General features: G+C 42.6%; 1 protein-coding gene across 3 annotated transcripts; it reads left to right on the top strand.

Moving 5' to 3' along the window:
- The first annotated feature begins 5,027 nt into the window (after positions 1-5,027).
- fbln2 (fibulin 2) lies at positions 5,028-39,607 on the top strand. Of its 3 annotated transcripts, none has more exons than XM_047025942.1 (18): positions 5,028-5,103; positions 7,826-9,416; positions 20,973-21,096; positions 21,247-21,376; positions 22,363-22,558; positions 23,982-24,191; positions 25,401-25,511; positions 26,875-26,976; positions 28,343-28,483; positions 31,449-31,583; positions 33,000-33,137; positions 33,725-33,868; positions 34,163-34,291; positions 34,901-35,026; positions 35,677-35,793; positions 36,425-36,553; positions 37,258-37,381; positions 38,259-39,607. In XM_047025942.1, the coding sequence occupies exons 2-18, from the start codon at positions 7,922-7,924 to the stop codon at positions 38,614-38,616; spliced, it is 3,909 nt and encodes a 1,302-aa protein (XP_046881898.1). In that variant the 5' UTR covers positions 5,028-5,103; positions 7,826-7,921; the 3' UTR covers positions 38,617-39,607. The 3 variants fall into 3 exon arrangements, with proteins under 3 accessions (XP_046881898.1, XP_046881897.1, XP_046881899.1); XM_047025941.1 differs by lacking the exon at positions 5,028-5,103 and adding an exon at positions 5,939-6,023; XM_047025943.1 differs by lacking the exons at positions 5,028-5,103; positions 28,343-28,483 and adding an exon at positions 5,939-6,023.
- The last annotated feature ends 21,341 nt before the right edge of the window (positions 39,608-60,948 follow it).

Here is a 60,948-nt window from a genome sequence, read left to right as displayed (position 1 = left end):
ACAGAAACCTTAAACTGAGGCTAGATTAATTGGAGCTACAGTATGTCAAAGTATATAAATGGCCTCATGCAGAGCATAATTTCAAGCATTAAAATTGAGCTTATGTCTGCTATAATATTGAGTTGATCTGAAGAGAGATCAAATTTTAAGGTTGTATGGCAAAAGGGGAGATCATTTTGCTGGATTTAAGAGTGTGACTAGACGGGTGAGACCAGCTGGTATGCTCCAATCTGCAGATATTCCTTCACCCACACCCAAAATGTATTTTTATTCCCAATGTAAATTAGACACATTTTGCAGATGATTATGCTGCTGATTGAAATAATAGTGAAGTGTTCCTCTGAGTCTGCCAAAGGTATTTAAATATAAAGTGGACTCGATGGCTATGCGTCACAAACTGTAGTTGTGGTACAGAATGAAGGTATAAGGACCATTTAGACCCTCCATCAAGCACAATCATGATCCCCCTCTTATGTAATGGCTTTTTTCACCATCAGAAAGTGGAACCAGTCAGAATGATTGTAGTAGTTGGGTTTGTAATGCCATGAACAAAAGGCAACATACAGTATGAGAAAAACAGACATTGTTGTATGTTTGTGCACATGAAATGAAAAGGCCTTGCCTGACTTCCCCTGGATGCATTTAATGCAATTTTCATCAAAAACAAGAGTTTCCCAACCCAGGCAATCAAGCTGTTTTCTAGGCACAGCACTTAACGTGTGGCAAGTGTGGGGACATCAGCATTACTGTGCAGATGGTTGCTGGTGTTATCATGTGGGAAACAGTGGCATTCTGATGAGCTGACGAGACAGACAGAGGCACCTGTCGTCCCAGAGAGAGGGACGTCACTACTCTAGAGAGAGAGAAGGAGAGAGAGAGAGGCCTGAGGGACTGATCTGAAGTTTGAATCACCCTAAACCTGATAAAAAAGTCTCTGACTGGCCTAAAACACACCTTCATCAGCATTGGCCAGCCCCTGGAGGCCTGACCCTGGCCACTTTCATTAAGACACACAGCACAAGCACGGCCTGCTGCATAATCTAGAGCTCAAACACAACACAAATGTCAAGGGAGTTGATCTCCTTTAAACCAGCCAGGTTGTTGTTTTGACATTTAGGCCAAACTTTAATGCTCTCTGATTTAAGCAGCTAATTATTTGAACAAAGTAACATTTTAGTACGTAACAAGTAAGTAGTAAGTAACAAGACTAATGTTTTCCCATTATTTAGTCAAGCAAAGATAGCAGTCTTTATGGAGCTTTGACTGCGGACTGATTAATACACGAGTGTTGTATAAACCAGTTCTGACATTGTGTGTGGGTGTATGTCTGTATGATTGTGGATGATTAACGGGTCTGAAAATCATCTTCTCATTGGACTTCAGATCAACAAACTAAAAGACAAACCCAGAGACGGCTAGGTGCATGAAGTCTCTTTCTAGGCTCATCTATTGACGATAGAACCATTATGGCAATGATAATTAAGTTATTGGTTATTAAATGGTTGTACAGATACGGCACAATCACTTTAACTGTATCGAGGATCTAGGAAGAGAGGATGTCTGCAGTTGTCTCTCAAACAGCATTGTAGTTATCCTGCCTGAGGCTGGGTCCTGTGGATCTGCTGGCCATATGGCCTGGGATCCTTTGTCCCATTTCTCACAGCATCGCTGTCTTTTCTTACTGGGCCTCTGACAATCTGGATTCAACAAGGACACTGGGAGTAAACTGACTGACACTGTGACATTGTTTGATTATCTAGTGATGAGTCATCCACTGGAAAACAATATGGACCTGGGGGAGCTGATGATGGTGTAGTTGGATATATTCTTTCCATTCTTACTTCTCCTACTGTACCTCAAGTCCACGGTGTTATGCTGAAAAGATCTTCAGAACCTGGTCATTCAAATTGCTGTGTAACTGGATATGGTTGTGTTGCGTGGAGTACAGTATTGGCCCTCTGATTACCCCAAATACAGTCTACACAAGCACACAGGAGTCGGGTGGCTGAGTGGTTAGGAAATTGGGCTAGTAATCTAAAGGTTGCTGGTTCGATTCCCAGCCTAGCCAAATGATTTTGTGTCCTTGGGCAAGTCACATCACCCTACTTGCCTTGGGGGGAATGTCCCTGTACTTACTTCAAGTCGCTCTGGATAAGAGCGTCTGAAAAATGACTAAATGTAAATGTACAATGCCTTATGTATACTGCAGCCAGATTTACCTACCATTGCAGGTCTCACAATAGGAGTGCATTTAGAATAAATCGCTGTTTATTTCCCAGCAATACAGTTTCGAGTCATCTGTTGTGATGACATTGAGTCGTGGTTTGCTTCTGGCTTGCTATCTGCAGTCCAGAATGACAAAGACACAGGAAGCCAATTTGTAGAGTTGCATAATTTGGATTCCTCTTCTGTGTCGTGCCACCCTCCTGGAAAACAAAGACCCCAGCTGAGTGCCTGCAGGTAGCAGATGAATATTTCATGAAATCAGGAACTGATTAACTGAGCGGTGCAAATAGATGTATTCAAGAAACTATCCCTCTGAAAAGAAACATTCAGCTCTTTCAGATCTGCCAGGATGGAGATCTGAAGGGGAGGAAAGATAGTGTTCGCCTTGATGTTGCTGTCGTGACAGATATGTCATTAGAAGACAAAGTGAATTTGCCTGCTGTTTCCCAAGTCTTGAAAAATGAAGGTTTATGGTGTCACTAAATTCATCATCTTTGTTTTGTGACACACACCACGATGCCAAACAGGCTGGCCACTTTATCGGTGAGCCCCAAGCTGACACACTAGCAAGCTCAAAAAGCCACATGAAAATAATGCATTGTCCCCTCATGACGTGCTGTGTCTGACTTAAGTGCTTCAGGCTTGAGTCGGCAAAGCATTTTGGGATTCTTAGTGCCTCGTTTTACACAATCGGGTGTCTTGCACACCTTGTTTCTGGACTCAGGACTTTGTAACCAAAGTCTAGGATTATGTGTAACAAGGTTTACAATAAGATGAAGCACTTAATTTAGTCTCATTAACACCATAGACATTATTGTTGAAAACATACACATCTGAGAATGTATTTTTTAGCTTATCTCACGTGTGTCTGACCAGCTTGGTAAATTATGAAGACACCTAAATGCTTGTTCATGTCTACATGTTCAGTTGTACAGCTAAAACGTAACATTTCTACACATAAATGTATTATACAAAATTGTCCTGCTGCTTCAGAAAGCCACATGCCTACCTAACACTGTGTGAGGAGAAACATCCCTGCTGTGCTACGCTAATGGAGAATCCATACCTCGGCTATACACAGACTACCCTTCTCTTCAGTTCACTTTGTTCAGAAATTCACTGTATTGCATCTCCTAGGGATAACTCACTAGCAACATTGGGTTGCCCAGGTCTGCCAAAGCCTTTGTTAGGATCACTTCACACATCCATGGAAAATATTTGGGAGCAAATATTTTTGCAACTTCCCTTTTCAAATCAAATCAAAATGTATTTGTACAGCCCTTTTTACCAGCAATTGATATATGATACGCCTTTTAAAACATGAGAAGGCATGTTTCCGACCTAATGGCATCATAATGCAACAAATAGTATATATTTTAACTATTTTGACTCACTGTAGTTTTCAAACTAAGGGCTTAGTTTACCTAGTCGGGGTAGAAGAGTTTTCTCCAAAGCTAGAAAAGGGCCCTGCAGCTGTAAAGCTTGGAAAGCATGATATCCCCCTTGATTAAGATGCACAGTGTAGGAGCAAGATATGCTAGTCCACAATTCATATACAGTACATGTCAACTTGAAAGATGTGTTACATGACTCTTACTGTCGCCTTTGAGATGTTTGTGTTACATACTGCAGTGTGGTTGACTGGAAAAGTCAAGACAGAATCTGCGCAGGAATTAAGTCCAGGCTTCTTATGATTGTTTTTTTCAATTACAGATTAAAGAGAGTTTATGTGTTGTGCTCAAACCTCTGATGGAATCAAAAGGCTGTTTCAGTAATACGTTGCTGGCAGCCCTCATGTCCCAGTGTCAGAGAAGGAGATAAGCTCTATCTATGAACATCTAGATATTTATTTAATTTAAAGTTCTCACAAAGAAACCATTGAATTTTATAGTAAAACTGTACTTGTGTGGGAGGTCTCTGAAATTAATAGAAAGGCCTCGCTTATAAAGGACTATGGCACTGGTCACCGGTGTGCTCCATCAGCAATCACGGCTCCTCCCATCCTGCAACTGAATTGAAGTAGGACACCAGTGAGGCTGGTAGCTCTTTGATGATCCCACAGATAAAACATTCTCCCTGGGGCTCTCTCAAAGACTTGTCTGTGTTTGATAACTTCCCCCGGAGATCACACTGAGATATCACAAATCTCACCCTCGCGACGGGAGCTATACCACTTTTAGGGTAACATGGTGGGTGAACGGGACCATGCTATGCACATGCAAAGTGCTGGTTGACTCTTCACACCTTGACAATTATTAATGTTGGCATTCAATATAAAATGCCTGTCATACTCAGTAGGCATATCCTAGCACGCTATCTCGTGCTATCTATTAGTTACAGTTGCTGTAGTACTTTGGATTGACAGGTCCACTGCATGTGTGTATGTTTTTCTCTGGACCACAATATCCTTTACCCCCCTCCTTTTTCCTGCCTCAGGCCCATATGGAAGGCTGCTTTAACCCCTTGCTGTGGTATATCTATGACAGAGATCAGACTACCTCCCATATATCTCCCACCACCACCTCAACCACCAACACATCCAGTGTCCTGACAGCTGGTCATGACGGGTTCATTTGGGCTGGGGGATGGAGTGTTATGAACTTCAGGCTTTCTTAAGCACTGCTCAATGCCAAATTTATGGCACTTCAAATGAGAGGGAGTGCTGTTTTCGGCACCAGGAAACTGAGACACGAGACTGAAGAAGTGAGAGTAATTTGGTCAGTTGCCATTTGCTGCCTCAGTTCATGGAGAAATGTTCCACAGAAGTGAAATTATGTGTCTACTCTATACTGCTGTTCAACATACTGTGTGTTGGAACAATGATTTGAATCTTTCAATTGATGTTGAATATCAAATAGACTACAGAATTTTCTTTATGTAAGTATTGGTTGTAAAAATTATTCTATAAAATTCAGCTTGTGATCTGTGTATTCTGTCATAGAAAATCATACTACATGGACAAGCATTTCAAGTCTGTCAGCGATGGAGTTAAACTATGGTATCAATGGGGCGGCCTGGACAGACCTAGGTTTAAATGTCTTTCATCTTTAAGGGGATTGAGTGGAACATGCCTCACTCGCATTGGTCTTGAGCTCTGGATCATGGAAATACAAACAGATAAAAGGATCAAAAGACTATTAGAAACAGTTATGTGAGTGTATGACTTGTTTCAAGTACAGTTGACAGAAGCTGGGGTCTTGGACATGCTGTATAACATGCAGGATACACAGTTTGAGTAATTACTTAGGCACAAAGCTTTTGTTTGGCCAAGGTTGTGACCTTGCTTTTAATAGGTACATGCAAGGTCCTAAAAGAAAGTGTATTGGACATCAGTGAAGTTTGCCACAGCCAGCACTCAGAGGGACTTGCATCTTAAGGGAGAGCCTAAATAATTTGGTTTAGTCTTAAGGAATCTACTTTACATACAGTATATACTGGTATACTTATACAGTGACAGTCATTTTAATCATCTATGGGTGTAAAACAAATATCCAGGCATATATTTCAGTTATTTGACAGGGTACATGATCTAAATAAACATGTAATGTGAAGGCCTGTGCTACTGCATACTTTTCTTTAAAGAGGTGTAAAGCTACCTTGAAGAAATGTATGGCTACGGGTTATCCGATGGAGCATTTGGATCTCAGAAAGTTTTGTACCTCCCACTTGACTAAGTATGCAAGCTGCTAAGGTTTCAGCTGCAATACATTGGTCAACGAGTTCAGACTGACAACTGTACAGCGACTCGCGAGGGATTTTTTCGGACACGCTTCAACCCATGGCAAATCAAAGTTAAGGTAACGCATTCATTAATGGTATCGTCAATTATTGCAATGTTTAAGTTTCACACTCGAAGCAGTGGCTCTGTAAAACTACATAGATTCCGACAACTTGTACACACAGGAATGCCTTAGGAACCAGTTTAATCGATAGCCCATAGGCTGTTATAAACTTCCCTATAATAAATCAAAACAAAATTCGTTAGAATATACGTGTATCTGCTTGATTGATGAAAATGATCATTCGTGCACAAAAGCAACACGTGAGAGCGGTGGTGCACTTTATTTAATGTCGAATGAAATTATTTTTCAGAGATGAGTGGCAAAGAAATCAATATTGAAAAAAGAAATCCATATATCAGTTATTGCTAACTATTTATTTTCCCCTCAGTGATACTTGTTGAGGGAAGCAAAATGCCATTAGCTACCCATTTGTTTTCTTGTGATGCATTTTACGTTCCCAAATGCATCCTTAATCTCTGGGCCAATAAAACGGCAATGTGTTTGTGAATCTGACTGTTGCCAGACTAAGAAATGTTGGAAGAATGTGTCCCCTCCTCTTGGCAGACTAAGTGACATCAGGGAGTCATCAGAGATCAGCTGAGAGCATGCAGAGGAATCCCTTACTGCTTTTGCCAGAGGGAAAGCCTGCAAGTTTAATGACTTGCTCAGTGCGCCATTACAGTGATCAGTTTTAGTAAGAAGGAATACAAAATGTAGAAGTGATGGCTAGTCTTTGGAGTGAGTAAATCATTCGAATTTTGAGTTGGTTTCTTGTACATGCAATGTAGCAATGAAAAAAAAGTCTTAGTGAATGTCATAGTCATCTCTCAACATTGTGTTTCAGAATAGATTAATCTTAATGAACTATATGAAATATTATGGGTATCATATGATGTAGGCCAATCTGGCCAGAGCTTCAGATAGTAGTGTACTAGGCCCCTAACAGGAAGCTCTTTGTGTTGATGTTGGACACCGTATGCATGGTGTGAGGTGCAATGCCATATTTGATGCAAAACACATTTTAATGTTGTACTTCCAATCCTGACAACTATCTGGGATATGAATTTCAACAGTGGGTGGTTTCAAAATGTGATATTAAAATATATCACACTGTTAACTCATAGTGGAATATACCAAGCACCATATCCCTGGGCAAAAGACATGACTAGCCTTCATAATGATAAATTAGAAACAGTTGCTGCATTAAAATACCTCAAAGTCTGTTGAGAGATTAATTTGGTTTCATTGAGGAATTTAGAGAAATTAAGACTATTAAAGTCCTTTCACAATAAAGGAGACCATTTTGGTTATATTTTAGAACCTAAATAAAATAAACAGAGATGTATTATTCCTGATTCTACGGGTGGCACAATCAAGTCTGACTTAACAGAAGAAGTTGGCTATCAGTATACATCTCAACAGTTAAAACTCAAATCTATGTTATGGTTTGTTTAAGATGATACAAGTAGTTATTTTCCAATCTTCCAGGTTCTTAAAGAGCATCAACTACTGATGAACCTCAACCACCATCAAAAAGCAGTTATGAATGAGTGCTTTCCTCATCTTAATCTTAGATTTTCATTCAATTCATTTATTAGGACTGTGTATATTAGAGACCATTGTAAATCATGGGTGACAGTATGCAATCAAAATGTCAGGACTCTGGACAACCTTGCGGTGGTAAAAAGGGGATTAATTTGAAAGGCTGAGCTCAATTGTGAAGCTGGATGTTGGCTGAGACAGTGGCTCAAACAGAGTTTTTCCTAAATTTGAAGCTTTACTATCACTCTCTCTTTCTCACTGTCTTAAAAACATAGGTCCTGAGAGAAGGTGATTCATGAAGGAAGACAGCAGCAGTATCCTTAAGGACTACAAGCATACCGGGAGCTGAAATCTGAAAGTTTTATGTTTGTATGATAAAGTTGGTTCACCTCACTATTACTGAAATGACCCTGTTGAAATGTGTGCTGATCACACTCTGTCTAAGTGGCTGTTTGTGCCAGAGAGACTGCACTGGAGTGGATTGCCCTGTTCTCAACAACTGTATGGAGGAGGTCTTGGAGAGCGGTGCCTGTTGTGCCACTTGTGCCCAGACGGGGTGCACATGTGAGGGTTACCAATACTACGACTGTGTCAACGCTGGCTTCAAGAACGGAAAGGTACCTGAGAGAGACTCCTACTTTGTAGATTATGGAAGCACTGAATGCTCCTGTCCTGAAGGAGGAGGGAGAATCAGCTGTCACTTCATCAGCTGCCCTGAGATCCCCGCCAACTGTATCGAGGTGTCCGAGCCTGCAGATGGTTGTACGGAGTGTTTGCGTATAGGATGTGTCCACAGTGGACAGAAGTATGAGGCTGGTCACTCCTTCCACATGGACTCCTGTCAGGTCTGCCACTGTCCCACCGATGGAGGGAAGCTGATGTGCTACCCAGTACCAGACTGTGACCCAGGCACCCATGTCCAGAAACCCATGTTAGCCCCGACCACTGACGAGAACACCCACAAGAAGCTTCACAATGACCCCTACACCTTTAGTCAGCAAGGTCCTGTGGACCGCTTTTCCAAACCTTACAAGCTTTCACACAGCGATAAGCTGCCTCTCTTCAAACTGGCCCCAGGACACATGGTGGAGGGAGAGGAGGAGGATTATGACTACGACCCCACGTACACTCCAGATCCCTATACTAAGGACTTGGCTGTTCCCACGCGGTCTTCCACCTCAAACAGAGTTATCTCTGTGTCACACCCAGACTGGACACATAAGACCTCCTCACATCAGGGCTATGACAGGGCAGGCAAACTGGAGCTGAGGGAGAGCTATGGAGTTCATGAGGGTACTACAGTTCGAGACAGAGCACAGGTGACTGGCAGAGACAGAGAGAGAGCGACAAGCAGCCCAGTGACGGTGACATTGGAACAGACCACCTCCCGTCCCAGAGAGTTCACCACCAGTATCTGGCCAAGTAGCACTGAAAGCCGGATAAACCCTCAGAAACTAGGGGGGGATGAGGAGGAAGAGGAGAGGGTAGTTACATTGAAGAACATCAGTGGGCCTGTGGGGAAGGATGTGCCTTATGATATTGGTGTTGGGAAACAGGAGAGACATACACCCAGCAGCCACGCTGAGTGGAATGGCAGGGAGCCAGCTAGTTACCATGAAAGAACCACAGTGGAGCCCAGCACTAAATCCCCTAGGAAGCTTGAGCAACACACTCTCCCTACGGTGCAATTCAGCCCCACCAGCCAGCCTTTCCTGAGGCTGAAACCAGATGGAGGTCACCGTCCCACAAAGCAGCCCCAGACTCTGTTTAACCCGAATAGTGAGGACACGGAAGATTTGGAGGGGGAGAAGAAGGAGGAGGAAGTGAAGGACAATAGTCCTGTTTTACTTCCAAAGCCTGGAAGCGGTAAGTAGAAAAGTTATGTATTGTAAAACTTTTTTTTGACTGACAGTTCAAAACCCATTTTTCCATAATAGTTGTTCTTTCAATGGCCATAATCCTACTGCTGATTGTTTTTCATATCTGGAGGAATTCTCATGGAGTTGAAAATGACAACAATAACGTAATACTTGCCCCACGATTCCTCATGTTTACAAGAGCTTTGTGTAAAGTTATGCCCAGTTGGCCCATATTTATTCCCACAACTTACATAGCAGTGTAACTGCCAAACAATCTTTTCCCCCCCCTTGTGCTTATAAATACAAGGCAAAATCAGGATGCGTATCATGACTAGCGTAGCATATCAATGAGGCTCTTTCTCTGTTCCCTGTACATATGAACATAAGTATGCACATGCAACACATGGGGTCTGTCTGGGGCATAGAGCCAAACACTCCTGCTGTGGACATCCCCTCACTTCAGCCTCGTATAAGTCAACACCACCACTCACCCAACAGGCAGCGGCTCGCTGGGCTTTAGTGGCCTGCGCTGCTGCCAATCTGCAGCAGGACATAACCGCAGAGGTGGCTGGAGAGTCTGTGTTGTCTAATAAATCCTTAGAGACCTTGGAGGTTTTTATAATGTTGAGGCATAGAAATAGATTTTTACTTTTGTAGCAAAAGTTTGATACTTTTAATACATTTTCATGGGGGGAACTTTTTTGACACATTATTGGTTGCCACAACTTTAAACATCCTGCATGCGTGTTCTGTATGTGAACATTTTGTCATTTTACATTCATTAAGCATTCCTATATGATGTGGAATGTACTTTAATCAATTCTGTATCTAATATGTACAGCAATAATCATGGTGTAGCTATCTTTGATACAATGTAATTAAACAATGAAGTATAAAGCAATGGAATGCCAACTTATGTTGCTCATTCAACCTTAATGATAAGACTTCCATCTCTTTGGGTTGTTACAGTCAGATAATTATACCCTGACCACATAAAGGGAACATTTTCAGCACCATTTCCCAAAATTACATGTTTCCAGTTTGTGTTGCTGCAGAGGATAAGCCATGGAATAACTTATCTTGCAGTATGCCAGGAGGCTCCAATTCAAGATAAACTGCTTTCTGTAGATAGAACCACTTAGGGCCCTTGACAGGTTGCCTCTCCCCGACTTCTTCTGAAGATACGAGGGCAGGGTAGGCCTCTTTTCTCCTCTGATAACATATGCAGCAGAGCTGTAGTTTATCCCTGCTGACAGTGGATCACCCTGGCATAGCATCACAAAACAATCTGCAAGTTAGAGTTTTCTCCAACATGAAAAATATTGTAGCATTTCCACTAGTCCTTGCACCTTACCGTGGATGTATGATGACTGATGGGAACATCTGGAGGAACAGACGTTTATGTCTGGTGTACTGTAGTGATTTGTTGCTGCACTCCGCTTTGATGTTTTGATGGACACATGATTTCTGTGTATTCAATTTAGCAGCCATTTTGTCCCAATTTTATTTTGTGATCCGGTTTGTTTGTTTTTTCAGCCCCAGTCAGGACACAACTATCACCAGCTTTGGAATAGTATAGTGTTGGATTGTCTGGGGTAAATATATTTTCCCCAGTACTCTGTATTAGCCTGGCTCAGAGGTCAGAGTGGGAAACAGAGTCTGGGTTCCACACATCCCCTGGGATCTATTGTAATCAAAACACTGGTCACACAGTCTGCTCTCTGACAGATACACTGGTCAAGCGCTTCAGACACACACACAGACAGACATATACAGCCTCTGTTTGGTAGGATCAACAGACACAAAGACTGTCAGTTGACTTTCAATAAATCTTACAGACCATATGGGGCACTAAGTACTCATTGGGTGTACAGTATTGCTGTGATGCATATAATCTGTTGGCACCACAATTTTACACTCACTTTTATACTGAGACGGGCACTCATGGCTTCAGCAAAGAGAAAACTGTAATCTGCCACACCTTTATTAGCCTGGCTGCCAGCCCAACTTCTCCCCGCCCCAAAAAAAATTTGGTCGGGAAGTTGGGTCTGGAGGGTCTCGTATTGGGGACCAACTACAGAAAACCAGAATCTGGGCGAACCAATGAAATTGCCAGGGCGGGCTTTATACGATGATGGACAGATGATCAACAGTAACGTAATCACCCACGACACAAAAGAGCGCTTAAGTTGAATTCGTTTTGAACAAACATGGCTACCGCTGGAGATCTGGTATGTTATGATTCTGCTATCGAGTCTGTTTTAGAAGACATCGACAGCGCATTAATTTTGAAAGAGGAACAGCCGTCTTTCCTACGGGATTCGGTAAAAGTCTAATTTATCAGCTGGCCCCGATGGTCGCGAAGAAGATGGGACACAATGAGAACCCAGTGGCCATTGTGGTTTCTCCTTTTCTTTTGTGGAGTTGTAATCCTAAACGGAGAACTTGTTCGTGTATGCATTGCCCTTTATTGTTTCGCTCAAAAAGATTGACCGTGTGAACAAGTACTCCCCCTACCCTTAAATTAATTTTAGAACACCGGCAAAAATAGTTTGTATTCATTCTTCAAGCATACTTCAAGTCTGCTTGCAGTTTAGTCAGTAAAGATTTAGCTCCCTCTCATTTTAGTTCTGTTGACAACAACTATGCGGCGCTTAACATACGTCACATACTCTGTTGCTCTGATTGGTTGTAGATCTATCCAATTGAGCGAAGAGGCATTTGTTTTCCAGGCTCGTTTGAAACACGCCTCGTAGTCAAAGCCTAACGGAGAGTTCTCAGACTCATATTCTGATTAGAATTATGAGTATGATAACGTCAGGCTACACCTTTATAGCCTCTGTATTAGAAATCAGTTGCACACAAGAAATAAATTTATCATAGTGTGTGTGTGTGTCTTGGTGATTTTTGTGGTGTGTAAACTCTTTTATAGAACTGCTGGATCAAAAATGATCCAAAGACAATCTTTGTACCCTGGTGGTGTACATGGAACATGTACATGGAAATGGACATGGATAAGGCCATCGAAAAAACCCTAAAATGTTTCAATTTCTCTAACGTTGGGGTCACAAAAAACTGAAATTTCAAGTAAAACAAATATAATTCATGTATGTAGTTTTGGACCGGATGTTACTTGCCTCCAGGATCACAATGACTCTTACTGAGAGACTTGTTGCTCTTGTTGGTTAGTTGAAACTGACTTAAAATGATTGTACTCGCTGTGAAATGTATTATTGTTGCTTTTTACACAGGTACACCCTTGCACTTTTGAGGTTCATGTTGTTTAGTTGTAACTTGTTTAACTACATGCTCTTATGGTTCTTCCTTTTGGGACTTATTTGGTTTTCACAACGTATGCTCCTTGTTTTGGCTACCTGCCATGTTTGGGGCTATCCCGTTGTTAAGATCAGTGACCTATGCACTTTTGTAAAGCTCTCTTTTGGAAGTCGCTTTGGATAAAAGCTAAATGCATAAATGTAAATGTAGTTTTCTCTGTTTGTTAAATTCCGTGGCTGGTCTTTAAGAAAGTTAAAGTTAAATTAAGTTGCTGAATTACAATCTGGAGGATGTCCACATTAATAGTACACAAAAGCAGAAACACACATTACTAATTAAATGTGATGATGCCATTCCCTATCATTTGTCCAATATTAACAGCATTAGTTTGATTTCATTTGGATATAGACATGCAATGATATCATATGAAAAATATTTTGTATTCATTTTTTTAATTACATTTCCAGAGTTGACTGTGAACAGATTTATTGAATTTGTGGATGGATGTCTTTGTCTCCGCTGTTGCAGTTTTCCCTTGGTGCATCACTATCTTTCAGTGAGTGAGGGAGTTCAAGCCATAAGTAAAGATGGTAAATTGATTCAGTGTGTTCAAACTATCTCTCTGCATTCTTTAGCCATATTCATCATGGAAGTCTGTGTGAAATAGTGTGTGTAACATCACACACCCATCTTTCACACCCTTCATCTCTACAAATAATCTAAGTCGCCCAGTTTGTCACCATTCAGCTTCCACTATATTTTCAGTGAATAAGCTTAACAAACAGAGACACCAAAGTTTTAACCCAACCAGACGAGTGTCAGGTAAAGAGTGCCCTGATTTTGAACCAACTCATTCATATCCACCATGTCTGTCACTGCCTCTGTCCCTGTGGCCCCTCAGCCCTGACACCTGCCGGAGTCAGGAGGCCTCTGTCTCAGTTCAGCTGCCAGTCCCCAGTAGGCCATGCTCTGGGCTGCTCCAGTAGTGGAGAGGGTCTGGTGCAGGGCCCATGTTAGTTACCCTTCCAGCTGGAGATCTTGCCACCGAGTCACAATGCTCAAGATGCCACCCTCATGTGTGTTGCTCTGCTATCACATTAGCAGCAGTCAAAAAAACATCAGCTCCACTTTTTTTCCAAAATGGCCGTATCTCATTTGAATGCACCATACTGGCAGGGGCTCGATTGTGGCCCAACATTAGTAAGTCATTGAGAGTGTTCCAGATGTATGGGCCGCCTGCTCTCTGCTGTTCTGAGCCGGCTCATGCAGATGCAGGCTGCTGCTCTCCCAGTGCTGTGTTGTTGTTGTTGGCAGACCTTGGAGCGTGTGTATGTGCCGGTATGACCCCTGTCCTCATGCAGCAGACTGGGTGGGAAAGGCAGTTTGGCTTCAGACAGTTATCCCCTGACACAGTCTGTTCTCAGTTTGCTACATTACCTTACATCCCTGAGTGGGGAAGTACAACTGTACAGTATTACTGAAGTAGGTTGGGAAATTGTCCTTTTTTGTTGTTGATCCTGCATCATCTAGAGCTGCAATATGACACTAAATACAAACATTGTCACCTTGTATGTATTGCAGTATATTACCTCATCCGTGTGAATGTGTGTCATTTATTGTCATTTAATGTGTGTCATGATGATTTATAAATTGCTTATGGAAATGTAAAAGTTCACACCAGTTAACACGTTGTGATAACAGTCATTTGTCTCTCACAGATGGTAGTGTAATCACTTCACAATATTTCAACAGTTTTGTGAGCTTTTAGAGGCAGTTCAAACCCCTATCTCTGAGCTCTCAACCTGTCTGTTATTCTTGGCAGTCATAGCATTATGTCTGGTGCTCAAGATCTATATATATGGCTTACTCCTTTGGAATATCCCATGAGCTGTGGCAGAGACTTCAGTCTGCACTTATGACCTGTGCTGGATTAACCTTGACTAGGTCAAGCTCTTTAGGTCAAAGGGTCAAACAACAATCCCCTAAATGAGGCCAACCCAGCTCAGCAGTGTTCACAAATCATCAAGCTCTATAACCAGCATTACTGCAGGTATTGACTTGACCGAAGGTGACTACTGTTGTCCTGCTCAGTTAGAGGGCCACAGTGCAGTTAAGATGCTTGACTTCCTGTTATTTACGATGGAGAAGTAGGTCCCATACGAAGCACCCCTGGGTCTGCTCTGTCTGTCTAGGGGACCACTGCCTGGTGATATACTGTACTGGGGGATTTCCAAGAGCCCCAGGCTTTTACTTGAAGTCGTTGTCTGAGTGTGAAAACACTATTCTATTTGATGGATGAGAGGGCCCTGTTATTGAGCCTGAGCCGACGGGGACTATGTTCTGCACCCTAAGCCCTAAGCAATTTTCTGCTCCCCATGGCTCCACTGTCCCAGGGTAAACTGAACTCCTATGAGGGTCTCCTCACACTCACATCCCAGCGCCAGACCTGACCTGTAGCCCTCATCATAGAAACAATTCCACTGGGTAGCGGCTGAACAAACGTCCACGGCGGTCAAAAAGAACTAGAGGCATTGCACGCATAAAAACCTTGTGTGTTGCTAAATCACAGGCTGCATAAACATCTGAACTATGGCCAAGAGAAATATTACATCTGCTAAAATACCGGACTTGGACCTTATCCCATTTGTGTCATACAATATTAGTGTTTTAGGGAAGAAGAAAGGCATCAATACCTTATTTATTTCTATTGCCTGAGGGCTCTTCTCTCTCAGACATGATGTGGTTCTGTAGAGTGAGGCTTGAATTCAAAGAAATGCAACAGTGATTTTCTTATTATTCCTCACAAGAATACAAAATGCCATCTGAGAGTGCCTGCTTCTATAAAAAATATAAAATGATCTTATGTACAGTAAATTAGGCCCTCACTTGTGAGTTGTGGGTCAAATTGATAGGATGTCACTGGATTATGCCTTTTACTTATCTGAAGTAAAGCTACTTGGAACTGATTTGATAAAGTAGACAGGAAGACAGTCTTGTGAAGGAAAAGTATTGATGATTTAGTGTAGCTTTCCATCACCTCACCCAGCCTAACCTTCCTCCCTTTGTTATAGTTGGTTTTATGTTGTACATTGACCACTGCTTTCCAGTAAACCTCTTGTGTCCTTCCTGTGCATAACTAGCAGAGACCTTTGGAAACATAGTCTACTATGAATATCATGTAAGCCTTTGGTAGGTAGTGGTGTTTGTTTAGGACATGAGTGTGAATCCAGTTGGACAGGCGTTCTCGAATCTCTCACCAACTTTACACAGAGAGAATGCAGTGCTCTTCCGGTATACCTTGGGTAATTGCAGTAACAGAACACTATCAGTTTAGTAAACAATCAAGATAATCATCTTTCACTTCTAACAATAACATTTCTGTCGGCTAAGGAATGTGAAACAAAGAACACTTTGGTTGTAGGGTGTGTAGCGTTGAATTGTACCGAGTTCCAGAAAAGTTTGCAAAAGAGATATCCTGATGAGCTTCTGTAGTAGGATCGTTTTATAGTGTGTATGTTTGGATACAGTGTCTAATCCATACAAGTATAAAGCTGCTTAAAGTTATTGTTCATGTCAATATTATTCCATTGAAGTAGTCGCCTGACTACTTTTCGTTTGACACAGAACTATCCTATCATCAGTTATCATTTACAAAAACTCATTTACGTAAACAGAATAACCACCATCTTTACGTTTAGCCTTTCATAGAGTTAGCAATATAGCTTTTATTTGCTTTTACATTCTGACTCAAACTCTGAATGGCCTGGTCATGCATGTCTGAATGAAGCAGGTTCAGTAAGTAGTCCAGGCTTCTTATTGCCAGAAGGCTAACTCTCATTCAAACACACCAACTTCAAAGCCCTGTCTGGTCCATAGCTCAGAACTGAATGACTTGTGTTGGTAGGGTCCCAAACAGACCAGTGAATGATTTTGTCTGACGTTCTGGTATTAAGCATAATAGAGTATAGCAGATGGAAAGTCTTTCAAGGATATGAAATAAGTGACTCAGATGTAATCCAGAACCGTTTTATTGAACTCAGCCATGTCACCGGTCTTCACCAGTCTTTAAGGATCCCTTTGCAAAAGCATCATATACTACTGTACAAGCTACAATTATAAATTCAGTTAATCCATCTGATGCAATTTGACCTTTGTTTATGGCTGGAATATCTCATGAGCATATAGAAACAGAGTTTTGCATTCAACAGTGATACGGTATTGCAGTTACAGAGCATGGTGTTTTTTTATACTAACGTAGAGTAGATGTGGTAGATCCAAAAGGATAAAACCCTTGGAATTTGGTGTAAGCCAGTTCCAGCTGGGTCTTGCTGCCCAGGGAGCCTGTGGAGGCTGGGATGTGTTGACGTGTCTCTGGGAGTGATAGATTGCCAGACATGAAGGAGTTGATGGGAGTTGAGAGACCGGATAGGCATGCAGGGCATCGGTGGAGATTAGCATTGCTACACAAAGCCTCATTATGGTGGGGAGCAACACAAACAAACCTGATGGCTCCATTGTTCCAAATCCTTTACAAGAGATGCTGAATTGTATTTTCCCCTGGAGAAACAGAAAGCATAATAGGACAAGTAGAAAAAGCACTCCTTACTGTGTATTATGTTGTCTTTGTCGTTGAGTCTTGAAGGCTCAAAGACGTTTGAAAGAAGCTAATGAAAGTGGTTTTGAATATACATTGTACTTACTAAACTCTACGATAGGAGTATAACTTGGCACTCTAGTATAATGTCTTCTTCTGAGGTTTATTAGATTTTCGAGTCTTTGAGTTTGAAAAGTCAATGACTTTTCTGCTTGACCAAAAACAGAGAAGTAAACTATTTCCACTTCACCATAATCATATTGATGATGAAATATCTCTTTGGATTGCTGATTCACTTTGTCATGCTGGTCCCATTGCAAATGTGTCACCAGAAATGCAATTTATATTGAACTATGCATGAAAATATCCCTTTGAACAGTTGCTCTATGAATTTGAAAGTAATTTTGAGCCTTCCTTTAACCACAAACCATCGGCCAAAACTAAAACTTGTTATTGACAGTATACCATTTCCATTCACACATTGACTTTGAAATACTTCTACTTTTCAGGCACAAAGACAGACCTGTTTCAGTCAGTTGGAGATGGTGGTGAGCACATGCTTTAGTCCAGTCATTCCCATCTGTTTTACAGATGAGCTCCTTGTGATTTAAACCACGAGAGACAAGTCATAGAAATGACACTGCTTGGCCAGCCATGTGGCCATTTAACACTGTACCAGTCTGTGTGTGTGAGGAGGTCATTGTTAAGGAGAGGCATAACAGGCTGGTCTCAAATCCATCTGCCATGTAGCTTCAATTGACTCCATATGAGAGTAAATGATGATTTATATTTTATATTAATGAGAACATAGCTGCTGATTTGATCTTAGTTTCAGGGCTGAGAGGGCAGACAACTTGTGCTTAACTCAAATGTTGACCTACAGTGAATGTGTTTTTTATTTGAATGTTTATGAAGGCCTCGTTCATTTCTCTAAATGTCAAAACTAGTGTTGGTTTGGTGACACTCTCCAACGAGGGAACATACTGTGTTCCCCTGCTAGATATGTGTATGGCTTCTTCATCGTGGACCAACATTGATAGATAGCATTCTAAATGTTTTGAGGCAAGAATATCATACATGCATGCCAGAGTGGTGGGAGCCAAGACACTTCCACATCCTGACGTTGCATTTTTATGATTGTATTAAACTGACACACATTAAACACCATGAGAACGTAGTCAATTCATACATGACCTTGCACAAATAAACACATCAAAACAAACATTCCTGTCAGGAAAAAGAACATCAGTCAAGTTTATGTCTGTTAAAAGATGGGAACTTCTGAGGTAGAGAGGTGACGTACGCCCAGCGCTGGTATGGCCACTTGTTTCACGTTCACTTTCCACTCCCCTCTTACATCAACTAGGACTTCCTTTCCTGTGTGTATGTGAGCATGCTCTAGACCAGGCCTGTAAGAGCTAGAAGTGATCTAGCTGTAGGGAACAAAACGCCAAGGACGTTCAAGACATACTGATTTGGTTTGGTGAAACTACATGGTTAGTAATCCTGCTGGTCATTTCAGAAGCAGAAAATATATCAAAGGTTAGCTCTTTGTTTACTTTAGTTTCTCATAAATTAAGTTATTGACAAAAGTCTGGTGTCTCAGCTATAAATAGATGTCCATTGTTTCTCTGGTAATTAGTGGACTGTTCCTGAATGTTAAGCTGCAACTGACCCTCCGGTTGAACCTCATGTTTGGTCTCTGGCAAGCCCTCCTGGAACATACTTCACATAGCACTGGGAAGCGCTACTGGGTTCAGCTCTCGTCTGGTTTAACTGACAAAGAAAAACCTTTGAACCTAGGTGAGAGTTGAACTGTATGTTTCCATCTATTTGGACTGAGGCTGTAAAGCCCTCTTTAAAAGCATTAAATGGAAGGCCATTAAGGAGGCCTTGTACATTCTAACCTCACACTGTACCTGCTCTTGAAATCTCTGTATCTCCATAAACATCCTTTATTGAATGATGGATAGGCAGTGTGTCTTTCCCTTCACTGTTTGATAGATAGAGAATGTACTTTGGTAGATGTATACACTTCAGCTGTATACAAGTATACAATACACGTTTTCTTGCTAAGGAGAATTGTGAACTTTAACGAATATATATTCGTTTTTTTTTTTTTTAACTAAGTAATATATATTATTTTAAGATACAGTATGTGGCTTGTGCTTTTTTAAATGATAAGAAATGGGTGCTTGTTACAGAGCCTTTCATATTTACTGAAGACAGAACCTATAAATTATGCAAAGTAAGCTGCTGACTTTCTTTGCTCTGGATGATTATTTACTCGGCTTTAAAGGAAGCGTGCCGTACAATGAACTGAAAAGAGCTGGAAGAATAAAGGGATGTTCAAAGACAAGCTCAAAATGAAATCCATTAAGCATTAAGGTGTCAGCGTTGCTGACGTTTTGCCTTTTTCATGTTGAAATGAGGGTAAAATGGGGCCTGTACAATGTGGCCTGTTTGCATAATTTTGCCATTATTGTTTGAAAATGTTTCCTCCTGACTCCTATTCTTAAGATAGTTGAGTGACAAAACTGTGTGTGCACGTGTGATGTGACACAGAAAGACAGATAGTGAGGATCTCCACAGTGCAGCGCTGCACCAGCCTGTGTGTCTGTACCCCTGATGACCAACAGGGCAGCATGCCGGGTGGCGCCTGAGCAGCAGGGGACAGATGAGTCCTGCAGGATGAAGGCTCGGGGATGGCAGCCACGTCACTGTCCCTCTGTGCTGAGGCTGACGTCAGCAGTGCCTGCTTCAAATAAGCCCTGATTGAAACTAACACGGGTGATTCACTGCAACACGGTTCAGAAATGGGAGGTATTCATTTAATTACAAACGTAATGATTTCCTTCTTTTTTTTCGGCTCACTCTTTTATCGTTTGCCTAAATTGATTACATTGAATTTGCTACCCTTTTTCTTGACAAGGGAGTAGATCCAGCAGCAAATTGGAAACGATTGACATAATTACTGGAATGTTATTTGGACATTTGTTCATTGACAGTATAGATTTGTATTTCTAGAAAGGTTACAAATAGTATCAAATTTATAAATTGTATTCCATGAAGAGCGAGCAAAGGTCGAAAGCATACTTGGCCCAGTGTCAGCTTTATTTCCCATTAAAATTTTACATTCATCAAGACGTGAACCTGACTTCCACAAAATACATTTATTTCTTCTCCTTAATCCCTGCATGTGTCTCTAGTTGTCAGACATCCTGTCAGTAAGGATGTGGCAGCATGCATATAACCTTTATGATTCAGACCACCCATCGCCAGACCGATACTCTCTCAATCTATGTGGTGACAGTCTGGTCATGGGACTGATCCCTCTCATGTGAGAAATATGAAATCCCCTCCCTGGACGTCAGTCATTGTAAACTAGGAATGTGTGAGGTAAAAAGATACAGGGGATGGAACAGACTGTAAAATATTTTCCTGTCATCAAGGCTGTGAATTCTCGCTCAGCTGTCAAACTCATGAAGAGAGGCCTGTGGCGGCTAGACGGAGTACAGTAGGTGTCTGTCTGAGGGTGCACTGTACCTGCGGACTGTGTCTCTCTTCTCCCCTCAGTGTAGCAATATTGCACTGGGGTGTAATATGATACAAGCTGTTGGATTTACTACTTATGTGTTTTGATTTCATAAATCCGGCAGGCTGTATGTGAAAGTATGTGTCTGTGGTGTACAGGTCCAGGTGTTTCTGCTAAAGACCTGGTGGGGAGCTGCTGTGAGGTTGGCCAGAGGTGGGCAGTGGAGCACAACCACTGCAATCACATGCCTCTGCTGAAACATGACAAATACTCAGTATGTAGGTAAGTCTGATGTTTTCACAGTTTCTGGAGTCATTCAATGTGCTTCATCCAAACTTTGACACATACACATTTTGTTCTACAATCATCCAAACTGACATGTCTGCTCTGTTGTTGTTGTTGTGTGTTGATGTGTGTGTGTGTGTGTGTCAGTGTTGCTCAGCAGCAGTGCTGCTCAGGTTTTCTGAGGGAGAACAGGTGTCTGGCTGGAATGACTGCAGCGAGGGGGGGAGACGTGTGTGAGGTGGGAACTGGGAACCAGTGCACAGAAGACTCCCACCAGGCAAGTCACGTGTTCCTGCCCCCCAGCTATGCCTTAAGCCACAGGCCCACAAAGAAACTGTGAAGTTCTACATTCTGACTGAACTGTAATAGTTATGTCTAGAGAAATATGGTACTTAAAAACGCAGACAACTGGATATGTTGCGCTATGTGGATATTCTCATGATTGCCTTCAATCAAGTCTCTCGGCAAGCATACCATCTGTGAAAAGATAGCCTAAATCAATATTTTATCTAAGACCTCTGTGTTAAATGGAACGGAAACCTTATAGACAATTCCAACCATGCAGTCCCACCCTTGATTTAGTCCAATCAAACACTGGACATTCTTTGGCTCCTTCTGGATAATGTACTGAATGGGATGAAAAACAAGTTAGGTGGTTAGTATAAGAATCTGAACTGTTTAATCATGCCTTGGAAGACGTTGGTGTTTGGCCTCGGTAAGATTTCAATTTCAGATAGTGATGCCAGTATCAAAGTTTTGTGGAAAGGTCAGAGAGTTTATTTGAGTTTGTTGGAGATAATTTACTTTACTTGCCGAATGGCCTTATACTCGATTGGACCTCCGTTCATCGCTGAAACCTGAGAATACTTCCATACGGGGAGAGGAAAATGAACTTTTTTTTTTGATGTCAGTTAAAATAAAAACTGTGTTTCTCACAGAGAAGACATGTTGATTTGGCTCCATGTGTTTCGGGCAGCAGAGCAGAACCATTGGGTGGGGTCACTGTTCCAGCAGGGTCTGTCAGAGGGACAGTCTTGGCCTTCTCTTCTGCCTGGGTCTCAGCTTCAGAGCCTGGCAGCTAATATCTCTCAGTAACAGAGCCATACTTACCTATTTAGTCTCGTATTTCCTGCCTGCCTCTCATGTTTACTAAACACGGCTCAACGTGGAGAGCCGCACAGAGTGGGAACGAGTGGGAAGGTGAAGTGCACACTTGTGGAAAGAAAGACCTAATAGGTTCTGCTGTTGTGTCTGAATGAGCAGGTGTGCTGCAGCTGCTGCGCGCTGGGATTGCGCATGCGCTCTGAGGGACACGGCTGTGATGCTCACAACTACCTGGGCTACCCCTGCGGACACGTCTTCCTCACCTGCTGCGAGGATGATGACGAGGAGCAGGGCCTCCACCAGCCCTTGCTAAAGCAGAAGGAGATGCCTCAACCTTCAGCCCTGCCAAAGAAAGGTAAAGTAGAAACATGACTTCACAGACACTTTCTATGTACTGTAACATGTTGTTGTAGTTTATTGTGCGTGTTAAAACTGTGGTGTGCGTGTATACTGAGTTTACAATCACCATCAAAGGGCTTTACACATCTTTAAAAAGGACCGTGTTTCTGAGTTGAGGCATGACTCACGTCTGTAGATGAAGTATTGCTATTGTTTCTTGTTCGAGTTTATGTCACAGGTGGATTATGGGCCAAGTCTGATAGAAACTCAGAGAGACAGATGCCCTATCCGGCTCCGTCAGGTGTTGTGTTACCATTGAGAGTAATGGAGGAAGATGTCGGCAAGCTGGGATGAATCAGGACCAGATGGTTGTGCAGGCTGTTGCCTCTCTATCGATGCCAGCAAAGTTTTCTTTTGTCTCTGATGCATCAAGTATCTAAAAGCAGTGACATCTTACATTGATAGATTCAGTTTTACTGCCAGGGTGAGATGAATATTTATCGTAACACTATGCACCAATCTTTTTTCCTGTAGTTATTTTACTCAAGGGGCATAAAGGATTTGAATTCCCTTCCTAGATGAAAGGAAGGGTACAGTTCACTAAGGGACAGGTTGATAGAAACAGACAGACATGTCTGTCTGGTGGTGAGACTAATGGTGAGGTCAAGTAGGATAAGTCTGCCCATAACCTAACCGTTATTTTAATTCACCATTTGTATGAGGTGAATATCAGGAATTTTGGAATCAATTTAATGGACCCTGTTCTTACCATACAGCTCATCTAAGTTTCTTCTACTATAATGGGGAAACTAAATGATGTCATGCTGAACTTCAATTAAGCTACAATGAGCTATAGAAGCACCACAGGCTGTAAATGTCTTCGGTTCCGACTCTTCCTCTCTCTTCCCCTTTCTCTTGATGCTGATGTGTACCTATACTGTAGTAGAACACTGTGTCCAATAACCTGTGACCTTTAAGAAAAATTGATACGAAAAAATGTTTCCATTAGGTGCATGTTTAGAGCCGTACAACTGCCCAGTATAATTATTTCAAGCGGAAACGATTTAATCTCCTTAAAAGCTCAGTATCCAGACCTAGGTAATGATTGTGAGAATTTTTTACCCAAAGCTGATGGTGGCCCTGTTGCTGCTGTTTATGTGTACTGTGTGTGTTGCTAATTGGGCAAAGCCCCTTCAGAAGAGACCTGGTTCTCTCTGACTGGGGCTCGGCTAATTAGGATCCTACAGGATCTTTATTAATCTCAGCTGTGAGAGATGACATGATGAACAGGTCTGATTGACAGTGTGGTAGACAGAGGTGGACCAGGAACAGCTGCCAGAGGTAGCATAACAGATGTTGTGTCTTGTGTTCGAGTCATCTTAATGAGGTAACTGTACAAGCCTGCTTTTATGAGCATCCTGTCCGTTTCTCTGTGCCAGTCTCTGACAGCAAGTTCCCCAAGGAGGCCTTCTCGATCGGGGGAGGAGACGAGGCTGAGAACTCGGTGGAGGAGCAGCCTGATGTGGATGAGTGTCAGCTGTACCAGGGCCAGCTGTGCCACCACACATGTGTCAACACCTGGGGCTCCTACCGCTGTGACTGTCACCTGGGCTACACACTGCTGCAGGACAGACACAGCTGTGCTCCAGGTACCGCAAGCTCACCTGGACCTATCCATGTGACTGACTCGTACTGTCTACTTACCTAATAGTTATCTGTTCATATTTTACTCATTTTTGCATTTGGAGACTTTAAATACTATATGTATTAAAGAGTTAACCAAGATGTCTTAACCACTTATACATTTTAATCTCTTGCTCTGTCTCAATTGCAGCAGTTGGGTGAAATGTTCTCACTCTTAAATTGTCTGGATTGATTTAGACCTCGAAAAGACCTACAAGACCCATACAATAGCTTCCTGTGGGTGTTTTTTTGTTTTAAATTTTGACATTCTCATCCCATTATGTAAACTGCACACATAGACATGGTACGAGGGATGCTGCTGCCAGATATATAAAATGCTGTTTATTTTTTGACAACTCCCTGCACACTCATCCATTGGCTGGGTATGTGTGTCCCTGTCTTTTCTGTTCCCTTGGTTACGTGGCACAGCCCTTTGACAGAGCTGCACTGAGAGGCAGTGGCACAACCCTTGTATGATGAAACTTTCATTTCATTTTCCATATTTCAAAAGGTTTTATGGACCCTATCATCTGCCCTTTATAGTCAATTCAAATCAGTTAAGCTGTGGTGACTGTAATGACGATGATGAATACTATAATAGAGAACATGAAACTATCCCTGGCATTTTGGAGGCACGTTTAACAGCCTTAAAACAGCAGTGAGAGAGGATGCAACCAAAATAAGATATTTACTGAGGCCTGTGAATACCATATTGTCTCACAAAGAGATCCTTTGGACATTACTCAAAATCCATGAAATTCATTTTACAGGGTTTAAAATGTCAGCAGTGAGATGAGGCTTGACATCTCTGTCATGGCCTTGTTTTGACATGGTTAACTCTAGATTATACCCTTAACAAAACAACATAGATCGCTATATATATGAATGGAGGGATCAACCTCCCTTCTACATTTACATTAAGTCATTTGGCAGACGCTCTTATCCAGAGCATCTTACAGTAAATACAGGGACATTCCCCCGAGGCAAGTAGGGTGCCTTTCCCAAGTGCCTTTCCCAAGGACACTATGTAATTTGGCACGGCCGGAAATCGAACTAGCAACCTTCTGGTTAATAGCCCGATTCCCCAACCGCTCAGCCATCTGACACCCTTCTAAATGTATTTGTGTGCGTGCGTGCGTGTGTGTGCGCATGAATGTATATTTGTGTCTTCCTAGCTAGTATAGAGGAAGACAACCGAGTAAGAGACGATGACAGACCAATCACCGAACAGTCTACAACCACGGCCCCTACCTCTATCTCTACAATTCCACCTAATCCCTGTGCAGGTAGGATGCTGCTCCTGTTACTCTGCCCGTCATTGACAGCATTCTGACTACTAAGTTGTCTGTGGTGGCCCTGCAGGCTTGTTATTGAAACCATTTAACTGCCCCACCAGCCACAGAATTACTTAAGTTTGAGCTGTGGATAAACTGTAGACAGATGCTATGAAACCAATGTCCTACTACAGTTCTCAAAAGGGAGTTGTCAAATATTTCCAAAAATAATTGCTTTTAGCACCATCTGATATTAAACAACAAGCTTTAGCTGTACAGTACTTGAGCTAAGTTCCAGAGTATTCAAAAACGATTGATGCGTCTGCTACTGGCTTCCTTGTAGCACCTCCAGCATGATCTCCTCAGAGCCATCCATCTGGCTAGGGTCATGTGTGGAGTAGCTTGTGTGGTTGAAAGAGTGATAAGAGTGATTCAAGGCTAGGGGAGTCTTATATATGGTACTGGAGCATGTGGTTCATGAGGAGTCCTCTGCTGGGTTGCTGTCCCTGGTGGCTCACTTTTATGTCCCACATTAGGGAGTCAGTAGGCCGGATACATCTGGAGAACACATCAGCTCTTCTTTTATAAAAAAAAATCCTGCTGGTATAATCTAGCAGACTGGGCTGGGCTGAATTTAACATGGTTTGTCTAGGTTAAGACTGGGGTCGGCTTGACCAATGAGCCTGTCTGTATTTCGCCTGGCTCCTCAAGTGTAAGGATTACATAGGGACAGTCCCTCTGCTGGGAGTTTGAGGGACAGCCATGAACATTTGATCTTACCCTGCATACTGATACTTCAGATTAAACTGAGATGACCTGCCACTGGGGAATGTGGTTCTTTAAGAGTGAAATGTTTTTCATGGAAGTGGAAAACTGACGCAAAGTATTAGTAAGGAACATGCCCCGCTGGTCCCATATCTCACCTCTGAGCTCAACCTGTCTATTAAGGTCCACATTCATAGAAGTGCTGGCGACTGTTAGTTGTAAGATTGGGCTGATTGATTTATTGATCAGATCCTAGGCAGCTCCCCATCAGGGTTTCAGGAAAAGAATGAGTGGAAATAAACAGTTCTTCTGTCATTTCTCTTTTTGTCAGGAGTATCAACCATTTAAAGAGGGGGAACATTGATCGGCTCACGTAGAGTGCAGTGACTCATAAGGGCTGTGATGCTGGGGGGTAGAATGAGGCCTGGACAGCTCAGATGAGGTTTGATTCTGAGGATGGGATGCCTGGGTAGCACCACACCAGGGGAACGTGGCAGAGGAAACTGGAACAAAGCCTTTTTTTGTGTACTTCTTCTACTCTAGGGCCCAGGTCAGTATTCAGAGGAATTTTGAAGGTTTTCATGCTAACTTTCTCTCTCTCCTGCTATAGGAAATGGCCCCTGTATGCAGCAGTGCACTGTGGTGGCAGGCAAGGCCCACTGCTCCTGTTTCCCAGGGTTCTCTCTGATGAGGGACAGTCACACATGTGAAGGTGAGGGATCCCTCTGTCAGACAGGGTTGCCAGTGTCACAAGGCTGTCAGTAATTGGTTCGATTCACAAATCACTTGTGTATCCCTCCAGCTATTGCTCTCCAGTAGGGCTAACAAATGTCCTCTATACCTCACCTCTCTGTCACAAACAAACCCATGTACACACATGCACACCCATTCAAACCAACCTCACAAATAACAACAAAACAAATCTCCTGTTTGTCTGGGGTTGTCGACTTTTTCTTTTAATTGGATGCGGTCACTCATGAAGGAGAAAAATACAGGTCTTGCGACACTTAACAATGCATTGCCTGATTGGCCTCCAATTTCCTACTAGTAGATTCTATGGCCTAAAGCACGACTGATCCATAGCCAATTATTTTATATCAACCATAGCTGCAATAATAAACACTAGCTTTACATCTATGGGCTCTGGCCTCCCCTCAGTCTCCAGTTACACTCTCCCCTCCACTTCCAACCCTTCCAGATCCTTCCCTCTCGCCACACCAACACGTTTTACAATGCCAAGATTCTCTTGCCAGTATGGCCGGTAATACATGTGGCTACAATAATAGTTTGTAAACTGATGTTTGGATTTGCGAGTTTAACTGTTGACAGGGATATGCCCTCTTTCTTCTACAGTATTGAGGTGGGATTCAATATACAGTTTTACACAGCCCCTTTGTTCTCATCACCTCTGCATGCATGGACACAGATGTGCTAGAGTGTTTCTTTATTTATAGTTGATAAATGATGTACAACATGATGTACGCCCAAGGTCCAGTGACTAACTCAAATTCCATCCCCTCAAACACTTGTGTGGTGATGGTGTATTCAAGGAATGTGTAGTCAAGGATATATTCTAGTTTGGTGGAAGTGACTTGGGGTATGGGATGTCTGTGATGTTAGTAGAAGCTGTATGTTAGTAAGGGGAGACTAGGGGAGACTGTGGCAGTATGATGAGATCTTTAGTGCTATCATAATACCTCTCAACTAATCTCCTGACTTAGCATTTTCCCCACAGTACTGTCAGTTAATTTAGGAGATTGGATGAAGACTTTTTCCCATAAAGTGTTGCCATATGTTAATGTGTGGGTGGGCAGAATTTGATTTAGTCTGGACTGAAACAAAGGAAACAGCCAGAGTTGGGTTTCACTCCAGCATTATGGAGGAAGTGAGTGGATAAATGTCAATGTTTGACTACCCTGAAACACCCAGATAACGGGGTCAACTAAATAATACAATATTCCGGAAGATTTGCCGAGCTGTGCATATGAAAACCAAGCATGCATTTTAGGCCTGAGTGGTCTGTTTGTTTTTACGATCTGACTGTTATGTCTCCCCATGGCTCCCTCTTCAACGTTCAGATGTGAATGAGTGCAGGACTGGCACACACAATTGCTCCAGTGCGGATTATTGTGTGAACAAGGAAGGATCCTTCCAATGTGTTTCGCTCAATGAGATGTGCGAAGAAGGGTTCATACACACCATGAATATGGAGTGTCTGGGTAAGACAGTTATGCTGTGCCGCGGCATCATTTTTACCCATCACCTTATCATTATTTTGTACCATCAGCTGTGAACAGGTATTCTGTGGTTTGCCAGCCCTCTCTCTCTCACACACCCACGCACAGTCACACGCACACACAAACATTCTCACAATTTGCGAGAGAGAAGCCACACACACTGAGAACATTCGGAGCCAGGAGTCCTACTGATTTGTCGCTCTCATGCATGCGGTCGCCATGTGTCCCTATTGTCTCGATCATCCAGGGGACAAAACAAACTGTAGAGGGTCGTAGAGGAATTGTTCTGCATTACGCAAAACATGGTGGAAAGATCAGCCTTCTGCAGTTAATTGAAAGGACACAGATGCCACACATTATTTAATGAAAGATATCTTGGATGGGTCCCTGCAACGAATAGCTTTCAAGTCTGTCAGCACTCCATGAGTTGCCATATCCCCAGTAGGGTCGTCTTCTTACCAATACTTGATTAAGCTTCTTAGCCTGTCATATATTTCGAATCCACAAATATGTGTAAATCTGATTTACTCTATTTGACCATATTGCACCGTCAAAGTTGAATGGTTTTTCTTGCCGTTTACAGTTGAAGACAAGGTGTTGTGATGCAAAGGCTGGCAAACCAAAGATAACCCTCTCACTTTTATACACTTGAGATCATTTGAGCCCTGAGTCTCAGCTGTCAGCATCCAGCCCGTAATAGAGATGATTGAGAAATAATGCTCACAGTCTATAATCCTCACCGCCTGCACTTGAGTCACGCTGTCCAGCCTCTGCCTAACCACCTGCTTGTAACGCAGACAAACAAGCTGGCCAACCAGGGCTGAATCCATCCACTCTCAATCTGGCCTCCATTACATGTCCAATGACACAATGTGTAGAAAATGTTCTTTGCTGGTCTTTGTTCAGAAACAGTGTCTAAATATTTCCAACATGCCTTCCTCCTCTGTGTTCTGCTGTGCTACCTCAGGGACAGCTGTCTGTACATAGCCAGTTCCTCCTCTACTCCCCCATGACAGGCTGCCAACATCACTTCCTCCCGGCTTGTTAGCTCAAATTGGGTTTGTATTTCTAAAACGGAGGATCCATTTCCATCCCGTGTTGAAGCACTTTGCTCCCAGCAACAATGTAATCTGCGGGCCCTGGGGAGTGGGCCTGTGTGGTGGGTGCAGGGGGGAGGGGAGTGGACCGGGGGAGGTGGGGTGGGGGGGTGTATGGGGTGGGTGCAGAGGGGTTGGGGGGGGATTCTTTTCCCCTCTGATGACTCACTGGAAATAATGAAATAATGCAGGTCCCTGAAGCCTGGTCGTCGAACAAGACTGAGCCTCCCCTGCCAACACGCTCAGATGAAACACATCTCCAGTCTCTGTCCTTCAGGAGCCGGCTACAGTCTGCAGGGCTCCAAGGACACAAGGGCTGAATGTTATCTGTTGATAGAAATACACTTGCCACAGTGAAGAAAACACATGTGTCCATGTTTAGGAACAACAGTAGCCTTTGTAAATGTTGCCTGAAAGGAATAGTTTTTCTAAATGTCACAGCCCATGTGTCTGTTGGGAGCCATGTTTTGTAAGAGATGGTTCCACTGTCAGGGAATTATGCAGTGTTACCTAGCCTGAGTTCGCCATATTGTTTTCTAGAGGGTGTATATTTTGATACAGTATGTGAATCTTGAAATAGGCTGAACGTGGAGCCTTGTAAGGGGAATCATTTCAAAGACAAAACTCTGAATGGGTAGGAAAGCCCCGTTGCACCTTCACCATCTCTGATCAGTCTCTGCTTTGCTGGGGAAGATGTTACAGGGCTCACAGTTCAGTTGAATTCCCTGTGGTACCAGCTCTAAATAATCACAGGGGGAAAACCAAGGAGAAGGGCTGCCTGAAGATAGTACTACTGTAGAATAAACTAGAAAAGTTTATCTGGTTTCTTTTTTTTCTTTTTTTCTTTTCCACTAGACCCCTTGTGCAGATTTGAGGACCTTTCTGTGGGGTTCCCAGTGGAATGCACCACATTTAGGGGTGATCTTCAAATCTGGATGTTTGCCATGCTCATACACTTACTGGCACAGTCAAATCCACAGTGATGAGGATGACACGATAAGGGAAAGACTGCAAGGGTAGAACAATGATGCTCAGCTGGGATGAAATCCACCACATCTGCAGGGCCCCCCCTAATATCCTAAATCCACATGGTCTGTGTGATTTGTTGCGTTGTTTGACTGATAAGGATTTTACGGGGTTTTACAACAATATTTTCATACAAACAGACCCAGTAAACATATCCAGCAAGCAAAAGATCATTTTTCTTGGCACAGGTCTGACATTTTGGATTATGCTCATGGACCACAAAGCACTCATTGTCCTAAGCTAAAATAATGGCCCACTGATGCCTCACCCCCCCCCCCCCCTTCCACCAACTCCCCAAGCCCCCACCCCTCCTCTTTTCATGTGTTTGTCAGAATAATTTGTTTCAACCTTGTCTGACGTTATTGCACCAAATAAATCTTTAGACATAATGAGTATCTTGGCCTGGGACTGGAAGACAGCTCGTAAAGTAAACAGGCGCATGATTTTCAACCACCCAAACCCAAACATGGCACCTACAGAGGTAGGAATGCCTTCCCTATGAGGTTCATGGGGTGTTTATTTGCTTCTGCCCATCTGCTGCTGACCCAGGTTGCTTTGTCATGGTGACAGCGGGAGAGCGGGGGCTGCCCAAATGGGCCTAATGCATGGGCTGTTCACAACCTAACCCTGGCAGCCACCCTTGCTGCCATCACTCCTTCATCACACTCTTTTCTCCAGCTCACCATCTTTCTCCCTCCCTTTCTCTTTCACTCCATCTTGCTCTCTTTCTTTCTCTCTCTCTCCCTCTCTATTTAGCTCTCTCTCTTTCTTTCTTGTTCCAAAAACATAAACACACAAACTCCCACTCTTGTGTCCTTCTGCAGATGTGAACGAATGTGTGACCAACACCCATAGCTGCCAGCCTAGCGAACGCTGTGTGAACACAGTAGGTTCGTTTGTGTGTGAGAGGCACATCTCCTGTCCAGCAGGCTACCAGCTTCGCAACCTCGTCTGTGAGGGTGAGTTAACCACAGATGACATCATCACCACAGCATAATTATAGGAACAATGTACCCAAGGGAGTCCCTTTAATATTTGATGCCATTACCCATTAACCATTACAATATTCCTGTCTGTCTGTGATAAGGTCGGACATTTGCTGTCACAATTTGCAATACCTCAGGGTTGGGTGATAAAACCTCAGAGTGTGTGATGTTCAATAGCCTGTTTCCCAGCAATTCGATTAGAGGTGCTGGAGCCAAAATAAATCCCTCTTTTGTAAGTCTCCAGCTGCAGAGTGTACTGTAGCACTCTGTAATCAACTCTGAAACAAAGATGTCAGACCCTTAGAAAGAGTATGTCATCTGGTCCCAGCTCCACTACATCTAACTGTGTCCTTGACAACCTTAAACGCCCGGTCCTCAAATGGCTATTCTATAACATACCCCCCCAAAATGGTCAATGATATCATTAACGCCGAACACAGACAGGTATTACTGACTCTAGACACTTGTTTGTTTGAGACTTCAGGGCAAAACGTTAGTGTGTCCATGCTGCGTCTCAGATCGCTGGCGAGGTAGCTGAGGAGGGGAGCGTTTCAGTATTGAGTGGGTCAGGCCCAAGTTAAGCTCCTCCCTAGCTCCAGGCAGGTCATAAAACAGTCAACAGGGAGACAGAATGGTTGGCATCACACTGACTCACCGGAGATGTTTGTTGTAGGCTACATTAGTGGCTGGTCAGGTTCTCCAAGTGATACAGTAATCACCCTGAAATGCCACGTTGCGCATGCGGTAAAATACTTGGACTCATGTCAGCACTTGGCACCAGGGACGACTAATCAATGGAGCTGGATAATGAAGGTAATATTTAGAGGACTGGCTACGGAGGGAACAAACTAATTATCTGCATGAAAGCAAGCAGAAATCAATGCTCTGATGCTGGACATGTGCTCGTATGATTTTGATTGGGCAAGAAAACTACAAATTAGGAGCTTAAGACTTATTCCCAAGAACTAGTCCCAGCGGGCTTAACAAAACTACCCTTTCTGAGCTGATGCACAGCTCCATTACACTTCTCCTTGTCATGATAGCTTGTAATGTTTAGCAATAACTACAATGTTAGTAAGTTGAGAAGACTCATTAATAAGCTGAGTCACAGAAAAGTGTATTTTTACCACGACACCTTTTGAAGTGTCAAAATTTGACAGATCAGGGCGGAAACGTCTCTGACACAACTCAGCGGCTTGTCCTGCTATTGATCCACAGTGCCACCCACTGTCTAATATACTGAACTGCTGCTTAACAGACAGACGCGAGGGGCTAGTGCCATCCCTGTCTGTGGTCCACTGAAGATGACTTCAATGTGCATGAAGGCAGTTTAGTGCACCCTTCTGCTCAACAGCAGAGTCAGCCTGATGCATGTCTTTCCTCTTTCAGATATTGATGAGTGTATGGTTCGTACTCACAACTGCGGGGTTGGCTTTCACTGTGAGAACACAGAAGGCTCGTTCCTCTGTAACCCCAGACAGAAGTGTCTCACTGGCTTCACACAGGACTCCCACAGCAACTGCATTGGTAAGAACCAGTCAGTGTTCCTCCCCAGGGAAAAGTACATTGTGCAGGAACACAGGTAGACCCCTGACATGTTTCACAGGTCTTGTCCTGGGCAGCATCTACACATATTCAAGGTCGTAAATACAGTTGTATGAAATACTGGTCAGTATTAAGTAAAATCGCAAAGATTATGACCGGTTTGAAACCGTGGCATCAGGGCTGGAGCGACTGCATGTGACAATAACATATTGAATAGATCAGCCCCAATGTTAATATTTGATTACGTGATTGAAATCCAAGGCATGAGGGGTACATTTGCCTAAACCCCCATTTAATAAACTTGTCATCGAGCCTTATCCGTGACTGTCCAACAATCACCCCTCCTTCCTTCCTTCCTTCCTTCCTTCCTTCCTTCCTTCCTTCCTTCCTTCCTTCCTTCCTTCCTTCCTTCCTTCCTTCCTTCCTTCCTTCCTTCCTCCATCCTTCCTTCCTTCCTTCCTTCCTTCCTTCCTTCCTTCCTTCCTTCCTTCCCCCTCCCTCTCTCTCTCTCTCTCTCTGTCTGTCTATCTGCTGTCTCTCTCTCCCCCTCCCCCCTCTGTCCCATGCAGATGTTAATGAGTGCAGCAGTCTTAGTGAGCCCTGCAGCTCAGGTTTTAATTGCATCAACACTGTGGGCTCCTACACCTGCCAGAGGAAGATCATCGTGTGCAACCAGGGCTACCACTCTAGCAGTGACGGGGTCAAGTGTGTTGGTGAGAGCGGAGCACACACAATACTGCACACACTCAACCACTCTGCCCATCTAAGGCAACTCATTTTAACCCACTATGCTGTTAAAAGTGTGTGTGTGTGTGTTGGGTGGTTCGTTGGTCGGTTGGTGAGAGAGAGTGAGAGTGAGAGTGTGAGAGAGAGAAAGAGAGAGAGAGGATGGCTAAGAAAAGGATGAAGAGAGACCAGGAGGCTGATAGAGAGAGAGGTTGTGGAAAGGTAAAGAGACTGTCTGTTCACAAGCCTTTGCTGAGGAGCTGTATCTCCCATCCATCTAGATGTGGATGAGTGCCAGACGGGCATCCACCGCTGTGGCGAGGGCCAGATCTGTCACAACCTGCCCGGCAGCTACCGCTGTGACTGTCAGACGGGCTACCAGTATGACGCCATCCGCCAGGTGTGCACAGGTAGGTACCTCCGCGCCAGGCTAGGAGAAACTGTGGAGCTAGATCACGTGTAAAGTCGTGCTTTGAGATGACTGAGGGTCGTACATTACTGAAGATGTCATCACCACAGAGCCGGCAGCCGGCACCTGGGGCACCACTAGTGGTTACAGTGATTTAGCCTTACAACACAAAGGGTCAATGACAAACAAGAAAGGTGCGCAGTGCAGTTTTGCGGAGTCTGTTGGGTCTGTGCTTGCAAATGAAGGTAGCACAACATCCACTTTTCTATCTGTCTTTCTCTGTACCTTAATCATGCCACCCTTCCCAACTCCCTGTCACTCTTGTAACTCCCTCTCACTCTCCCAACTCCCTGTCACTCTCCTAACTCCCTCTCACTCTTCTAACTCCCTCTCACTCTCCTAACTCCCTCTCACTCTTGTAACTCCCCCTCACTCTCCTAACTCCCTCTCCTAACTCCCTCTCACTCTCCTAACTACCTCTGTCTACCTATGTTACTTAGAGATAATGATCCTGAATGCTCCTGAGGGGAGGATGTGGCTGTTGAGCGGAGTTGAAGCACTGACATGTTTCCTCTGCTACTCCTAATGTCTGCTGTTTTTCCACTGACAGATGTGAACGAGTGCTGGCGCTACCCAGGCCGACTTTGTGCTCAGACTTGTGAAAACACCCCAGGCTCCTACCAGTGTTCCTGCACGACAGGCTTTTCCCTTGCCTTTGATGGAAAGAACTGTGAAGGTGCTCTTACCCCCTCGGAAAATGATACTCTTAAACCACTGTATACAGTTATTCAGAGACACTGTGTGTTGCTGTTCCATTGAGGAACTGTGAATAAATGCTCCTGGCAAATTGCTGCATTAAAAGCTTACCATTCTGAGTTTCAGTAGCTTATGAGATGACGCTGATAGCACACAATTTAGGAGGTGCATTCAAAGTATCTGCTATCTGCAAGGACTGTTTTCTGATGGAATTTAATTTACTCTCAATCTCTGGAGTCGGGGGATGCCTGGTGCATATGTAACTAGCCCCGACATTCATGCAGTCTATCATCAGTGAGTAGAGGACATAGTGAGTGTCAGGCAACAAACCTGGGAGGGAGTATCGCTCACACTGTGCTGGGCTTGTCAATGGCTTTATTCAACGAACTTAATCAAGCCACTAACATTGTCAATCCCACACACTTAGGTGAGGCTATCCATTAAGGGGAGTTAAATTCAAGGACTTGGCTTAGAGACTTGGCCTGGGGTGCTTTTCTGCATTTGTTCGCTGGCATGTCAATGACACAAGTGCCATAATGGGCATCATTTCTGTACTGTAAGTGCACATTTCAGGGTAAAATATCTGAGAAAAGCTAGGTTAATCTTGTGTGTCGGTTTGCCCTTTCACAGACTTCAATGAGTGTGACAACAACCCCTGCAGTCAGGAGTGTGCTAACATCTATGGATCCTACCAGTGCTACTGCCGCCAGGGCTTTTACCTGAAAGAGGATGGACACTCCTGTGAAGGTAAGAGTAGCATCTCATTTCCCTTAACAGAAAGGGTTCTCCATAATGTTAAGGATTTAATTAAATTATATATTGTAAAACACATTTATTTCTTCAAGGGTGCAACCCACAGTATCCCATACTGATATTTTCACCTGTCAGTGTGTATGTCTACATTACAAATGATGATCAGGCAGGGCTACAAATCAAAGGCATGTGAAGGCAAAGATTCAGTGTCCACTGACCCAAGTAATGATACAATGTTTCTCTAAGTGCAGACAGCAAATCGATAGATTCACGATTCTTGTCATGAGGGATTGATTTTTTGCTGTCCTTGGTGACAGGGCCTAAAGGTAGCTTCTGACAGCAACTCCCAGACATGCACACATACACACACACACACCTCCCTGCATGTACAGTACTCACTGTATGTCTCACATAATGTACACATACATGCACATAAAGTAACCAATACACACACACACACATACTGTACACACATGTCGATCAGACATCAGGAGTAATCTCCCTTTTCATAGTTGTGTGATGCCTGTGGCCTTTCATCATAGAAGGTTCTGTCTACAATGTGATGGCTGAAATGTCATGTGTCTGATTGTCTGTGTGTCTTTCTGTTGGTCTGTCTGGCTCATAGATATTGACGAATGCTCCCAGAGTATTGGAAACCTCTGTGCCTTCGAGTGTGTCAACGTCCCTGGCAGCTACCAGTGTGCCTGTCCTCGTCATGGATACACCATGTCCAACAATGGACGCACATGCCGAGGTGGGAGCCAACACCCCTCTCTGGATACTGTAGGAGCAGTCAACCATCAGACAACATGCAACTATGCAATATGGTCTTTACTCTCCAGGGAATTATTATAAATATGAATGTGATGTAGACTCCTAGAATCACAACCTCTGTCATTTCCGTATAGGCCTACTGTAGTAAATCTTTTTTTAATCTATTTTCAATTTGAGACAGAACGCAACATGCAATGTTAAAGGCCCCTCTCACTTATCTTCAAGCTGGAACAGATAACCTATATACTACATTCTCCAGATTGCACTGGGGGAAATTGCTGCCAAAAGATAGTAGGACTAAGTTCTTAAAGGTTAACATTTGCAGGATGAATAAGATGGAGAACTGGACCTAGTGAGCTATAATGAGTGCTTTGTCCGTAAAATGAGATGCATAATTAATTGTGGCTTTGGGACTAGTATTGACTTGTGGCAGTAGCAGACAGAGTGCTCTGTCACTCCCTGACAGACATGTCCCTGAAAGTTGTTATTAAAGACTGAGCCATTTATCCTGCCGCCCGCCACACTGTGATATTCCTTCGTGTTCATCTTGGCTCTGCCTGTCCATGATAAAACATAAAAGCTCAAATGTAGAGAATAGTGTGGTTGTCTGATGCAATGTACAGTCATTTCTGTCCTGAATGATACATGGAAATAGAACAGTGTGCATCCTATCCTCTGTTGTAGATATTGACGAATGCACCACTGGTGGCCACAACTGTACTCAAGGTCAAACCTGCTACAATCTGCAAGGAGGCTTCAGGTGCCTCTCATTCGACTGTCCTCAGAACTACAAGAAAGTTTCAGACACGTAAGAAATGCTTCATTGCTTCTTCCCCATACCTGGTGTTTCTCCCCTGTATACAGAGAATGATCTGTTTCCACAGAGCATTCCTGATCAAAGCTCTGCCGATTGGAAATGGGGCTCTGCACTCAATTCAGTGAAATGTGTTCCAGAGAGCAGAAACCTCACTTCTTGCAAGTGCTGAATAGTATACCAGTTAACGAGAGACCTTGTGGGCAGCTGGATCTACCTTGGGGCTCTGCCATGGGGCTGTACCTTGGGGCTCGACCAGATGCCTTTCAGCATGTGTGTTCTGGTAACAAGAAATCCTATACCAACATGACCTTGAGGTTGCAACACCGTGCCTAGAACTCTCTCGTTAATGGAAATACATTGCAGATATTGAGATTGGTCTGTAACAAAGCACGATTCCTATTCACCAGTGAGATGAAGTCAGATTGGTTTAATCAGTTTGGAGCTCTCAGGGCCATGTCTGGGGTGTTGTGATTTTCCTTTTTCTCCGCTCTGGTGGGCATAGACACCACACATTCACAGCCCCCTGTCAAGCGCTTGGTCCCAGCCTTACAGGGTGGACCTGAACTGAATTCCATCATACTATTACGAGCCTGGCAGCTTGGCACAGAACTTAAACAAGATCAAATGTTTTATGTACTGGTTCACATTACGCCCTCAGATGTGAACGGTAACCTGAGAGACACAGGCTTTGTTTTCATTTCAAATGTGTGTGATTCTGACCAAAGCGTTGTATCTTTTAGCATTTTGAGTCTATTGTGTGTTTTCAATGTGAAAGATATGTGGAGGTTGTTTGGGTCCAGTTCATTTCCATCCCTTTGTGCTACTAAGTAGTCTAACTGTGGCATCCGGGTGTGACTGTGTCGTGCAGGCGCTGTGAGAGAACCAGCTGTCCCGGCTCCCTGGACTGCCAGAGCTCTCCTCTGAGGATCACCTACTACCAGCTCAGCTTCCAAACCAACATAATCATCCCTGCCCAGATCTTCCGCATCGGCCCCTCCCCCACCTACTCTGGAGACCAAATCGTCATCAGCATTACACGGGGCAACGAGGAAGGCTACTTCAGCACACGGAAGCTCAACAGCTTTACAGGTGCCGTCTACCTTCAGAGACAGGTGCGTGAGCCCAAGGACTTCCTTGTTGATGTGGAGATGAAGCTGCTGAGACAAGGGACCTTCACCTCCTTTCTGGCCAGGATCTACGTCTTCATAACATCTAACAAGCTCTAGGCACCTACGGGTTAGAGACAAGGAGGGAGAAGGAGAGACGTTCATATGGTGCTACATTTCTCAATGTATTAGATATTCAGCAGTCATCACTGCCTAATCTTCTTCACTTCATGCCTTCCTATACCAATGTTTCCAAATACCCTTTATGTAACTTTTTTCTATGTAGTCAAGCTGCTGATGTTTTGGCAGACTGTATGGCAATGTTATTGAGGATATTTGTATTTGTCTACAAAAGGTTGTGTGATTTAATCTGCTTTCCATGAACAAGGCTTCTACTATGTATCCAGCAAAGCTGCGTTTCATCCTGAAGTAGACCAAGGGACACAGGTTACTGCACAAGTCTGGCTTGGTGCTTAGATGTACTCTCTTATATGCCTTCTGCTCTTTGACCTTCCACATTTCATGTGTGGTTAATGGGTTAACTCGGATCTAAATAGAGGAATCTGTTGCAGTCTAAAGACAAGGGTGGGCACTTGTGTCCATAGCCACCATCTGACCTGTAAAATGGAACAAAATATTTAGCTGGATTTCAGTAATATCTTCACACATTTCCACAACATAATGCTGTATATTATTGTTAAAAGGCCTATTTTCTAAGTGTGTTGAATTTCAGTGCAAAATATACCAGAAAATATCTTACTCTCACAGGAGTTAAATTCCAGCACTGACAACGGTCAATGTTCTGTTTTGTATGTATCGTTTTGAATGTTTTATTTCTATGTTACATAATATTGTTTTGTATTATGATCTCAGGGTAAAATCATAATTTCACTCATCATGATGAACTGTGTAGGAGTAGTTTATTCTCCTTATGACATGTCCATGTTGTTTTATTTCACTCAATCCCGGAATAGCCATCAACATTTCAATCAACTGGTAAAATCCATTACAATGAACACATGATTTTTGTTCTGTGTCAATCAATCAGAAAAAGTTTCACAACAATATTATTATCATCACTTAAATAAAAACTGAATTATTTGTATCTGCATTTATGCGAAATTACTTGGAATGTGTATATGCAGCATATATTCCCCATTATTATCAATCGTTTTAATACTGGTTCAAGAAACCCATTTTAGTTTCAGTGTTCTTTTTTTCTTTTACTAAACAGTCATGTACACTGTAGCATCATGGTTTGCTATCAGATGCACTGAAACAGTGTAGGCTGTAGATCTGCTTAAATAGAAGACCAACACCTCCCTCTATTGGTGAAGAAGAGAGGTTTACAGAAAATTGCTGTTTTTTGTGGCGGATATATTTTGTTGACTCACTATATGTATTACCAACATACAGGCTCTCAACAAGAACCTGTTTACAGTACAGTACTAATGTATAGTTTTTGTTTGGAAGTGATATAGCACAGATTAGAATGGACTGTCTCCCAGCTTTTTTTCATCACCCCTCTTGCAGGCCTCATATCATGTCCAGAGTGTGTTACACCCACAGCTTAGATACACTCCCCAACGGAAAGGGTGGGCATTGTTTGGCTCCAACTGTATGAACCCATGCGGGACATCCCAACAGATAACCTTTGGTAGATCACAGTGGCTAAATTTACCGCAATTACACACCATTACTATTTTGAGAAGCTGAATTGCTGTTTGATTATTCTCTCTGATCGTAAGTGAATCAAGACATATACATACCCATTATCACTGTGTAGACATTTTAAACTTTAAAAGAGGAAACTATGTTGATAATGGGAGCTACAGTATCCAACTATCAGGGAGAGAGTGGGATGTGTGTTTTTATCTGCATCCAACCAATATGATTAAATATAAAGTAAGTTGACTTTTAAGTTAAAGTTAGGAAAATAAAGCAATATTCCACATTCAAATCTCCAATACACTGACCAAGGACCCAAACTGAGACCCCCAGGGTGTCCCCTCCTGTGTGTGTGTAGGTGGTTCCATGATCAGAGTGCTCAGCCACGCCCAGCTTACAGTAGACAGTAGTGTGGGAGCGGACCTCTTTCCTTTCTGCTGACAGAGCTGGACCCCAAACACTTCCGTCCATTGAGGTGGCGTCCCACACACATGGAAGAGTGTGCCGCCCGTGACATCATTATCTCTTCCCTCCCTTGAAAGCTTTATCAGCTCCCCTGAATATATGAGATTCTGTTCTAAAGGATGAACCCTACACACTGGCCAATGGAGGGGCCACACTAACACTGACCCTATGACAGAGAGGGTCTCAGGAAGCTATGAACCTGGAGATAAAGGGAAGGAGGGAATGAGGTTAGACGTTTGTCTGGGATGTCAGGGGGCATAGATTTATGGCTGTCTTTGTTTGGTAAGCCTTTTGTTTCTTAGCAGAGATCTGCTTCACTGGCATTGTGTCCAAAGACTGGTTTGACTACAGGTAGTAGCTGACTTATGACTTTTTCCATAAAGTTTCATGAAATATTATATCTTTGTAGTCTGAGTTACAAATCTGCATTTTCATTGTGTTGTCCATTGATGTGTTGGGCCTGTTCCATCCTATTCTAGCGAAGGGTTATTAAAGTAAAGCTAAGAGGTTTAGTAATTAAAAGGCTATTTGAAGTCTCAGACATTGGCATCATGGGAGCGGATTAGCAGCCCAGGACTATACACCTTGATGCTGCACACTCTGGCTGGCTTTCATCCTACATGGAGATAAAAGGAGAATCATTACCTGTGAATAGGGAACTGGGTCAAGTTAGGAAGTCTTTCATCATGGAACATGGTCTCCCCAAAATGTCTTAGGTTGATCAACCTGATTTCACTTCAAAAAGCCTGAAGCTGAATAACAACTAGACTGAACTCCCTACACAGTATCAGGAGTGTAGTGAAGAGATGTACACATTTCACTTATGCTGGATGGTGTCTCCTTAGTTATTTCAATGCTGATTAGACAATGACTAAATGATTTAATGGCATGCATACATTTCGCTTGAATTCTGGAAGTCTATTTGGCATGCTGGAGCAACAAGCTCCCCTGCTTCAATGTGTCACACCAGCCAGCTTCTAAAGTGTACAGTAGGTCATGTGTCCATGTATGTGTACATACAGTGACTCTCTTCTGGAGACTGATTGATACATACAGTATACAATCAAACAAATACATTTACTCTAAAGCAGGGGTGTTCAATCCTGGTCCTCGAGAGCCCCTGAGCATGTTTTAGATGTTTCCCTGCTGCAGCACACCTGATTCAAATGAATGGGTTGTTATCAAGCTCTGTGGAAGCCGGGTAATGACCATTCATTTGAATCAGGTGTGCTGGAGCAAGGAAACATCCAAAACATGCAGGACAGGGGCTCTCGAGGACCAGGATTGAACACCCCTGCTCTAAAGTGTCTTTGTGAGAAAAGGCTTGTGTGTGTGCACTCGGCTGATAAAAGGAATATCTTCTGGTGTGTGTAGGTGTGTATTATCTTTAGATTTTGCTTAAAAGCTCAGGTGGTCACCAACTGATGCTGCTGGAGCTTGAACAGTTCTGTGAGTTTTCATCTGTTGCAGGTAAGGGCTTGCTCCCTCGTCGGGACAGGACACAGTGGGCAGACGCACCAGGAACCAGGCAGGAGCTGAACCCCATCACAGTTCAGTCGTTTCAGTGTCCCCCCAGCCCTGCATGTTCTCATGGTGCCCCATCTCTTTTATGAGGAGAGAGTTCCAGGTAAACTGTAGAAGGCAGTAGATTGTTGCAATTAATGGAGACACTACAGTATGTATGTGAAAGAATGTTCACTTACACAATACACTTGCGCAGCCATCAAATACCTGCTCACATTTTCCATTCCAGCAGGCTGGATGGCTAACAATAACACTTCTCCATGAACCAAAAACTCTTAGTAGATTTAATTTTATTGATTGTGTGTTGTTGTGTTGCAAGCCACGTTTGACCATGAGCTCCTAAAACTTAAATGTCTGAGGAGCAAACACACACCATTTCATTCATCCCCAAACAAAATGTAACTAAACGTTTAGATGAAATACTGTTCAAAAAAGAATTGCTCAATAACTGAATTGAGGAAAACGACTAATTTTTGCACTAAAGTGATGTACAATGTGTTATTATTAGTGTTGTATTTCCGATTTGGTATGCAATGGTAAAAAGTTGTCCACATTTTGAAACATTGAAAGCATAGGCCATGAGACCTACTATGATTCTGATACCACAAATGCTGACATACACATTAGCCTGGCAGAATGTGGAAAGGTAAGTGAGAACAGCAGCCGACCCAGGTCTAGTGTTTCTAATGGAGAATGAGGCCCACAGAAGATGAGTGGCATCCTTCATGATCACTTGCTATGGTAAAACCCATAAGGCGCCCTCCTGGGTCGTGCAGCAGTTTGTGACAGTTTGAATGTTGTGCCCATGGACTCCTGATGTCTCTAGATATACAGTGCCCTCCAAAAGTATTGGAACAGTGAGGCCAATTCCTTTATTTTTGCTGTAGACTGAAAACATTTGGGCTTGACATCAAACGATGAATGTGAAACCAGAGATCAACGTTTCAGCTTTTATTTCCAGGTATTTACATCAGGATCTGATGCACAAATTAGAAAATATCACCTTTTTGTTCGAACCCACCCATTTGTCACGTGAGCAAAAGTATTGGAACATATGACTGACAGGTGTGTTTTGTTGCCCAGGTGTGTCCTATTACATACATTATTCAATCAATAAATACCACTGAATGTCTACACTCAGGTTCAGATTGGGTAAGATAGGTTTTGTCTATGCAGACTGTATTCAGAGGTGAAAACAACATGAAAACCGGAGCGCTGTCTTTGGGTGAAAAACAAGCAATTGTGAGTCTTAGAGAAGATGGAAAATCAATCAGAGCCATTGCAGAAACATTGGCCATAGCCAGTACAACCATTTGGAATGTCCTGAAGAAGAAGAAAACTACTGGTGTACTAAGTAACAGACGTCGAACAGGTAGACCAAGGAAAACATCAGCAGTTGATGACAGAAACATTGTGAGAGCTGTAAAGAAAGACCCTAAAACAACTGTTAGTGAGATCAGCAACAACCTCCAGATGGCAGGAGTGAAGGTATCACTATCTACTGTTCGCAGAAGACTTCATGAACAAAAGTACAAGGGCTACACCAGAAGATGCAAACCACTCATTAGCAAGAAGAATAGGAAGGCCAGGCTGGAATTTGCCAAAAAGTACAGAGATGAACCTCAAAAATTCTGGGACAAAGTTTTATGGACTGATGAGACAAAGATTAACTTTTACCAAAGTGATGGAAAGGCTAAAGTTTGGAGAAAGAAAGGAACTGCTCATGATCCCAAACACACAAGCTCATCTGTGAAACACGGTGGAGGTAATGTCATGGCTTGGGCTTGCATGGCTTCTTCTAGGACGGGCTCATTAATCTTCATTGAGGATGTAACACATGATGGCAGCAGCAAAATGAACTCGGAAGTCTACAGAAACATTTTGTCTGCCAATTTAAGGAAAGATGCAACCAAACTGATTGGCAGAGCCTTCATCATGCAGCAAGATAACGACCCAAAACACACTGCCAAAACAACAAAGGAGTTCATCAGGGGCAAGAAATGGAAGGTATTAGACTGGCCAAGTCAATCTCCAGACTTAAACCCTATAGAGCATGCATTTTACCTGCTTAAGAGGAGACTGAAGGGAGGAACCCCACAAAACAAACAACAACTGAAAGAGGCTGCAGTGAAAGCCTGGGAAAGCATCAAAAAGGAAGAATGCAAAAGTTTGGTGACGTCAATGGGTCACAGACTTGCTGCAGTTATTGAAAGCAAAGGATTTGCAACTAAATATTAAGTCTTATTCACTTAAATATGTTTTAAGTATATCTGTTCCAATACTTTTGCTCACATGACAAATGGGTGGATTCAAACAAAATGTGATATTTTCTTAGTTGTGCATCAGATCCTGATGTAAATACCTGGAAATAAAAGCTGAAACGTTGATCTCTGGTCTCACGTTCATTATTTGATGTCAAGCCCAAATGTTTTCAGTCTACAGCAAAAATAAAGGAATTCGCCTCACTGTTCCAATACTTTTGGAGGGCACTGTAAGCCGAGGTTTCACCTTTATCGAGTTTTGTCACTTGCAAGATGCTACCCAATGGATGGAGACCAATCAGGTTGTTTCACAATTGCCAAGTCTCGTTTTATACCTTGGGGATCTGAAAAAAAGATAACCAAAATGCAACCAAAGTGATTGAATGAAAAGTTTAAAAAGTATACAGAGTGATGTTGAAAAATGATGTTGAGGCTCTGCTTTTTAAAAATATTTGGGGATCAGTATGTCTAATCATTGTTTAATAGCATTTCTGCTACCCTCTCAAAATGTCTTTCATGGCAGTGTTTTCATTGTATTCATCCTGTGGTCTGTGCTGAGGTGTTATGTGTTATTGTCCACAACAAGACTTTTGTATGAGATATGTATAGGGACTAAAGAATCAAAACTATTTTGCCTAAGAAAATATTTTGCCTTCAACTTCTTACCCATGCAATACACTCGCAATTAGATATACTTTTTTTTTTTGCATTGTCTGACTTGACTGATGTGTCAAGAAATGTTCAATAAAATGGTAAGCAATGCCTCTGTCCAAAATTATGATTTATTCATTTTGTCATGGCTGCAATTATGCAAATGCTATTGTAAGTGCTCAGGTATTTTTCTTGGAACGAGATTTATGGAAAAATCCCCTCATATTTTTGATATAATGACCTCCAAGGAGTAATGATACGGTGATAGATACACATATTGGAAAATGTAATTAGAAAAGAAAAACAAACACCATGTCTATGAAGCATCCACTTGTGGAAAACCTAATGGCTGAAACTGCACATTTGTCTGACAGCCACCCACCACAATAACAGGGCGGCAGAAAATCAACAGTGAGCACACCATTGGTGGGCTTGCTTACTTTAGCAGCAGTGTGTGTTTGAGTTTATCCTAGTGAGCTTATGGTCTGAGGTGAGGTATTTGTGGAGTCTACAAGGTGTTTAACCAAATGGTGTTAGAGAAATGTTCATTAGAGTCCAGCTAAATCTGACCATGAAGGTAACAGTCATTGCAGTGGTGAGAGTGCTGGTCATGCCTTGGAGGGGACAGGACTTCCCACCTTCTATGTTGACTTTCCTTAACAGACTGTAATGGAGTGTATTAATGGTGAGACTTGGCAACTCTCAGTTAAGAGGGAGGATCCGCTTCAGTGTGGCTTTCTGTCTCCTCTATTCCTGTGGTCTGCAGCTGTAGATGCCAAAGCCACAGAGGTTTGACCAGGGGTAGACTTCAGAGGCAAGGCTTCACTGCTGCCCAATGTACCTTAACATTCTGCCAGTGCGCTGGACTTTAATTAAAGCTTGGAACATTCTGCTTCCGTGTGTCTCGGTTCAAGATCAAAAGTTGACCCAATGATGCTCTCTTTTTTCATCTCTTTATCTGTTGTTGTTTATGACCTAATGTTCCTGAATCACTGGAAAATGTGACAGAAGAGCCAAGTTGTTGTGAGGATTGATGGACTAACATAAAACCAGCTTCCAAGATGAACGATCTTCATATTTGGAGCCAGCTAGTGATATCTTTTTGATTATTTGTTTGGCAATAAACAAATAAAATGGCTCGTGCCAAAGGATTGGGGGCTTGACAAAGTGAAGCTGTGTAATGTGTTTAGTTGGACACATCATTATGCCCTCATTCTATACATGCACAAAGAGCTCCCTGCCCTGCCATGTTTAAAGTGAGAAAAATGATTTCCATTCTTTCCAGACATCCATTCTTTGACTAAGTCACTGGAAAGAGGTGTGGGATCAGTGCCTTTAAGGACAAGATACTGTAAAACAAACTACTTTCCACACTCGCTAAGTGATTCTTGATGAAGATGGAGAGCTTTTTATATCCATTATCCTCCATTTCAGGTCAGTAACAAGCTGGTATCATGTGAATGTTACAGAGTAGAACCATGACAAGAGGAGCCATGTTCTTTTCTTTGACTCCCTGCAACTTCACAGGTGAAGTCATACTTTAAAAGTCATACTTGTTTTAAGCAAAATATGTCAATAAAAGGATTGGGCGCTGTAATTGATTTATCTCCCAAACTATATGTCAGTTAATGTATTTAATTTAGCATTACCAATATGTTTATATCCATATCACCTTTTGACCAACATTCACTGCATCAAACAATGTCTCCAGCTCATGCTACAGTGGTTGCCTGATGCTCCTGAAGAAAAGATGAGTCCTTTTCTGCTCTTTCATGTGGGGTAATGAAGTTGAGAGCCTGTGGTGGGATTGCGTACTTCAGAGCTGCTTGGTGTTTTTGAAGTGTTCCAACAGTGGGCTGGTGAGGACAGAGAAAATCATCCCAGAGTCAGTCTGGGTGCTGGAGGTCAGTAGGATGCCCTCTCTGTCTGACAGCACAGGCCTTTGTACTCACCAAGTGATGCTCAAATAGGTACACCGTGGAGTGCTTTGATCTTAGGGTTGAGAGTATTACCAACAGGTCACTTCAAGCCTCTGAAGAGGCAAGTTTCAGAAGATAAACTGGACAGGACTGTTTTTTTGCTAGGTTAATCATTAAAGTTAATCATTTATGAAGATATTATTACAGCACATATGGTATGGTAGTGTATGTGGCATCAAACATTTTATTGTATTTTTTCAACATGAGCAATCACATACTCTGTGTTTTATATTCCTAAATGTATTTTTGATAACATTAAAACAATTATTTGTTAATGCTGAAACTGTGCAGCAGTAATTTGGTTTTCTAATACTTGACCCTCAGTGAACTGGTCTAATTATTAAAAGTGTTCTAATAATTGTGTGGCAGCAAGAAACTACTGTTGGCTCTAATTTATTTCTACTGTACACACCTGGCAGGCAGTAGGATCATTCTGGCTGTCTCTATCCCTTGGCTCAGGGTATAATGATGATAACCTTTATTATGTGTACTCCTTGTGTCAAACATCCCTGTTTTGTGTTGACACCTGCAAAGCCTGTGGTTTTCTCTCTAAGGACATCCACACCAGTTTTCTGATGGAGGTTGTATCATTACCTCGGCTTCATAGCTCCTTAGCACTTTAGCAAACAGAAAAGTCTGCTCATTTAGATTTGAATGTACATTGTGAATATCTAGTGATTTTCTGCATCTTTTAACTCAAGCACAAACCTGATTCATGGTGACAAACAGCTCCCCTGGCCTAATGTAATGCTTTGTGCCGTAGCATGTCAGGTTTGTCAGTTTGATAGATGGCTGGCTGGATCCTTATCTGTAGAGAAATCACCTGAGAGATGAGGCAAGTTTGACTTTGCTTGGTTAATTAGTGGAAGCGGCATCAGCACACCATGAGACCATGCCATCAGGAAACTGCTTTGCCAAAAAACTTTTTTTACGTGAGGTAATCTGGCAGATAATTTGCATGCAATGTGTGGTGTACACACCCTCTGTGAAAGTGAATAGTGTAATTAAGTTCAAAGAATGCAGTGTGACTGTTTCATGTCCGGACCACTTGTGATCAAGTTTTTCCATCTCATGATGAATGGTTTTTAATATTTCCTACTATTGTATCACTCTAAAAACAGTGCATGTATATATTCTCATTCTGTTGTCACTCAGGTATCCACTGCAGATTGTCTACTGCATAATGTCGCAGCAACACTAGCTGGAATTAAGACTTTCTAATGGGATAACAGAATGGATGACATCATTAACTTTTAAGGTTTACCTTTAGAATCAAGTCATAATGTTAAACAGTAGGGGGAGCTATACTAATACCAACCAAAGGCCAACACTGTTGTCATTTTGAAAACACTGAAAGTTCTGAATAAAAATTGGACCCAGTTTGAGAAAATGAAAAGATGAGGCATGTACTCGTCCTTGTAGATCTTTCAGAGGGAAAGTTGTAGGTTGTCCCCTGGGAGATGTGGTTTGTTATTTTCCATGAGTTGCGTTGTTCCCAGGACCTCGGGATGGGGTGTTCCAAAGCAGTCCATGGAAAATCCACCACCTGTTAGGAGCGGCCGAACATGCGAGCACAGGACGCTGTCCAGGCTATCCTGGGACTATTTTTACTTCTCAATATAGCCGTGATGGGAAGGGCATCTTATCTGTTGTGATTTAAAGAACTGAGTCTAAATAGTGAACTCTTTGCTCCCTGCATAACAGAGCATTGTATGTGCAGTGGTGGTTGTTCAAAGCCCTGTCACTGCCTCACCTCAGCAAGCCTTCGGAATTCCGCTCCTCTAGGCTGAGATATTGTCGTTATCTTCCTCATCTGCTGCAGGCGTGTGAACCATCAATTATTCTGAAAGGCCACAGGCATATCACATCTAGGAAATGTGAGATTCCTGCAGATCACTCACAGAAAAGGGTTTGATTATGTGTGCGTGTTTGTGTGTGTGTGTTCTCAGTCAATTGCTCTGCTTAATACCAAACACGTTTGACCAGCCCATTTACTGCATCATCATTCTAAGCCCATAGGTCAAGTCACATTTAAAGGGCTAGTGGACACTTTACACACACATCACATCTCAAGCATGGTAGAGTTGAGAAATTGAAATGGAATCATCCTCACACCATCTGTCAGACTGAAGTTAGATGTGATAGAGTGAAGCGGTCAGTCTTTCCTTCATACCAGGCAGTTGTGCGTCACAGAAGTGTTGTAATCTTTGAACAGCAACAGCCAGCTTCATGTTGATGTTTGTCAGATATCTCTGCCTGTCACTCTTGCGTGCAACGTGTTGAAGTGCATTGTCAAGTCACAACGTGAGAAAAACCTAAGGGTCCAAATCATCAAAGGATATCTCAGTTTTCAACAACACTGATGGAGGATAAACAGGTATCGAGTTGCATATGATGTTGAAAGAGATTATTTAGAATGTAAACTTTTTCCATTTGAAAAAGCTATATTAGTCTGTCTCATTTTCAAAGATGTTAAACTGCACAATATAGACATCATGTGTGTCAATCAAACTATTGATCACATGCTAAAGATTATGCTGGACATGCAGATTTTGACAAGGAATGGTCTGGGCATTCCTAAGATCACGGTAGCATACTGTAGAGACCAAGCCCACTGCGGAAGCTATGGGTCTATGTTTCCAAGGACGGAAAAGATAAAAGGTTGCTTTTATGCAACTGTGTGTGCCTGTTTGTGCTTGTTCATGTGAACATGCAAGCATGAATGTTAAGTTGAACCTTTTTATCTGTCTCACTTCCTCTTTTTCCTCAGATGGCCTTTGACAGCCTTCAATAATGGTTCAAACTGTGAAATCATGTTGTGCCACTTTGATGTAGTAAGTTGAAATCTAATATTTCTCCTCCCATAATGTAATTTGTCCTCAAAATCTATTGAGATCTTCTAGAGCTCGTATTATTCAGTAAATGTTGAATCATTCTCAGGTGTTTGTCTTTAGTATAAGTGAAAACCCCCAGCACATCTCAGCACCTCTTGATCTTTAAATACTTCAATTAGTTGGCCTATTCTGGACAACATCATCAGAGCAGGGAATTCCCATCTGGAAACCTCAATCCGTCAATCGTTCAGTGCTTCATTTCAGCTTCTGTCTGTTCCAGCAGTATCTCAGGTGTTAGGAGCTATTAACTATAAGTATTTACCTCAGGGGTCTCTGCCCGCAAACCAGATATTAATGTTGATTGTGGAAGGAGTTTCGCATACTGAGATTCTGGGGAATCTCTGAGTGATGGCTGGCTGAGTATGGCCTCAGGTGCCCTGCTGCATCTTTCAGACGCTCAGCGAAACATGTACAGTCACAACTCAATATTCTTACTCTTTTATTTGTGGGAAAGTGAAACATTTTGTTACGGTTTACGGTCTGTACATTAAACTACTAGCTAGTTTGCTATGGCCAGATATGATTACAGCAAAACGTCTTGAACTCGGAAGCTGAAAACCTAATGAGGAATGTTGGGTTTCCTGCAATGTGCCATTCCCTGAAAGCTCTAATGGACGGCGGAGTTTAGACGTCAGGCTCCAGAGTTTGCTACTATCACTGCTCACCTCAAGTTTTCTAACCTGGCTGCTATTGAAAGGCAGCATTGTTTCACAGCAATCTACTACAGTGACAAGGTTAGAGCAGCTCTCAATGGACCTATCTGTGCTGTTTCCTTCCACCCTTCATTCACTGGTTAGTCTTTCTTGTGTTCCTATGAGAGGGTGATAAGGGAAGCCTTTCAGGGAGACTGAACCCTCAGTAAAAACAAACTAAACGTATTAATGTGAAAAAAAAGTAGAAGAGGATTAAATAAATATATAAACAATTAAATGCAACAAGCCTATCTCTTCATGGTTACTATCGTCTGCTAGTTGATGTTTTGAGACTTTGTACATAAGTCAGACAAAACGTTGTAATATATCTGAATGGTTTATTCATTTGGCATGGTATTGATAAGATGAGCATCAAGATGACCATCCAGTGGCAGATTTTGGAATGAGTGAAAGGTGTGCCGGCTCTTTGAAAGCTCATTGGATTATGATGCGGTCAGTGGCGGGTCACAGATGAGGTGACACCCGACCACTCTACAAAGCTGTACTCTGCTTCCGAGCCTTCAGGTTCTTTCGACACATGACTTGATGTTTCCTTTAATTCTCCTTCAAGAAAGATAGACAATTTCCCCCTTTAGAAGTTAGAGGTAGGTACGCCTGCTCCCTCATTGTTCCATAAATAAACAGTGAGGGGATCCATTTCATGCCATGCCTCTCAATCCTCAAGAACATGTTCCTTAGGTGAAGAGAGGGGAAGTAACACAGTATTTGTACTGAAGTGAATTTTTCTGTTATCAGTATTTTACAGTTTATTTCTTATGTCTAGTCTACAGACATGGCCATAAGAACAATGGCTAACATTATGGATGAGACAGAGGGAATTAGCAATGTCAGCATGACTGAGAATAGAGACATTCCTGATCACCCATTGCCATATATGAGGGAGATGTTTGAAATTGTCAGTGTCAAAAAGGATCCCTTGCGAATGCACTACTTGTCCATAAATATTATTTTTGTGTTATTGTATTAATATGATGTGAGGTCCAGTTATCAGTGTGACACTAAAACAGGTTGTAGTAATGGCTACTTTTTAAACATGAGTATAGTATTTCAACTTGAGTGAAGGATGTGTGTACTTTTGCCGTCACTGTTTGGATGTGTATGGACATCAACATTTCTCACATTGTTGTAAGAATGCCACAAATTCTCAAATATTTAAAGAAACAAAAAATGTGACTGGCAAGATTATGAATAAGATTTTAAAATAGTTTGTCACAGATAAATACAATTATTGGAGTCCAGGCAGGTTTCCACAGACGTAAGGGAAGGGCTGTGACAAGGCAGTAGTTGAGGACCTCCAAACCTGGCCTGGTTGTGAGAGAGATAAAAGAGGAAATGTTGACCAACTGCCTTGGGCACTCCTGCAGTATTTACAATGTAAACTGGGAGGCAGGCAGAGGAGCGTGTTCTTATTTACCTTGGCTCAGAGCTTATCAGTGGAGATGGGAACTGTGTTATGAGAAACATTTTTGTGGGTGGCCCCGAGTGTGTTTGTGGTTAGAAAGCTTGGAGAAGTCTGTTTGAATTCTTCTGTGGTCATTTCTGCTATCCCCACCACTATAGTTGCACCTGTTGAGTACTTCTTTATCTGAAAGCACCGGATTGGTAATTGCACTTGGTTGAAAGAAAAACATGCAAACACACAAGAAAGTTGACTTGGTTTACCCCTAGACTCTCCCCCTCATCTTCTTATCATTTATGTTTAAGCAAACAGACCTTTAAAATCTTCCCTCAAACTACAACTGTGTCAGCTAAGAATTACATTTCTCAACAGTCCCTGTGCAATGATCGTAACATGCAGAATTTCCGTTCTTTACGAAGGTTCTATTAAACCAAAGTAATTTGGGTATCAAGGAAATCGGATAGGCCAAGAACCCCCCTTAGACAACTGCACTTTAACCTAAACTGTCATCGTCTGACGTAGGTGGGTCTGGCTACAACAAAGGATAATGGTTCTGATGACGGATCGTGGTGCTGTCTCACTGTGTGGCATGCAGTCTGTGTCTGTCTGAGTGTTAATGCTCTGACACACGTGCACACAAACACAGACTGCTACATTTCTTAAGACCTCAATCAAAGCTGCTTGTTATGGTGCTGAGTCACACTCAGTTTCAGTGTGATTTCTTCACCTGTTTGTGAAAAGGAAAGCAGACTGAACTGGCTCATGATTATTCACAGTTGTAGTTTCTGTTCAACTGAAGACTGGCGATTCCAGCAAGTGCTGCCGTGCAGAGTTACTCATCACCTGATAAGGCATTCTTTCACCCTGACATCCTCAGGATTTTTTATTCAGACTTTATAGAAGTCCAACTTTGCCACACTGAAACATTTTATATTGTATATGTACGTTTTATGATTCATTGTCCTCAAGGCATACAGTTGATCTGATTATCTCTGACTATCTGTATCACCTTATGAGACCAACTTTCAAACAGATCTGTACAAGCTTCTATTTCACTGTACAGACGGCCAATCTCTACCTGCATCATGCTTTTTTTCTCCAACTCTGCCTCATTGAGCCTACTATGGGCTTCCTTTATAGGTTATCTCCAGACTTGTTCCCACAGGAGAGGAGAGGAAGGAGAGCATTGTTGAAATGCCTCACTCTGAACATCCCAGCATGTTTATGTTGTGATGTTGTTTTTAGGTTCCTAAACTGTTGGAGGACAGCAGCCCTGTCTGTTGAGGAAGGTTCTATTGACTCACCACACATACGCCTTTTATAAACTGCACTGTTACTGTTACTTTGTCTGTCCTTCTGTCTGTCTGTCTGTCCTTCTGTCCTTCTGTCTGTCCTTCCGTCTGTCTGTCTGTCTTGTCTGTCTTTCTGGGTGTCTGTCACTACATCTCCCGCTCCATCTCCTTCTCTCTACCTGTCTCTCTATTTCTCTTTCTCTCACTAGTGTGTTCTACAGTTAGAAAAACCAAACCTATTCAGCTCATCTCTCCTCAGCTGGGCAGGGGCATTCCTCTGAACCTCGCAGTGAGTTGTTGTGGTCTTGAGTAACAAATCAGCTTAGGAATGCATGTTGTCTGTTGTAAATTGATTTTATGGTAATAAATTTCCAGTCGCTGAGTAATGGGCAGAGTTTCATAATGATGAAGAGTTGGGGCTTGCCTGAAGAAAAACAATGTAGTACTTGTTATTACAAAAAGCATTTTTCTTATTTAAGGTGGAATCTTCATCAGGTTTCAGACTGTGCTTCAACATGTCCTCTTCATAGGCTCAACTTCTGGTGAATTAGAGGAGGAAGCCCTTGTCTTCCCAAGGTGATTTACACCCTACACTCTCAAGAGCAGCAAAAGCAACTCTCATATGATCATCCTGAGTCAAAATGTACTGTATGCACTACAGCTTTGGCAAGTCCAAAAGGCTTGCCGAGGGTGTTTCCTGCGATGTCCTTCATGGAGCTAATGAGTGCCCATTCATTTACCTAATGACAAATTGAGGAGACAAAGTGTGTGGCTGTTCATCGCAGGGTAGTCTAACCTCTGAGGCAGTCGAGTGGTGACGGGGATCCTGGGAATGTGAGTCTTTTCTGTTGTGTATCAGCAGTCAGGCAGACAAAGAGCCGGGACCAGGCCGTCAGCGGCTGTGGGACACACTAAGCAGCTGGTGACAGATCTCTAGGGATGCATGAGCACTTTACACTGAGCTGTGTGTGTGTGGGAGACCAGAATGGGTCCACAGCATGTTTTTACTGGGGACTTAAAGCACGCCTCAGGAATTCATCCCAGGTCCTGTCCTCACTAGTAAAACCTGCTTCTGTGTGTTCTTCAACCTCAAACAACAGCATGTTTAATTGTCTGTGGTGGGAGTTGTGAACACACAGACGTAAGTGTGTTTTTTTTTTTGTCTCTCTACCTGTCACCCCAATGTCTCTCCACAGCAGAATGAAACAGAAGAAAGGCAACACAAAACAGTACATTCTAGATGTTCCTTCCACTCTTAGATATTGTTATTCAAATTCTAAATTATACTTTGTTTATTTGTGGTGTTCCGGTCCTACTTTGATGTAAGGTAACCTAAGTAGTGGTTCAGTCAAACTCATGGTCTGCAACTAAGTCTCATGAGACAGTGCTTCATTTTACATTCAAGTGGATTCTTTCATCTTGCTCTGAAGAAAGAGGACAGTTCCTCTCTTGAATCAAAAACAATTATCCCATTTTCCATGTTTTGCTTCACATCAGTCTAGCTTACCTCACATACAATTACATAGCCTTTTTCTCAGATTGTTGCTCCGTCATCCAGGTGCAATGGAGTTTTCCTCTTTGATGGTGTAACTACCCTGTGGATCCTGTTTCATTTCAAACACAGCCAGTAATTATTATTATTAGTCAAACGTTCATTGGCCATTTGTTATATGGCTGTCTGTCACATTCCTGTAAACTATGCTTATTTTCCAAGGTCTTGACCGGGTAGGGAAAACTGACCCACCCTTACGCATCTCTTCCTTACATCTTATCTCACTAGAGTCTACAGTACAGCTGCAATACTGGAATCTACTTTCATCACTGCCCTTTTCCTTGTGATGTCACACATCACATCCTGGTCTCCTGGTATCATGGGGGAGAGGAGGGGGGATCTCCAGAGCACTGCAGGCTTGAGTTGACACATGATTGGCTGTGAGATTCCGCAGTTGGCTCTTGCATCCTTTAATCTTGCATATCAGTGATTACACGGTCTACTTGACATCACGGTAAGGCAAACTCTTTGAAACAAACACAGTAAATAGAGTGAATCCATGAAACTTGGTTTGCTGTTTGTCTGGTGATTAGGGGGGATTGCATCCTCAAGTCCCCATCACCCCATCAAAGCAGAGCTCAGGAAAACTGGGGATTTGCCCTTTGAGCAGATACTGGCATTGTTCTTCTTTTTTGAATGTATACCATTCAGAAAAGTTTTTCTACCATGATTAAGATAATTGCCTTGCAGCAAGAAGGTCTAGGATCAAATGTTTGCTTGGCGCCTGTTAGTGCTCAGGAGGGCTATCTCCCGGGTCTTTCTGTGTGAGGCTTGCATGTTCTCCCCAGGCTCACATAGGTTTCCTCCGCACCAAACCCAATATAAAAGCATGCAGATCACCTGGTCAGGATATGGATGAAGGCTTGGACTGGGTCCCCGTGCACTGCTGTTGTGTCTGTCCTGCTGGCTGCCCTGAGAGGAAGGACAACAGGATCAGGAAACTTGCAGAGGACAAACTCTCCGGTGGACGCCCTGGCAAAGGCGTGTGTGTATTTTGCTGCTCTCTGGACGTGTGTGTGTGTATTCTGCTGCTCTCTGGACGTATGTGTGTGTGTATTCTGCAGCTCTCTGGGCGTATGTGTGTGTTTCACAAATTGTGAGACAAATAAATGGATTCTTCTTCAAAAAAGGCAGCAAGGGGAAATTAATCTTTTGGCTTTCTGTAACAGAGAAATAAAAGATTCACCCTTAGTGTCCAATCTTAATCAAATTGAAATGATATACTGTAAAACAATATACGAGGTTGATTAATCTACATCAATTAAAGTGACTCATTTAAAGTGATAAATGTAATTTGTCAACAAAATCTGAGCCAAGAGATGTGCAGTGGAGGAACAATCCTGATTGTACTGATTAAATAAATTAGAACTTTGAGCCGTGGAAGTACCACTGCCTTGGGGCATGTCCCTGGAATTCACTGTTTGTTTAGTGGATAAGAGAGAGCGCTGTTGGCTACAACAAGAGGTAATGGAAAGTTCAGTGGCAGGTAAGACTCACCTGGGAGAGTGACCTGTAGCTGTCTGACTGCCAGGAAAGAGGTGAAGGAGCTGACAGACCCTCATCTGAGCTCTGTGGAAGAGAGAAAGGCAACATTGTTAGAAGCAGGCAGCTTCCAAACTCCAGACTCTTCAAATCTTGTATACGACTGCACTTTAGTTCCTGGGAAAATAGGATGCGCACCACAATCTTCATTGATCGTTTTGAAACAAGTCTAATTAAAACATGTGTCCTTGTAAATAACACACCTCATGGAACATGAAGCATCAGTATCATCAACATCATAAGCATAGCATTTCACACCATGAAACCAAAAAGGAAGTGAACTAATGTAATCCCAGTCACAAGGATTTTACTATGCCTGCCTTCATAATGCATTGACATCAAATCCATCAACTGGTGACAGTGACTCCTGCTGGATAAACTTGAGAAATATAGGCTTTTACCAGCATCTAAAGTGTCACATAGTAGGCCACGGACAAAAGAGTAGCCACATTCTCAAACTGTGAAAAAATGGGATTCTCCCTCACAAAAAAAAGTTAGTTAATTAACACAATACAAATATCTGGTTTCATGCTTCATACTAATGTTGGGAAAAGAAATAAGAGACAGATACCAAGCCAGTTGTACATGTCTATTCAATTTGGGATGTGTCTGTCGATGTAAATGTTGTAGCATGCATCATAACGACCATCAGAATTATTTCAGATGAACAAGTTGTTCACCAGTTGCTCATGAAGGCTGTTCAAAGGCAGATCCTTATCAACGTGATCTCCAGCACCGGAGCTTATCCATCTTCCAGACAATTAGGATCTTGGTTCAAAGTGGAGCACACGGCCCTATTATTAGCGGTGAGTTATAAATCTGTAATTAAATCCAAATCACATCAATTAATAACCTGGGCGGGGGGAGAGTTTGAGAGCTTAATGACATGTGGTCGTGAGATCAGTCATGGGGCGGCTGTTGATGAAGACGTGATAATTTCAGAAGACAGGGGCACACGGGCAGTTGGTATACCTGATGCAGACACAACGTACTGAAAACCAACCAAGCAGACCAGATGTTGGACATCCTGAATATAGATATTATCCAGGTTTGTGAGAGGTTGTCATCCTCCCTCTCATTAGCCCCAAATACCTCCGGCAGGTTTCCCCAATGCAGTCAGTTCCACAGTCACCTCTGCTCCCCATCGCAGTCCGTCCCACCCCTCTCATATCCGACCTCAGAGTACTCACTGTGTGGACACGCCTTTATCTCTGCAACACGCCGCAGAAGTACTCATTTGTGGTGAACCACAGCTTGATTTAAAGCCAATGAAGGAAGTATTCATGTCAAGACCCTCAATCTTTTAGTGTTTGGCTGTACATCTCTACACTGATGCTTTTTCAGGAAACTGTCTACCTAATAAGTGGGACCACCACCTCTGCTTGTCCTCTGTCATTGAGTTGGACAGTGATATCTCAGTGTGTATCAATTTTATCCCCACTATAATATATCTTATCTCTCAGGCACTTTGCTGGCAGGGGGTTCAGGAAAGTGACAGTGCTTTCATTGGTCTCTCACAGGAAACAGGAGGAGGGCCTGTCTGGCTCACTAGTGATGTAGTGCTTTCTCTCAGACAGCCCCTGACAAATGGGGACAGCTCAGTCATCTCCCTGCTGCCTGGACTCCTGAGGAAATCATTAGTTGCATGCTTTAATAGAGTGGACAGCTCTAACAAGGACACACAAGGAAATTGTGGAACCAGTAGATATATTTAAATAAATTCACGATCTAACAAAAACAGGACATCAATGTTTTTCCTCATTCTGATTAATTATCAGCTGTGGAGATTTGTCAACTTTTATCCATCAAAGTGCTCCATCTGCATGAGCAGTAGAGAAAGCATCTGTCTCTCCGAAGCCAGATATGGAAATGTGATGATGGAATAAGTGGGATGGCTGGATCTCATAGTATGATGTGCTCTCATCAACCTTCAGGTCACCTGTGCACCTGTGATCTGTGACCCTGCTCTTGCTCTTCTCTACTGTGTCACATGACAGGGCTGTTTAGATCATACTACTACTACTACTATTCCAAGTGACTGTCACTTTTTTTCTACTTGTCCGAGCCTATTCACAGGAGTCCATGAGTAAGTACCTGCAGTACAGTGCATTCCAGGCGAGACGGTCAGTTGCATCATAGCTACAGTTCCTGGTGTGCTAGCATGCATTCTGGAGTGTCATTTGATCCATAGTATGGAGTCTTTAGAGCAGAGGCACCATTCCAAACCTTTCACCAGACTAGAGGATCTGAATAATTGTGTTGTGAGCCCTAGGGTGAATAACTGAGGCCCATGTTGTTCCTCTGGAGCCTGTGGAAGTCCTTTCATCCAGGTGGACATGGCAACATTTAAGTTTGGGACTGGGACTTACCTGTATTGTATTACACTCTGTGTGAAGGTTATCATATTTTACTTTGCTGCATGTTTTCAGGAGTTCTACATGTTCTAGGGACAAGGTTTTTTTTTACGTCATAAGTCTTGAGGTGTTTATTTTTCTTGTAATAATTGTCAATCTCTAGAGGACGGACTTCTTATTTTATGTCAGGATTAACTTCACAAATGCGTGTGCTGTGCTTTCAATGTTGAGACGCTGGAACAGGTGGACTCAAATACTGTGTTTGCTCCATTCATTTTAGAAGTCGTTTTGTGTCTAACTGTTGCAGACCTGTATATAGATGAACTCTGCAAAGTAAACAAAAAATCTTTCAAACTGTGGCAGCAAGCCTGTGTGCGTGCATGCTTTATATGATGTTGTGATGATGTTGATGATGATGCTGCTGGTGATGATGACGATGACGATTTTCCTTTTTCTCTTTCATAGAAGCGGACATCAATCACAATAATTACTGTCAAGGTTGCACTTTTGAAGCCATAAAAGCGTAGTTGATAAAACATGTGCCAGCAGATGATTGTTAGTGAGCTCTTGACAGAATGTGTTCACACCCAAACTTATCTCAAATCCCACACAATATCTGTGCGTTAGGCTTGCTACTGTGAGCAGAGCCTACTACTGTAGTTTGAACTACAGAAAATACAGAAGACACAGAAAATCTAACTATGCATACAGACATGTGGGAAACATTATTTTCGGATATTGTCTTCCATAAATGATTGTGCCAAAATGGATTTTACTCAATACGTGTGGATAAGTGCAACAATTTATAATCCACCCTTAAAATACCAATTACTAATTAGCGTGCATTTGTCCTCCGTGACAGACAATGTGGCGCTCTGAGGCCACATCTCTATATTGGTTTGAGATAATTGATGTCTACAGATTTTCCATGACTTCAACTGCACTTTTTACATTCAAGCAGTTAAGAACGTCAATTATAGGAGATTTGAGTTGTCAGTGTTTAAATTGCAGTAGTATGGATTTTTGCTCATCCAGTTCTGAGTTCAAACAAGTGTGGAGAAAAATATTATGAGAAATTGTGTAAGGATTTGCATGATTCACCAGAGGAAGTGACTGTCCGTGTATGTCTTCAGTGAAGTCTTAAATAACAGATTTAGGGGCAAACTGAAGAGGTGTCTTCTTTGTATGTTGCTGTGCATGTTCAATCCCATACTGTAGTTCTGTGGTGTCTCTTGGAGATATGTGGAAGCCTTCAGGGATAGGAAACAATTTTATTGTTTCCTATCCCTGAAATACAGTATTCATAGTCCTTCTGAATCTCCAACCCGTACTCTTTGTCTATCCCATTTAAGGGGCACCAACTCTTTACTCAAGATTTAGAACAACAAAAAATCAACTTTGCAAGAATGTTTTAATCATGAGCAGTCATGCTATTGAAACATGACATGCTTGCATCTTACGTGTATTGGATCAAAGGGCTGTAACCAAGACTTGGCCTTCTAGCTAAGGTTGATGGAAGTGAAGATCTCAGGTGTCAGTGCTGCACTGTGCAGGCTTTTACTACAGCTGTTGACTGACAAACTTTACCTGCCGGGAAGTTCAAGTTAAGACTATTAATCTTTCAGCATTTAAGCTTGTGCACAAACAGGATGCCCCTCCTGGTGAATGTTGACTGTTGTGCCCAGTTAAGAGTCTGTAACCAAACGTTTGGTCAATCGTGGTTCTTTTTCATCCCCCCCCCCCCCTTTCACTCTCTGTTCTCTATTCAGATGACAAGTTAACCAACCTGAGGTTGATCCACACAAACGACATGTTCATGAGCAAAGGTTTTCATTGACAGCAGCACATATATCATGTTCACCATCATCTCATTTTTACTACTTTTTCATAGCTCACGGAACTGTATTACTGACAAGGAATTACCTTCAGGTTAGAGTTGCGTTGCTTGTAAACCTGGCTGAGGTATTTGGCAATTTGGAAAGAACACACTTCAAAATGGTTGTCTCCAAAAGTGAAAATGATGTTTCTCTCTCTATAATTCTCATTTCAGAGCAAATTCTGAAGTAAAATTGCATTATTGTAATGCTTTTAGGTATTTCATTACAGTGTGAAATTATGATTTGAGAACTGATGAGAACTATGGTTATTCAACAAAGTT

Source organism: Hypomesus transpacificus, chromosome 9, assembly GCF_021917145.1.
Source record: "Hypomesus transpacificus isolate Combined female chromosome 9, fHypTra1, whole genome shotgun sequence".
Taxonomy (NCBI): domain Eukaryota; kingdom Metazoa; phylum Chordata; class Actinopteri; order Osmeriformes; family Osmeridae; genus Hypomesus; species Hypomesus transpacificus.
Note: the sequence above shows the minus strand (reverse complement) of the source record. Positions and strands in the feature narration are given on the sequence as shown.

Bases quoted from the DNA above. Each gene is read 5' to 3' on its own strand.
- fbln2 (XM_047025942.1), top strand. From the start codon at position 7,922: ATGATAAAGTTGGTTCACCTCACTATTACTGAAATGACCCTGTTGAAA. The intron at 26,977-28,342 runs GTGAGGGATCCC...TTCAACGTTCAG, and splicing joins GGACAGTCACACATGTGAAG to ATGTGAATGAGTGCAGGACT. The intron at 35,794-36,424 runs GTAAGAGTAGCA...TCTGGCTCATAG, and splicing joins GGATGGACACTCCTGTGAAG to ATATTGACGAATGCTCCCAG.